This window comes from Triticum urartu, chromosome 2A (assembly GCF_056163025.1).
Source record: "Triticum urartu cultivar PI428250 chromosome 2A, HENAU_Tu73, whole genome shotgun sequence".
Classification (NCBI taxonomy): domain Eukaryota; kingdom Viridiplantae; phylum Streptophyta; class Magnoliopsida; order Poales; family Poaceae; genus Triticum; species Triticum urartu.
Window position 1 is genome coordinate 662,400,803 of NC_141874.1, and position 70,905 is coordinate 662,471,707.

Consider the following 70,905-nt stretch of genomic DNA (forward strand, 5'->3'; position numbering starts at 1 on the left):
CCTACAGTCAGCGTGTGCTCTGATACCACCTTGTAGCGACCAGACCTCAAACGGTCCAATCTCTGTGCTCCGGTGTCATCCCTGGATCAGTAATGCTGACACCACACAGTACTTGAAGGATTTATAACAGAGTAGCAATCACACACTTATTACATCGAATGTCTCAAAAGAGAACTTATTACAATAAATATGGCTTAAGGCCATCTAATAACGATAACAGCGGAAGGCTTGGAAGATAAGTGAGTCCATCAACTCCAGCGGCATCACTGAGTATAGAACCACGACCTAAAAACTCCTTATTCGTCGTCTAAAAAGTCTGCAACATTAACGATGCAGCCCGAAACGGGTCAGCACATAGAATATGCTGGCAAAGTAACACATAGAGAGTAATGGAATGAAACGGCTATTCTATATGCATATTTGGCTGGTGGAAAGCTCTATGGTTACAGTTTTGCATAAAGCCACTTTTTCCCTACTGCAAAGGAATAAATTTTATTTAACTATCATGGTAGTTGTTAAACATTGAGAATGGTTGACAACATTCTCAATCCCAATTAAGCATCATCATTAAACAAAACCCAGCAAAATTAATTTTAGAGTAACATGTTGAGATGCACATGATAATCCAGGTACTAGATACTCAAGATGTCCATAACCGGGGACACGGCTAATCATGATTAGTTTATACACTCTGTAGAGGTTTGCGCACTTTTCCCCACAAGACTCGATCGCCTCCGTTTGGTTTCTCGCACTACATGGTGTTTGAGAAGACGGATGACCGAGACATAGTCTTTTAGAAGCGCTAGCACCTTACGATTGGGTAGACCGTTACACCTACTTTCCCCTACATCTGCTAGTCTACCACTGTAAGAGTTCGCACAACTTAATCAACTATGCTAGAGCCCATAATAGCTTGTGGCTGCACACGGAAGTTTCTAGCATGAATAATCTCATGATCCCTTTGAGCCCGGGTGGCGGTCCATAAAGAAAACAGGCAATCCTGGAATACCCAGGTACCTCAATCCACCCAGATGTGTGTTTAAGTTGCCACCTTAAGTAAACCATTAATTAACAATCTCACATATGTCATGGATACACTCACCCAATCCACGTCTACTAGCATAGCATGGCATAATAAGCAACGTAGAAGTAACTCCCAAAGGTTTGATAATAAACAGGTAATAGGTACTACCTCAACTACTTCCCAAACCCACAATTTAATTAGATCCTAATCATGCAATGTGTGAGGATTGATCTAATGCAATAAAACTGGGTAGTGGGAAAGCATGATCAAAGTGTTACTTGCCTTGGTGATGATCCGGGAAACCTAGCGATTCGAAGTAGCAAGCGGCGCACTCCGGGTACTCTATCGCAAACAAACAAGCATACAATAAGTACTATACTAATGCACAGGTAAAACTCAAATAAGAGATCTAACCAGAGGTTTCAACTTAAGAACTCTGGTTGGCAAAAAGAGTCAAATCGAACGAAGCAACGAAAGACAAACGGCAAAAGAAATAGGCTTCATTCACTATTCTGGATCTAAGGCAATTTTTACAGTGGCAAAAACTTGTTTAAGTTGGTTAATCGGAAAGAGGGTTTCGAGACGAAACTCCAGGCACTTGAATCGCCTGATTCCGATAAACGAGCGAAGAGTTAGACTAACGAAAATCGGATCAGAAATCGTGATCAGAAAAATCGCGGATTTAATCCGAGAAAAGAAAAAAACGACGAACATTCGCTAGAACGAACGGACGGACGAACGCTCGCTATTTAAATAAACCGGAAAACCAATTTATTTAAAAGAAAAACCGAAACTAAAAAAACGAGCAAAACCGTCAGAAAACCGAATGGTTTTTCGGGAAAAACCGATGACTAAAAAAACTACCTCCGGCAACTCCGGCGACTAATCCGGCGGCGGGCGGCGAGCGGCGGTGGCGGTCGGCGGCGATCGGCGGCGGCGCGGGGCGGTGGGGCGGCGGTGCAGCGTGGCGGCGGGGGCTGGGCGCTAGGGTTTGGGAGGTCCCGGGCTGGGCTCCCCGGCTTATAAAGCCTGGACGGGCCTAGTGTCCGGGTCGGACACGGCCCATAGGTCGATTGCGTTTTTTTAATTAGTTACGCTCAGAAAAAAAATGAATACTAAACGAACTCCAAAAAATCCCGAAATAAATTTTCCCCGGCTTCTAAAATCAAGCTGCACAAGATGAACATTTATTTGGGGCCTAAATGCAATTTTGAAAAATGCGCATTTTTCCTAAATTCAAATAAAATAGCAAATAAAACCAAAATAAAATCTTATCTGATTTTTTTATTAAATCATCAATATTTCTTTATTTTGGGAAAGTCATTTTATTCCCTCTCTCATATTTTTGTAATAGAAATAATTGAAGATAAAATAAATAAAATCAAATGATCCTATTTTCAAAATTTGAGACAACTCAAATATGAAAATAACGAAATCCCCAACTCTCTCCGAGGGTCCTTGAGTTGCGTGAAATTTCTAAGATCAACCAAAATGCAATAAATATGATATGCAATGATGATCTAGTGTATAACATTCCAAATTGAAAATTTGGGATGTTACAGATGGCCCGAGGTGCCGCATTAGTTATCGACCTTTATTTTTTTAATGGCGTGCCGATCAGTTTTGAAGCACGACTAACTGGTATTGTACGCAGAGAAAATATAAACTACTCTACCACTACCCCACCTCCAATACTAGTAGTATAAAAAGATATATATATGCTGGGGTTTCAACGCTTTCTTTCTAAGGGCTGCCCACTTGCTTCTCACACTACCACCCTCTCTCCAGATCTAAAAAAGACGGCCCCTCTCTCCCTCCTCACCGGTGGTCACAAATCCGCCGGGGAAGAAAAGGACGTGCAGCGTTGACGCATTCGTCGTCGGCGAGTGAGGTCACGCACTGACGACAAGTCCGTCCTCTCAGACCTAGCGCCCGCGCGGGATGGCCTCCGTCCCCAAGCTCGCTGCCGTAGTGTGTGCGGAGGACGACGACCACGAGCGAAGCCACTTCCCGCCGACCCTCAAGTATGCTACCTATTTTCGAGCCATAACCTTATTCTATTGCCCCATCTGCTACGTCGTTGCATGTGGATCTTTTTCCACTCCATCATCTTCCCAATTTACTATCCTCTACTCTGCTGGCCACGCAGATGAAAACCATAATTTGCACTATTAAAGGAAACCCTACTTCATGCAGACTAATCAATGTCTGGGTTGAATAAGGAAAGGAAGGGAGACTGTACTGTCCAAGAGAGTAGGCATCGAATCCGCATCTAGGTTGAAAAGGGGAAAATCAGTAGCTAAGGAACGAGTCTCGTGTCTCTTGGTTGAAGAAGGGTAGAAAGGCATGACAACGCAATAGAGAATGACCAGGTCGATCGGTTTGTTGTCCTCGCATAGGAAAAAGGTGGCTAAAGAGAACAAAAATGGGACCGTAATCCACATATGCTGCATGGATATTTGTTGCTCTAGGCAACCATACCTCCCTCACCACTCTGCGTCCGTGGAGGTACATCGTACTGGTGCCTCCCATGCTCTTATTGCCACTTTTTTGCTGTTAGTATAACGCCAGCAGTCAAGTCAAGCAATGCTACTGCTAAAGTGATGCCACATTTAACTAATGTCGCTCTCAGTCTAATGCCACCCATAAATTTAAGCAATGCCATTTAAAGTCACTGGATTATTTCAGGGTTAGCTGTTGATTGTGGATGTATTAAAGATTTTTCAGCTATAAGGCATTCTAATGTTGTTGCACAGCCAGTATACCAACGATGAAACTTTTTACTCCCGTCAGATTTTTGCACTATTAATGCTTATAGATTACATACCTCACTTTCATGAGATAAGTTAACTTTTTTGTACAGTGTCACCAAAATGCCAAGGCGCTGATGTCATTTTATTTTGGTTAAACTGCACAGACAATTATGAAGACAAGAGGAAAGGTCAAGAGTGGGCACCTCCTCCTCCGGCTGTTCTCTTGAGGAGGTCTGTATGTTTGTCTCTAATGCCTGTCGACTACATACCTGACATCATGATGTAATGTTAAGTCATTTCCTTTTGTACAGTGTCACTGAATTGTCAATGCGGTGATGGCATTTTATTTTAGTAGAACTGCACAAAATTTGCTTAAAAGAAGATGAAAGGTCAGGAATGGCTCACTTTTCCAGAAAAAACTATGTATGCCTTCCTCACATCAGCCGTTGTTGCTTTATTTATTCCTTCAAACAGGTGGTTAGAAACAGTCTTGCTACCTTTTTCCCATTAAGAAATTGGAATGCTTATATTTGTGAGTCTATGCTTCAACTAGTGCCACTTTTAGAGTAATCACACTTTCAATATCTATGCAAACAGGGATGCTCGATTTTAATGGAACTACACAAAAAGTCCAACTGGTTCAACATTAGGAGCATGTTTTTTTCCCAACCTTTATATCCAATTGGTGGCACTATGAGCTGTTCATTACGAAGGTACATGGTTTGCTACTATCTTGCTACTCTTTTTGTACTGTCATTAGATAGTAATACTAGTGGTTTGCATGTGAATACTGGCAGGGTGGACCTACATTCGAGGTGTAGGACAGGATTCAATGATTGGATGCTCAATTTCGGTTGTATCGATTTCACCTCTTCTATCACTGCGAACATGGATATCCTTGGTCTGATGAAGAATAGGCGCTATATTTCTGCTCTGAACTAGCAAATCAATTCGGTATGAAATTGTCCAGGGCAAAACATAACTGTATCAGATTGTCCAGTGCAGAACATGACAGATGCTAAGCGGAAGAGACATGTTTAAACCGAAAATACAAGGTGTGGTATATGTTTACTAGATGCTTGATATTTGTGCAGACAGATATGTCTGCCCGTTGCTATTTGGCAAACCAACAAAGTGCCCGCAATTTTGGTTGAACTGCACAAGAGAATAGTATAGTCACTGCATGCAGTGCCATTTGAAAATAGACACAGAAAGATTGGATAGTCACTTCATGGACTGCAGAAAAGTAGTACTGTACTATTTATTGGCCAACACTAGGTGCTTCATTGCTTTGGTCTGATTATACAATGGACATCATTTTGCCTAAGTTAAAGTTTGTATTCCGAAAATAGCCTCGCAGTGTGATCGAGGGAAGACCAAATCATATTGCAGTGCATGTTCCTCCATCATGTCTGGTTCATTCTCATGGTTCCAGCTGTTGGTGAAACCACTTATGTTTGCAAGAGGAATTGTAGACTTCACAAACAAATTTGTCTTTCAGTCTGTACTGAATGTTGGCCAATAGAAGCATCCATGTTAGTAGGAAGAACAGATGTTTTTTCTAGATCTTTGCTTTTGGAGCTACATATTTGTATATGATCTGTGAGTCATTGAGATGCATTAACATGTTGATCTTATGTATGGGAATCGTACTAGTTAGTTTTAGTTGCGACGCAAGATCCGAAGTGGTTGATCTTTGCTTTTGGAGCTACATATTTGTATATGATCTATGAATCATTGAGATGCATTAACAGTTACTTATTTATGTTCGCTCAATGTTTACAAGTTGCTGATCGAACACTAGCTAGCCTACAAATGCGCTCCTGGCAGTTTTATTTGCGATGCAAGATGCGAAGTGGCAGTTTTTTGAATAAAAATGCCTACCTCCGAAGAAACTGACAAGCTCGTACGCAAGCAAGTGCCTCCTTATTTCAAGCCAATAGAAAAAATGGCTCCTCCTAGTGGATTTCTGACATATGGGTCCCATGCCATTGTCAACGTAGTCAATAAACGAGAGAATTGCACAACAAGCGGCTGACACCAGGGACCCAGCAGCTCACCCAGTTATTTTTGTTTTGGGTTAATTTGATAAATGCCACTCCAAATCTGGTGTATCCGAGAAATGCCACTACAATTTCCAAACTTTGAAAAATGCCATTTCATGTCATTTCTAGTGGCATTTTTCAAAGTCTGGAGTGGCGTTTTTCAAAGTTTGCAAACTGCAGTGGCGTTTCTCAAAGATTGCAAAAATTGGAGTGGCATTTTTCAAAATTTGGAAATTGCAGTGGCATTTTTATGAATCGCCATAATTGGAGCGGCATTTATCTAATTTGTTTTTGAGATGGAAGCAGGGTGTCAACTGGGCTGTGCGGGACACTCTGGCCTGTCTAGACAACCTTTTTTTATGTTTACCACAGACCAGCCCAATAGTTTTTTTTCTTTCTGAAAATGGCTAGCCCAGCTTTTTTGTGATTTGTCAAGTAAGTCGCTTTATCAGGCCTGTTGGGTTGCAAATCTTTCAAGACGAGGAGAGTTTCATTTGGCTAGCCGAGAAAATGGCCTATCAGTAATGACAAATGGGCTGTATATTTTTGAAACACATCAAACCAGCAATTATTTTCAAATATCTTTTTTTTCATTTCGAGATTTTAAATTGCATTGATTTCTATGCGTGGACAATTTATTGGATTTTATATTGATATACATTTAATTTTAAAATCAGTCTGAATGTGACTCGAAATTTCGGGATTAAAAACAGTTCAGACCGCACCGACATATACAAAATTTCGTATAATTTTTTAACCGTGGTCATAATATGGGCTGTAATGCTAACATAAAGAATATAGGCTCCAAAAAAGCCCGTAAGAATTAGCAAATGGACTGTAAATTATTTAAAATAATGGCAGATGGGCTATATGCTGTTTTCCAGATATTTGAGACTTTCCACAGATGGCTTGTATACTGTTGGATGTCCATCCAACGGCCGTCGTGCTTCTTCAATCTCTGCTCTTCCTGCTCCAGCCGCTCAAACAAGCACCGGCGGGACTGCCTGCTCCCTCCTCCCCACGGCCGGCTGTGCTGCCGCGCAGGCCTCACCGCCCCACCGTACTCCTATTGTTGGCCTAGCCATCCCTCTACTCACCCACACCTGCTGTTATTCTCCGGCGACGGCAGACGAACCAGTAAACCCTTGTACAGTCGTACTCCCCTCCGTGTGGGAAACAAAAACAACGACCGAGTCTTCCCTGCCTCCGTGTCGTTCCCTTCCTAGGCCTCGCCGTCGTCCACCGCCCTGGTGCTCTCGGCGTGGCGTGGTCAGCGTGGTCAACGACCGACATGCATCTGAAGTGGACTGTACGTGGAGAGGCTGACAGCTGGGTCCACGGCCGCACGCAAGGAAATGCCTCCTTATTACGCGCAAAATAATGATTTCCTCCACCTGACATCTGGGACCCACCGAAACGGCCTTTGTATTTCGTGAAAAAATGTTATCGCCGCTGACAGCTCGGACCCACCAGCTATATCTTCGCACGCAAGGAAGTGCCTCCTTATTACGCACAAAAAAATGAATACTCCCCCTGCTAGCTGGGACCCAGTATAGTGGGCCTACTAAGTTGACGGGGACGAAGGGCTTTGTCAACTTAGTCAATATGCACGATTCTAGCTCGACTGACCGTACGATGTCCATCCAACGGTCGTAGTGCTTCTTCAACCTCTGGTCTTCTTGCTCCAGCCGCCCAAACCAGCGCCGGTCGTGCCGCCTGCTCCTGCCTCCCGTGGTCAGTTGTGCTGCCGCGGAGGCCTCACTGCCTCCACTCCACTCACCCACACCCCCTGTTATTCTGCGGCGACGGCAGTGCAGCCGAACCAGTGAACCCTCGTACTCCTTTCCGCATGGGCATCCACTGCCACATCTTCCCCGGCTCCGCGTCGTCCCCTTCCTAGGCCTCGCCGTCGTCCACCACCGTGGTGTTGTCGGCGCGCCGTGGTCAATGACCGAATTCCATCAGAAGAATAGTGTACATGGAGAGGCTGACAGCTGGGTCCACGGCAGCCGCAAGGAAGCGCCTCCTTATTACGCGGAAAATAATTATTCCTCCACCTGACAGCAGGGACCCACCAGACGGGCCACCAGTATTTTGCGAAAAAAATCGTTTCCCCCTGAATGCTGGGACCCACCGGACGGGCCACCGTATTTTGCGAAAAAAACGTCCCCCCCGCTGTCAGCTCGGACCCACCGGAAGTGCCTCCTTATTACGCACAAAAAAATGAATACTCCCCCGGCTAGCTGGGATCCACCTTGCTGGGAGGCTGACTTGTGGGCCTACTAAGTTGACGGGGATGGAGGGCTTTGTCAACTTAGTCAATATGCATGATTCTAGCTCCAGTGACCGTACAATGTCCATCCAACGGCCGTAGTGCTTCTTCAACCTTTGGTCTTCTTGCTCCAGCCGCCCAAACCAGCGTCGGTCGTGCCTCGTGCTCCTGCCTCCCGTGGCCGGCTGCGATGCGGCGGAGGCCTCACCGCCCCCTACTACTCCCACCGCTGGCCAGGCCATCCCTCTACTCACCCACACCCCCCATTATTTTGCGGCGACGGTAGCCTCACACCGCAGCGAACCAGTGAACCCTCGTACTCCTCTATGCGTGGGCATCCACTGCCGCGTCTTCCCCGGCTTCGTGTCGTCCCCTTCCTAGGCCTCGCCGTCGTCCACCGCCCTGGTGCTCTCGGGGCGGCGTGGTCAACGTGGTCAAGGAATGACTTCCATCGGACGTGGACTGTACATGGAGAGGCTGACAGCTGGGTCCACGGCCGCAGCAAGGAAGTGCCTCCTTATTACGTGCAAAATAATTATTCCTCCACCTGATAGCGGGGACCCACCACCGGACGGGCCACCGTATTTCGCCCCCTGACTGCTGGGACCCATCAGCTACATCTTCGCAGGCAAGGAAGTGCCTGACAGTCGGGACCCACCTGGTCGAAGCGTACGTAGCATTGTCATTCTGGTCGCGAACGTGTACGTACATATATACTGGTGGATGTAGAGGCGCGCACGTGTCGTAGTAGAGGCGGCCAGGGTGCAAGAAAGAAAATACGGCCACGTATGTGTACATATGGGCGGGGTCTCGAATGCCTACTCGCGCAAACATACGGCGAGGGCTCATGTACATGGCTGGGTCGGAATGGAGAAACATCGTCGTCGTCGTGTTCATGGGTCGGAACGGAATGCGTGGTCGTGTTCATCAGGAGGGCTTGGACAGAAGAGGCGATGGAAACGAGGCATGTCGTACCGCACAACGGAGGAAACGGACCTCCTACGGTCGAAACGGGGGTCCTGTTGATCGGGAGGGGTGTGGCGTACCCCAAAACGGAGGAAACGGACCTCCTACGGTCGAAACGGGGGTCCTGTTGATCGGGAGGGGTGCGGCGTACCGCAAAACGGAGGAAACGGACCTCCTACCGTCGAAACGGGGGTCCTGTTGATCGGGAGGGGTGTGGCGTACCGCAAAACGGAGGAAACGGACTTGTGTTGGAGCGCTACGGTCGAAACGGAGGTCCTGTTCATCGGGAGGGGTGTGGCGTAGCACAAAACGGGACTCCACGGGATACTGTTCATCTCCACCGTCAACCCCCTCCAGCCTCCACGAGCTACTGTTCATCCACCGTCGACCTCCTCCAGCCTCCACGGGCTCCTGTTCATCCAGCCTCCACCGCGTGCTACTCCACCGGCTACTGTTCAACCACCCCTCCACCGTCTACTGTTCATCCAGCCCTCCACACCACGGGGTCCTGTTCAACCACCCCTCCACGGGCACCCCTCCACCGTCTACTGTTCATCCTGCCGTCCACACCATGAGGTCATGTTCATCCACCCCTCCACGGGCACCCCTCCACCGTCTACTGTTCATCCAGCCCTCCACCACACCACGGGGTCCTGTTCATCCAGAGGCAACGCCACCGCTCACTGTTCATCCAAACCCCCCCCACAACGCTCATTGTTCATCCCATCGATCGGCTTCAGTTAGTAGCAGTAGCCAAGGAATCGCTCGATCGGGTTCAGTTAACAGCCATCGATCGATCGCTCGGGTTCAGTAACGCGTAGCCTGTAGTGCAATCGCTCGGGTTCAGTTAGAGCCCAATGCCTCGCTCGGGTTCAGTTAGAGCCAACGCCTCGCACACACGCGCGTACGTGTATGAGAGAAACGCGCATCGCTCGGCCCCCGACCTCCCACCGTAACCGGGAACTCCCCGAAATTTTCCTCCCCCTTGCTTCTACCACGGTTTTTTTCGTCATGGACGGCCCAAAGAATGTCATGCAGCTGCGTCTCCGGCCCACCCAGGACGAAAAGCCCATTTTCTGTCATGATTTTTTATGATAGAAGTAGGAGCCCACCACATCTATGATGATACCGGGTTTTGTCACAATTATCGTCATAGAAGTGTCATATGTATGACAGAAAAAAATTTCGTTCGGCCCAAAATGTCACGGATGTGTCTTTTTTTGTAGTGAATCCCCATCACTTGGCCTTTTGCGGTCTGGGGACTGGATATGGTTGGACCCCTTAAAGGGGGAAGACATAAGAAAAAAATATCTGCTAGTCATGGTAGATAAATTCACTAAGTGGATAGAGGCCAAACCAGTTAAAACGGCCGAGTCCGGGCCGGTGATAGAATTCATATCCGGCGTCGTACACCGTTATGGTGTTCCACACAACATCATCACTGATGACGGCTCCAACTTCACAGCTGACGAAGTAAAAACCTGGTGCGCTAATCTAGGCATCAAGTTCGATTACGCCTATGTCTATCATCCGCAGGCAAACGGTCAAGTCGAACGAGCTAATGGTCTTATTATGAGCGGCATCAAGCCTAGACTAGTGCGGTCTTTAAAAGAATCAGACAAGCACTGGGTCGAGGAGCTCGACTCCGTACTCTGGGGGCTGCGGACCATGCCCAATCATACTACCAGATATACACCTTTCTTCATGGTGTACGGCGCAAAGGCAGTGTTACCCTACGACATTATTCATGACTCACCTCGAGTGCGCATGTACAAAGAGAGAGAGGCCGAGATCAATCGGCAGGACAACTTAGATGCCCTGGAGGAGGAGCGCGACGTCGCAAAAGCACGTTCTGCATTTTATCAACAGCAGGCTCGCAGATATCAAAGCAGAGAAGTGCAGGCCAAGACTTATAATGTTGGCGAACTCATTCTACGCTTGCCGGAGAAGAAAAATGACAAGCTCAAGCCAAAATGGGAGGGTCCCTTCATCATTGACGAAGTTCTCACCGGAGGAGCATACCGCCTGCGTGATGCGTCAGACAATCGCCTCAAGCCGAACCCCTGAAACGCGGCCAGACTCCGAAGATTCTATGCCTAAGAGCCGAACTCTTTGTTCGTCTCCTTCTCCCTATTGTTTCCATCATACCTTTTTTTGTCGTCTTTCTCTCTCTTTTCATTTTTTCTCTTTAGCCTTAAAGCTTTCGTGCGGTTAGACCGCGCACCCCTGACGCACACATATGTCTTCAAATACGTACATCCATTATACCCGGGGGCTTCTTGTACAGAAGTTTGCTATTATTCTCCGGGCATCAACCTCATCACATATGTGTTTTTTCCATATGTACCTTTTCTTCGCCATTATATGCATCGATATGACTTAAGTTTTGGCCAAGCTGTGTTGCCTGGCTCCTGTGCTTATGCCCTACGTTCCCATTAGTTCGGCTAGGGCATAAAGGGAGCACCTCTGCGATTGTTACTGTCGGGTCATCCGGATGTGTACCTCAGGCTGGGTGAAGCCGAAAGCTAGCGTTCTTAAGGGAATATTCGGTCGGTGGATTAAAGATGTTTTTTTGCATTCGCTCCATTTGCGAACCCCCAGAAGATATATATACTGCGATTTTTTCAATCACAGTTCGGACATGCGCTCTAACGCATGCACACCCAGGGAAAGGAACCCTTAATGGAACTATTCTCTCTGGAAGATGTTTCTTACATGATGTAATATAACATAACTAGTCGGATACAACTTATCTGTTCAAGCAACTATGACCCCTACGCCTGGTTTCCACGCATACCCCAGTCTATTCGGCCGCATGGGTATTCAGAAACACTCTGCGCCTTCAGGTCCAGAGGGAAAAGAGAAAAGGTTTGCCATGACAATCATTTTACAATTCAGCTAGACGGAAAAATACACAGTCATTTTGACTCAAAAATTTCCTCCTCTATACCATCCAGTAGGCTATCTAACTTACAATCCTGCTGGGAATATTTGGCAACTACTGCTACTTGGTCATATACCAAACTAACGGGAACTTCCTTCCCGTCTGATCCTAGAGGTCCGACCCAAGCCATATGATTTGGGTCAAGCTTGGTGTACCGTGTCTTCACCATGGCCCAGGCCTCTCGCGCACATTCCCGGCAGGCCGATATTTTCCACAATCGAAAGCGTCGTCGCACTCCCTTGAATAGCTCTAGGAGCTCCTCCATTTTTTCCGAAGGGGAGGTAGATGGCCACAAGGCTTTGGCAACACTTCGCATCGCCTGACGAGCTTGCTCATGAATACGCCACAGCTCTTGTAGAAGATCGCCTGAGAATCCGGACACCTCATCTTCGGGACCGCTGGTCAGCATACCTACAGATATAACTCTGTCAGTTCATGATATCTCTGAACTATTATAAGGTAAATTCGGCCACATACTGAATATGCCGCCGCGCAGCCTTTTATTCTCCTTCACAGAGTCGGCCAGTTGGGCCCGTACATCTTTCAGATCCTCGCCCAATTGGGTATTCGAATCCTGGAGCTTGTTCTTCTCCAGCACGACTTTTGAGAGCACACGCTCGCCCGCGGCTAGCAGTTTCTTGGCTTCTCGTTCTCCGCCTTGGGCAGCTTTCAGTTGTTCCTGTAGTTGATCTAGTGATCCTAATAAGAGGTGAGCAACGGTGTTAGCATTATTGGTATATCATTATGTTTTCTCAATGGAGGGAAACATTACTAGGAGACGCCTTCTTGGATTTCTCTAGTTCGGCACGAGTAGCAGTTAGCTGCGTCTGACACTTTTCTAGCTCTTGGGCTAGCAGGTCGTTCCTCTCCATAAGAACATGGCTATACAACGATACTTAAATCAGTTGTGCCAATTGCTTCAAGTCTCGGGGGCTATTGGCATATGGTTATCATATTCGGATAAAGTAAACTTACCCGCACATCTTTTAGATGCTGCTTTGTGGCTCTGTTAAGCCCATCTCGAGCAGCTCGGGTGTATGCATCAGCCGAGCTGAAGGCGTTAAATGCCTCTTCTGAAAAGCCGGGGTCTTGTAAAACGGCCCGGCGGCGCCGATGATTCATGGCGCTATCCACTTCCGAGTTAGTGATGGATACATCCTACGAATCCTCGGCTGGAGGACAGTCCAGCATTACCCCCGCATCAGCCCCCGTCTTTACGACATAATCTGGATCCTGGTTGTTGGAGGTATGACCAGCCAGACCCCCGAATATAGTCCGGCACACCTTTTTCCTAATACAGGATAAACGGAAAAGTCACAGTTGGATGTGACTGCCAAGGCGCATATTTGTAAATCCATACCTCTTTGATGAAGGCTCGGCCGTATCCTTGTTTGCCTTCCTCTTCGAAGGCTTGCCTAGCGTGGGGGCCACTCTCTTCGGAGATACCCCTGGGGCAGGATGGCGCGCCGAGCGCCTCCCCTTTTGAGCACAGGATAGTGCGGTAGGTGAGGCAATATGAGAAAACTTTTTCGGATGAAATATCTCCGGATTACTTACGTGTGAAGCGGGGAGAAGACCGGGATAATCAGCGATGATGGCCACTTCTGTGTCGTCATAGCTCGTTTGGTAAAACACCCCATTCTCGAGCACCATGAAAATATCCGGATCCTCTTCGAATCCGGGGTCAAGGTCCCGATTGTGGCCCTCGGGCTGCGGGGCAGGACTGTACAGCCCCTCGGAAGTCTTTCGCTAGTGATGTTATAAACGGTTGGGTTAATGTTCGTTGAACATAGCTCAGGGAGTAGAATGAGTAGAGCCAATGGGTCGGGGGCTTACCTAGCTAGGAGGACTATACATATAGTATCCTTCCCTGTGCTTGATGCACAAGAACTCCTCTTCCTCCCCTTTGAACAGTTCGGCCAATATTTTGGCCAGGGCGGTATGGGTATCTGGACCTTTCCTGCCGCAGCGGGAGGCGTCATCTTCCCCATTGTAGTGCCACATGGGAAGTCCTCTGTATTGGAGTGCTGGACCCCCCGCATTATGGAGGTTGCCATTACTTCGACCATCGTGTATCTGAACTGGGCAAGCATCCTTATCTTGCTCAAGAGTTGGCGGACCTCCGCACTATATTCCTCCTCGAGGCTCCGGGGGCGCCAGCTGTGACGTTTCTTCAAAGGAACACTTGCGAACTCAGGAAGACCCCTCCGGGCTGGGGCTGGGAGTACGACGTCCTCGATGTGAACCACTTGGAAGTCCACTCTTCAGACGCTTTCTTCGGCGTGCCGGATAGGTATCCGGTCTCGGCAATGCGCCATATTTCGGCTTCGCCCACTTCAAATATCGATCCCTCATGGTTATGCGGGACAAGGAAGAATAACTTTCTCCACAGTTTAAAATGGGCCTCACAACCCAGAAATAGTTCGCATAAAGCGACATAACCCGCAATGTGCACGATGGAGACTGGAGTAAAGTTATGCAGCTGGAGGACATAATATTCCAAAATCCCTTGGAGGAATGGATGAATTGGAAATCCCACGCCCCTTAGCTGATAGGGGACGAAACACACTCGTTCCCCCCGGACGGATTGGGGAAATCCTCTACCTGGGTTTTGCCGTCAAAGGAGGCCAACCTTGCTCGAACAGGGACCAGATTCGCAGGGGGGAGAAAACCCTGCGTTTGCAGCTTCACCAGCTGACCGTGCGATACGGAGCACCTCTCCCACTCGCCTCTCTCTGGGCCGCAGGGACGGGGGGAGGAGCTGGGAACGCTAGACATGTTCTTTCCTAGCAACCTTTGGGGATTTTCTCCGCGAGATGATTGAATGGATCTAGGATCCAATCTCGTTAAATAGACGCTGTCCCTCGCGTGGCTGGGGTGTTATGTGCAAAAATACCCCGACCTCTCGCATCCGCTCGACACGTGGAAGCTGAAGTTGTTGATACACAGAAGCCGAGGGGTACAATATTAAATGAAAGGCCGAATACACTACTTGGAGGTCATTAGTGGAGGAACCCGCCTTGCAATGTCGAAGAGAATCTATGCGCCGAACACCTCGGCATTGAAGTCTGGTTCGGGGGCTACTGAGGGAGTCCTGGACTATGGGGTCCTCGGGCGTCCGGCCTGTTAACCATGGGCCGACTGATGGGCTGTGAAGGTACGAAGACCGAAGACTGCACCCGTGTCCGGATGGGACTCTCCTTGGCATGGAAGGCAAGCTTGGCGACCAAATATGTAGATTCCTTTCTTTGTAACCGACCTTATGTAACCCTAGATCCTCCCGGTGTCTATATAAACCGGAGGACTTAGTCCGAAGGAGGGGGAGATTCATTACCATAGCCATACAAGCTAGGCATCTAGGGTTTAGCCATTACGATCTCGTGGTAGATCAACTCTTGTAATACTCATATTCATCAAGATCAATCAAGCAGGACGTAGGGTATTACCTCCATAGAGAGGGCCCGAACCTGGATAAACATCGTGTCCCACGTCTCTTGTTGCCATCGACCTTAGACGCACAGTTCGGGACCCCCTACCCGAGATCCGCCGGTTTTGACACCGACAGCCACCGGTGCAGTTTGTAGCAAATGGTCATACATACAACTATGACTATTATCTTGCGGATGGCATCTACCCAAAGTGGCAAACATTTGTGAAGTCGTTGAAAAAACCGGAAGGTAAGAAAAATCTTGATTTCCACAATGCTCAAGCGGCAACTAGAAAAGATGTGGAGAGAGCTTTTGGAATTTTGCAAGCCCAATTTGCTATTGTGAGAGGACCGGCTAGATTTTGGGATAAAAAATGTTTTGGTACATCATGCACGCTTGTGTGATCATGCACAACATGATCATCGAGAATGAGCGTGACCAAGATGTAGACTACTCTCAGTATGAGCTCTTGGAACATCCCGTGCGAGTGCGACGGAGGGCTGAAAGGGTGGCCCGTTTTGTTGCCTCCTATCATGCCATTCGATGTCCCGCAACGCATGATGATCTTTAGAAAGATCTCATTGAGGAGTGGTGGGCATGGAATGGGCGACAAAGAGCATCATGATTTGTGCGTTTGATGTTGTATTGTTGAGCTATTTGTTGTGTTATATTGAACTATTTATTGTATTGAACGATGAACTATTTGTTTGATTTGTAATAACGAAATTGAACTATTTATTGTTGATTTATTTTGTTTGTGTTTGATCATTTTGCTTGTGTCTGGAATGCATATGTTGTCTGTGCGAAAATCGCGCGCGTTGTTGGAGCCGCGCGTGCTATGCATTTTAGCGCGGCTGCTGGAGTCAGCGCTGCCCGCCGCGTCAAACCAGACGATGGACGCGCGGCAAATTAGTTTTTTAGCGCGCGACGCGTTCGGCTGCCGTCGGAGATGCTCCAAGAGAAGGTCGAATTGGATGTTTTGAAGGAATCGACTCACATGGAATTTGGGTCGACGGTTCAGAAGAGTTGGACTCACGCAAAAACAAAATTGAGTCGACCGACCAGTTGCTACTTGCATAACACAGTAATATAGACACCACATTGCATATTCAGCAAGGTATCTAGAAAGGAGATACGTACAACCCCGGCCCCTTCAATTGGCCACCCCCTAGACCAGTGTCCGTATTTTCAGCTAGTGCCACACGTACAACACATACCCTTCGGCCATGTGCCACAGACCCAGTCCGGGGATCGCAGGGGGCAGACGAGGCGCGCACTGCAGCGCCGTGCGACCGCGCGCTGTGCTGCACGAACGCCGGTCGGGCCCGGCGGTGCCCGTGCACGCAGGTCCGCAGGGCGTGAACCGTATGCGAGCATCACGTGTAGGGCGGGCTGTGGTTGGGGCTCGCCAAGAGCAGAGCAGAGCCGACCGTTGGTAATCTACCAGCAGTCCAGCACGCACCACACGCGCATAACATAATCCTCGTTCGTCCATGGGTTTGGACGCACCCATCGTCCGGCCCGTTGGCACCACACACGCGCGCCTCGGACAGAGCGATGGAGTGTGCGTGTGCGTGTGCCGGTCGACCGCCTCCGCCTCGTGCGCACCTACCGGCATGTCGTGGGCTGTGCGATTACCTGCGCCGTGTCGTGTCCGGCCGGCCCGGCCGGAGACGGGGAGGGAGGAGACTTCCAGTGCAATCCACTCAAACGCACGCACAGAGCAGAGCAGAGCAGAGGCGATTAGTTGGCGCGGGCGATCATGTACCACACCGCCATCACCGCGATCATGATGGTTGCTTGCAAGCGATTATCAAGCTAACCGGGGCGTTAATTACGACCGCTAGTACCACTCCAGTGGCGCACCTCGATGTTCATTCATTCATGGCCGTTGCTCTCAGGCTCACAGAGCCACTCGAGCGATTTCCTCCGCCTACGCATCCGATCCAAATTGGCTATTTCCGAAAGGGGCGCGCTGGCTGGCTAGCTGTAGTGCACATTCCATACGAGGAAGCACTGCTGGACAGAGATCGAACGGGACGGAACAGTAAATTATTATTATCTTTGCATACCCAAAGAAAAGAGAGGAGAAGGTTTGCGTCCCGCACCGACGCGACAATTAATCGCGCGCGGTTAACGGAAAGGAGGAGGAAAACGCAGCGCACCGTCGCAATCATCCCCCCGGCTGGTAGCGCAGCGCCACCCAATCAATTGGCATTGCCCCCAAGTAATTAATCAGAAATTACTCCCAGTACTTAGTACCACCGCCAGCCAGTAACTCTGCATGCAAAAAAAGTTTTAGGAAAAAAAACAATCCAGGGGTGTTATGGTCATTTAGCCCAGCAGCTACAGTGGCAGCGGGCAGCTGCGTCACGGGGGAGGGGGGAGAGAGAGTGGTTCGTCGTGGGAGTAACAGACAGACAGCACACCGCAGAGGGGGAGAGAGAGGAGCTGAAAGGCGTCGTACGCGCTCCCACCATCCCCCACCCCCCCTCGCTGCATTATTTTCTCCCTCCCCTCTCCGCCTCCCCGCTTATTCTCTCTCCCCCTCCCTACTCTCTGTCCCCCGTCTGCTCCATTTGCTCTGCGCGCTCCCCTCCCCTCCCCACCCCACCCACTCCCCCATTCCGTCGGCGCAGCAGGCAGGCGAGCGGAGCTCACTCCCCCCTCCCACCCTCGCCGGTTTCCTCCCAAGAAGAGAAGATGTCCGCCGTCCCCTCCAGGTATGAAGAGATTTCCTTGGCCCCTTCGCGCGCCATTGCCGCCTCTCCCCCGCGCTTCTTGTTCCGGGCGAGTTCCGAGGTTTCCCTTGCTTAGACGAATCTGCTCCGTCGTTCCGGGAGGAGGAGGGGGGAGGGGGTGGTTGCGGGAAACGAACGTCCTTTTTGCCACGAAAGGTGGTGGTTGCGGTGCTCCTTGCCGCGGTTCTTGGGGACTGCCAGCGTCGCTAATGCGGTGCCGCGCTGTTCCTTGTGTCGGTGGAGCCAGATTCCGGTGGGATTTCCGCAGATTCGTCTTTCCCGGGGCTTCGACCTGTGAGATGCGGGCAGGGATTGGGCTTTTTAGTCGGTACTATATGTATTTACGGACTTCTTTTATTCTGAGTTTTTGGGGAATTACTGGGAATATATTTGTCTTGTGGTCGAGGAATCATTTCTCACCTACCACTTCTTGGCTGCTATTTCTAGTCGTAATTTCTTAAACTAAAAAAGGGGTAGTATTTGGCTTCTTGGTTTTTCAGAAAGATGCCTAGATCTGGCACTAGTTCATCCGTCTTTTTCTCTTTGTGCGGGCGGCTAGTTCATCGATCTGAAACGGGCATTGCCCCCCGTGAGCTTTGCTGCCAGGCTCCGATTTATTTTCCAGCGTTACTTTGTTCGTATGCTTAAGGCCTGGCTGGTTAGGATCTAGATGTCATGCAAATCGATTACTCACTGCAAGAGTAGAATGGTGTCAAAAGTTATTTTATTTACCGTTCTGGTTGCTGCATATAACTATGTTGCTAAGTATCACTGGGAGTCCTTTGCTCAAGCTTCAAGCTATATCTGAGATCTGATGTTGTCTTTGCCAACTTCACTGCACACTGGTAGTCATATTTCAACTGTGTTAGGGGGTGGGACACACGTTTCTGCATACATTTGGGCGTGCTTAGTTATTTCAGGGGAGATGTCTCCATGAATCCTGCATGTTTCCAGAGTTTGTCTATACCTTCATTTGGGGGGAACGCTATATTATCTTATTCCAACTTGACTTGTCATATCAGGTTTTATGTCTGAAACTTGTAAGTAATAGGGTTATATCCGAATCATGAAATAGATCTACTACGGCTGAGTCCTTCGCTTCATGTTTGTTTTGGTTAGCTACCTCTGCTATAGTGAACGTTTTTTTTTCAGTAACTTGTGTCCTAGAATGGTGTTGCCAATAATTATGATAGAAAAATATTTGAGTCATCGTTATAACAGACACTCATACTAGCCTATTATTAGGGGCACCTAATAGGAAAGCATGAAATCTGCCATCATACACTTATATACTGCACTTATAAATATCTGAAAACCTCAAGGCATTTCGTATGTGCCAGCGTACACATATAATGTGCCCGCACAGTAATGAAACAAACGCATTTTTGGCAAGTGCCAGGTAAAATCTGTAGCATCACTGGCATCTATCATTGCAAGACATACATAAATGCCAGCTAAATTATATGCATGTGTGTGATAGCTGAAAAGCAAGCTGGCCAATAATTGGCGTGCGTCTGAAAAGTGACATTTCCGCTCTCCTAAAATTAACCCAACCCATTCTTTCTCCCCCAATCAATTCCGCAGTATTCTTCACCTTGCTTTGGACCCTTAGTGCCTGCCCCTCACTGCTCCATTGCGCGCCACTCATCCCTCACCTAACCCTCATAGCCTGCCGCACCATGCCATTGCTCCTGTCACTGGTGCCCTCTCCCTTTGAGCTGTACATGAAGGAACTGCTTGATTGCATTGTCTTTTCATGACTTGCAAGTTTTTACTCCAGTGTCAGACAAAAAAAAGTCTGACAAATTAGTAAATATGCTTAGCATAAGGTGTTTGCTTGTTAAGTCGTCTGAATAAACTTCAAAGTGGAAACACAAATGTATGACGCGTTAAATTTTCTCTGAAGAGTTGGTTCTTATTCTAGTATGTTTTTGTTGTTTTGTCCCATGCATCAATTTTCTAATTAGCTCATGCTTTACTATAGTCAACCCACTCTGGTGTAAAAGCCATTCATTTAAAATCCCTTGGATGATCAGTATTATTGTGGTTCTTACTAACATCAATTTTTTTCTTTATCTGCATGCTATTTGTTCTAAAGTGATTATCTCTTGGTCACGTATTGGCAAAATGTACTACACATGCATCGGCTATTTATATATTATTATGTCCTTTTTCAGGAGCTGATTCAAGGTGTAGGTTGTACTATGTGAGAAGGACAGCTGTGCACATCAAGACTCAAATTAGCTTCGCTTGATTACACTTCAGCTGGCTGAATAATAATATATACTTGATTTTGGTGGTTCAAAAACATGGGTTCTAGATTTCCATCACATCAGCTGAGCAGTGGCCTTTATGTTTCTGGCCGACCTGAGCAACCTAAGGAGAAGGCCCCGACCTTTGGATCCAATGTGATGCCATATACTGGTGGTGACACCAAGAAATCTGGAGAGCTTGGGAAGATGTTTGAGCTCCATGCTGAAAGATCCAGAAAATCTGGTCCTCTAGGCAGTGCGCCTTCGAGAAATCCTTCATTTGGTGGTGCTGCCTCCAACTCTGGACCTGTGTCTAATGCTGGCGGTCGGTCAAACTACTCTGGTTCTCTTTCATCTTCAGTTCCTGGCGCCGGAGGATCAGCAAGAGCAAAATCTAACTCCGGACCACTCAATAAGCATGGAGAACCAGTAAAGCGGTCATCTGGTCCCCAGTCTGGAGGTGTGACCCCAATGGCTCGCCAGAATTCTGGCCCTCTCCCTCCAATGCTTCCTACGACTGGGCTTATCACATCTGGCCCTGTAACTTCTGGACCACTGAATTCGTCTGGTGCCCCAAGAAGGAAAGTATCTGGATCTCTTGATCCTGCTGCATCGATGAAGGCGCGGGCCACATCGCTTGCTCACAACCAGGCTGTTACTACACTCACCAGTGAAGGTGGTTTCTCAGTTATGGGAAGCATTTCAAAGTGGGTATTCTGGCTAGTGATCACACTCTTGCTGTTCGGGTTTGCAGTAGGTCTCTTCATTCTTATTGCTGTTCACAATGCGATTGTGCTGATAGTTGTTGTTGCAATGATTGGTTCTGTTGCTGCACTTGTGTCTTGGAATGTTTGGCGGGGCAGGAGAGGCGTGCTCAGGTTTGTCAATAGCTGTCCTGATACTGATCTCAGAACTGCAAAGGATGGAGAGTACGTGAAGGTTACAGGGGTATGTGAAATGCTTCTGATTCTGTTGGATTTATTGCCCTTATCTTCACTCTGATAAATTGCTGTTTAGCGTCAGTATTCATCCTGTTCTACTGAGCATATGCTCATCTGTTGCAATGCACCCTAATGACACTAACCTTAACATAGTTGAGTACTATCAGAATCCAAGTCTGCACATAATATACCAATATATCACCAAATTTCTGTATTTCTTTTACTATTCATGGTATAATTTGCATGGTTGTTATAATTGAATACTTTTAGTCACTTAGTTCCACATGTAGCATAAACTCCTTGTCAGTTTTTGGAGATTGCGTACATTAATCTACAAGTTGACAACAAATTCTTTTTTGTTCCAAGAAAACTTGTTCCGTTATCAGTTACCAGTAATGATCATTATGCCAAACATCACAGGTTGTTACGTGTGGAAATTTCCCCCTGGAGTCCTCATTTCAAAGGATTCCGAGATGTGTGTACACTTCAACTAGGTTGTATGAGTATAGGGGCTGGGATTCAAAAACTGCAAACCCCAAGCATCGCCGGTTTACCTGGGGATTACGGACAGCAGAGGTGAGTTTTGTTTATTCATTAGTGTGTAGAAAAATGATGCTTAAAATAAATTGATACAATGAATTATTCTCCAGTATAAAGATGTGTTGAAAAACTTTACTAATGCAGCTATATTACTTTCTTCCGAACTGACCCTGACATTTCGCCTGTAACTATTGCAGCGACATGCGGTTGATTTCTACATCTCAGATTTCCAGTCTGGGCTTCGAGCATTGGTGAGAACAGGAAGTGGGGCACGGGTGACACCATATGTCGATGAATCGGTAGTAATTGACGTCAATCCTGAGAACAAGGACATGTCTCCTGAATTTCTTAGATGGCTACGAGAAAGGAACCTCTCAAGTGATGGTCGGAAAATGCGCCTAAAAGAAGGGTATTATTTTCTTCATGTTGCTTTCCACCTAGAAGGCTAGCATTGCTGCATAACTAGAGATGTTTACCTCTATCTCGGAAGATGTGTGCCAAAAAGATGTAAGTGAATAATTATGTTCAACTCCATCTTGTACCTGCAGATACATCAAGGAAGGCAGCACTGTGAGCGTGATGGGGGTCGTTCAAAAGAATGAGAGCGTGTTGATGATAGTACCTCCATCAGAGCCCATCTCATCTGGTTGCCAGTGGGGGAGTTGTTTCTTCCCAGCGAACCTTGAAGGACTGGTCGTGAGATGCGAAGATACTTCAGACATGGATGTCATACCAGTATAGCAAGCTGATGATTGCCGTGGTGTGGAATAGCTGCTGTTGAAGAGGGAATGTTGGCCTGTTGAATCTTTTGACCTCGGGTTGGGTTTGATTGGTAGAGTATTAGAACTGAGAAAAAATGTACAAATGTTAGGTGTGATTAAGGCTAGTAAAGATGGGAGTATGGCTGCTGGTTAATCTGTGTTTGGCTGTATAGTCCTTTTTCAATGTGTTTTGTCCTCCTTTGCTCCTGTTTTTTCGGTTATGAGCTCTCAATACTTGTGTAATATGATTGCTTTTGGGCTGTTTGAAGACATGTTGAATCGGGTTTATGTGTTATTTAGGATGATCTTCTTGCACTGCTGTTAAAGCCTAAATATATTGTTGCTGTTACATTTATGTATCCATGTTGTTGGTCCATTTCATCCATTATGTCTTTTGGCCTGTTTGAAGACTCGGTCGAATTGGGTTTATATGTTATGTAGGTTGAATATTTCTTGCACTGCTGTTACCTGTAACATTTCTGTGTCCACATTGTTTTTGTATGTAATTAAAAATGTCAAATACATTACACTGGCTGTGATAATCTGTGACTTGCTTAATTAGGATATGGTTTTTTTGTTCTTCATTGTATTGCATACATCTAATTCAGTAAAAATAATAGGTATCACCTTCTCTGTGTAAACATTGTTTATGCCATTGGGAGAGGAATTTACAGGATGAATAGATTTCTTTACTTCTGTTGAGATTGAGATTTAGTTAGGGTCCTAATTACCCAAAACATAAGGTGGTGAAGACACACTATGCTAGGAAATGTAGAGGACAGCCGATCTGCACGTGTCTTGAAAAAAATAGGGCCAAACTGTAAGTGATTATCCATTTTAGAGTTGGTTGTAGAGATGAAAAGGGGCTCCCTGGTAAAGTAAAACTAGAGGATCTATTTGTCATGAAACAGAGGATTTCTTGGGCTCAGCTGCAATATTGTATAGTGGATATGGTGTAGCTGAAACAACTACAGGGGAACAGAAGGGCCTTGCTGTAAGAGAAGACGAGGCCACCGACAGAAGGCTCCAGGGGCATACCTGCAAGAGAAAAAGTAGGAGGCAGGGACCGGCGCGGAAAATCTCAAAAAAATTTGGACCATTTCTCGATTTGTGCGTGTCATCCTTGCGCAGGGGCCATGCTAATCTTCTCTGTATCGTTCCAATTTTATCGGATGTCCCCGAAGGGACGTGTCTGATGCAGCGACCGAGCTTATAAATCGGTCGAAACGGCCTCGCGTAGGCGAGGTGGGACTAAACAATCCTAGACTGCTGTGTTCTGCTCCCCCGGCCGCTCCCGCGAGCGCGTAAGCCATCCTGGGCCCTAAAAGCCCAGCAGCAAGCAGCCTCGCAGTAGACCTCACGTGGGCTGCATCTCATTACATGGCCCAAATCGGTAGAGAGACAGAGCATAGTGCTGTTTTTTCTTCCTCCCCGTCCTACTCGTGTACTTTGCCACACGCCGAACATGAACATCATCGTGTTGAGTTTGTTCCCAGAGTTAGCTTGTGTTGTGTTCAGTTGTCCCAGAGTATTCTCTAGCTGCTGGCAGCAATCTAGCCCCAACATTTTGACCTCTAATGAATAAGTCTCAGATGAACCTACTGCTTGCTTTAAGGTTCAGGTCAGCGTGTGCAGCCGGCAATGTCAAGTTGATCCTTGGGGTTTTCAGCTGGCAATTATCACCAGTGTGTGCAGTAATGTTATACCAGAGGCACAGGTTAGGGTAGAAATTTGTTTTTGATGAAACAACTTGGTGAGAATCTACCTACGGGGAGGAGCTGAACAAGCAGAGCAGGCGCAGCCCGTCATTCGCCTTCAGAATATCAGCTGAGAAGCAGATCACAACACAACATAAAAATACGCGCGTGTCGTTGGCGGAAGCAATGCATCTCATTTTCATCGCATGTGGTTCAGGTTTATCAAGCCACCCGTCCTCCGACTCCGATCTTGGCCAACTTCATTGATTGGTCATCCAGCCAGGGACCGGGGACCTGGTCCCCGGGCCTCGGTCGGCAAGTTGCCCTGGATATCAGCAACAACATTTTACACGGTGCGGCGGATCATGTCAACATTTTACACGAGGAATGACTCTGAATCGACCCACGTACATACCATGCATCATGCAAGGCCGGTTATCCTTTGATTTCATTCTAGAGTCAGTTGTTACCTGACGGAGAGGGCTAAGTAAACACGTTGCTCCTTTACCTTCGCACCTGTCTTCTTCAGGGAAACTGTCAGTCAGTCTGCCGCGCCAGGGGCTAGACGGGCAATCTCTCTTTCAGGTGCTATTTTCAGCTGGAAATTTTACCAGCGTGTGCATCGGTGCCCCAAGTTAGGAGAACCGTCTTCAACCCAGAAAGAATCTGGGAAGGAGCTAGCAAGCAGAGCAGGTGCAGGGAGCCCATGTGGAAATCGACGCCCACCAGAAGATCAAAACAAGGGAATAAATGCACCAGCTCATGCTCGTGCCCAGACCCAAATCAAAGGAAGGGTCTCGGATCACAACAGGAGCTCCTCTCCTCTCCCCCATGATTTTCTCTACCTTCCCAAGAACCCGTGATCACCCCCCAACCAATCATTCCTCGAACGGTCCCGAACGGCACCTGGTCCCGTCCCGTGTTCTCCCCGCTAACCTCCCGAATTTCACTGTATGGACCCCTTTGATTTTCTTTTTTTGACCTCGGGTTGGGTTTGTTTGGTAGGAGTAGAATACTAGTAGAACTGAGAAAATTGTACACATGTTAGGCGTGATTATGGCTACTAAAGATCGATCGAGTATAGCCGGGCAATCTGTGTTTGGCTGTATAGTCTTTTTCCAATGTAGTATTACGTCCTCTTTTGCTCTTTTTTCGGTTACGAGCTCTGAATACTTGTGTAATATGATGGCATTTGGGCTGTCTGAAGACTTGTTGAATTGGGTTTATATGTCACTTTGGGGCAACGAAGATGATATGAAGGCAGTCCGAGAGCTTCCTGGTAATGGTGCAGGTTTTAATAGGCACTGACTTGACCTGCAATCCTAATGCTATACTTCCTCTCTTCAAGACTGTTACATTCAGACTTATTCTTTGCTACATTCAGCGTCTGTTGATGCGGATTTTATCCTTTGTGCCGTGGAGGCCCAGGGCTTTATGCCCAGGACAAATGGATAAATGGAATTCACGATAGTAATGGCGGTGTTTTTTCTGAATGTACTTTAAATTGTGATACATTTGCAGATTTATTTTACCAGCGTGTTTTCCTGAATGGCTGAATCTCATGTTTCACTTGCAAGTTTATTTTTACTTTTCCTTAGTAGTGTATGGAAGGAATGTTTTCTGTACCTGGCAATTGTATACTGAAGGAATGATAATTTTTTTGTCATGCCTCCGAGAGCCTGAAAGACGTTTCATGTTTAAAGCAGACACAATTTTATACGGACCAAAATATCTGCAGTGGGGGCATGCAGATGGCACACTGCTGCAACGTGCCTGTTCTTCTGCCAGACATGTGTTCATGCTGATAGGCATATGTTGTGCTGCTCCTTTTCCATATCTATATATGTGTTATGCTGGCTCCTTTTCTGTTCTTTTTTTTTTTTGGCTTAGGAAGGTTTACATTTGCAGGTTCCAACAACAATGCCATGATCACATCAAAAAGGAAAGAGAAAAAACATGATCACTTTGTTGGGATTTTCTGAACATGAAGTTTGTTACTCCTATCTGATTCCGGATATCACACTGACTGGCAGTTTAGTTTAGGATAGATTTCCTGCACTGCAGCTAAAGATCTTATCCGTTATACTCCATTTCTGCGTCCACATTGTGTTTGCATGTGATAGAAAATGTCAATACGTTACACTATAGTTTGCGGCAAAAAAATTACTATAATTCCTTTTGTCTTTGGGAGAGAGATTTATAGGATGCAGGGATTTGCTGTACCTCAGTCGAGATTGATAGTTTGGGATATAACTACTGAAAACCTTCCGAAGAGGGCAGCCAGCAAGTGGCACAGAGAAAAGAAAGGACCAACATTGTAAGCGTGGCTCCATGTAGGACTTCAATGGTGTAAGATGAGAAGGCCGCAACTGAAAGTACAAGGGTGTATCTGTTAGGAAGAGAGGATTCCAGGGGCCATGCTGGGATATTGAGAGAAGGCTCCAGGGGCACGGCTGTAATAGAGAAAGTAGCAGGCAGGGACCGGCGCGGAAAATCTCAAAAAAATTTGGACCATTTCTCGATTTGTGCGTGTCATCCTTGCGCAGGGGCCATGCTAATCTTCTCTGTATCGTTCCAATTTTATCGGATGTCCCCGAAGGGACAAGTTTGATGCAGCAAGCGAGCTTATAAACCGGTCAGAACTCTGCTGGACAGGCGAGGTGGGACTAAACTAAGAGGAACTGCTGCGTTGCTCTCCCCAATCGTGAACACGTCGACCACCCGACAAAGCCCGATCATGCGGGCCTAAAAGCCCAGCGCTAGACCGTTGCTGAACTCACGTGGGCTGCATCTCACTATGCGCCCAGATCAGTGAGAGCTAGAGGGCAGTTATCTTCAGCTCTCTCGTAGTTCCTCTGATCAATATTCCTAGTTCGATTCCCTCCTAGCAGTGAGTAACAATGTGCTCCTTGATAAATATAAATGTGTTGAGCACCAGAACTGTCAGAATAACGGGCTTGGTTCCTTAAGATTCACAAATGTTAAGTGTGATTATGGCTACTAAAGATCGATCGAGTAGTATTTTCCAATGTATTACGTCCTCTTTTGCTCTTTGTTCAGTTATGAGCTCTGAATACTTGTGTGATATGATTTTTTCGGTAAAGACTTGTGTGATATGATGGTATTTGGGATGTTTGAAGACCTTTTGAATTGGGTTTACATGTTACTTTGGGGCAACGAAGATAATATGAAGACAGTCCGAGAGCTTTCTTGTAAGGAGTGAGGTTTTAGTAGGCACTGACTTGACCTGCAATCCACATTGTGCAGTCCGAGATGCCTATACTTCCTCTCTTCAAGACTGTTACATTCAGACTTATTCTTTGCTACGTTCAGCGTGTGTTGATGGCGCTTCGATCCTTTCTGCTGCAGAGGCCCAGGGCTTTGTGCCCAGGACAAATGGATAAATGGAATTCACGATAGAAATGGCGGTGCTTTCCTGAATGTACTTTGAATTGTGATACATTGTGTTTACCTGAATGGCTGGATCTCATGTTTTAACTCGCAGGTTTTATTTTACTTTTCCGTAGTAGTGTATCTGTGTATGAGAGGAATTTTTTCTTTATCTGGCAATTATATACTGAAGGAATGATGTCTGTGACTGTGAGAGCCTGAAAGGCGTTTCATGTTTAAAGCAGATGCAATTTTATACGGACCAAAATATCTGCAGTGGGGCATGCAGCTGGCACACTGCTGCAACGTGCTTGTTCTTCTGCCAGCATGTGTTCCTGTTGGCAGGCATATAATTATATGCTGTGCTGCTCCTTTTCTCCAATATATAGTGTCAAAAAAACGTACTCCGTTTTACATTTTGAGACAGAGGAAGTACGCTGGCTCTTTTTTCTCTTCTTGTTTGGCTTAGGAAGGGTTTACGTTTCGGGTTCCAACAACAAAGCCATGATTACATAGAAAAAACATGATCACTTTGCTGTGAACATGACGTTTTATTATGTGTCTCCAGGTATCACATTGACAGTTTAATTTAGGATAGATTTCTTGCACTGCTACAAAAGATCTTGGCTGTTGTATTTCAGCGTCCACATTGTTTGTATGTGGTAGCAAATGTGAATACATTACACTAGCTGTGACACTTGCTTAATTATAATATGGGTTGGATCAGAACGATAATTCTCTTGTGGGTGTGGTGTGTTGTCTTTGGGAGAGAGATTCCTTTACCTCAGTCCAGATTCAGTGTTTGGGATCTAATTACCGAAAACATTGTGAAGAGGGCACAGAGAAAAGAAAGGACCAGACTGTAAGCGACGCTCCATTTAGGACTTTCAATGTAAAGATGAGAAGACCGCAACTGAAAGTACGAGGGTGTATCTGTTAGAAACATAGGATTCCAGGGGCCATGCTGCGATATTGTGAGAAGGCTCAGGGGCACGACTGTAATAGATAAAGGAGCAGCCAGGGACGGGCGCAGAAAATGTCAAAAAAATTTGGACCATTTCTCGATTTGTGCGTGTCATCCTTGCGCAGGGGCCATGCTAATCTTCTCTGTATCGTTCCAATTTTATCGGATGTCCCCGAAGGGACAGGACTGGCTGCAGCGAGCGAGGTTATAAACCAGTGAGAACTCTGCTGGACAGGCGAGGTGGGACTAAACGAAATAGAACTGCTGCGTTGCTCTCCCCAGCCGTTGGGCTTGCACGTCGACCACCCGACAAAGCCCGATCATGCGGGCCTAAAAGCCGAGCTCGAGACCGTTGCTGAACTCACGTGGGCTGCATCTCACTACGTAGCCCATATCAGTGAGAGCCAGAGGGCAGTTATCTTCAGCTCTCTCGTAGTTCCTCTGATCAATATTCATAGTTCCGATTCCCTCCTAGCAGTGAGTGACAATGTGCTCCTTAATAAATACTAGATGACCTGTCCCGCCATTTGGCGCGCAAGACAAATTTGAAGCAAGAACTAGAGATTACTTTGTTTTTTTGGTAGTAGATGATGTTGATGTATGCTCTTTTGCGAAGCGTCGTGGATCTATATAAAAATATTTTTTTTCTCATTTACAATGTATGAAACTGATAAAATTGACGTAAAAGCCCAACTGAAACAAAGAACAAAATGCAAATGTTTGAGTTTGCAATTAGAAGATTCAAGTAGCTATATACGCAGGTGGCACAATAAAATGCACTAAAGACATGATAATATAGAGCATTGTGTCCAGGAGCACTTCTTAGTGATAGTGGTCAATTACATCATATACTCCCTCCGTCCGAAAAAGTTTGTCCCAAGTTTGTTCCTCAAATGAATGTATCTAGCACTAACTTGATGCTACATACTGAAGAGTATACACACTGAAGTTGCTAAACACAATCGGTCACTGAATAATAACACGGATGCATCAAAGGCATATTTCCGTGTAATCAAAAGATGGCTGAAACTTTTTCATGTTGTTCACAAGTCCTTTTGCTTCACTCGTCCAGTGGTCATTGGTGTGGGTGTTGTGTGAAACAATGCCCCTTGCATCTGTTTGTCCACGCACCTTGTAACATGAGAACTACTCCCTCCGTTTCAAAATAGACGACCCAACTTTGTATTAACTTTGTACTAAACTGAGTCATCTATTTTGAAACGGAGGGAGTATTTGCTAAAGAAACAAAAAGATTAATGCCATCTCCTAACTACCAACTATATTATGACATGTGTTAAACCATCGAAGTAAAACAATTCAATATTCGCATGGGTACTAACATAAATGAAATAAAACTCCGCATTCAGCATGCCTTAGTAGCATCGCTGCATACTATTGTATAATTATCAGAAGGCTGGCATGCATTGTTAGATCGTGCAAAGTAAAAAGCGCATTGTGAAGCACTGACATTTAACCTAGACAGACAGGGCAAAGATATCAGCAACGGAAACATTGTGAAGCACTTGTGCGTCCATAATAAGAGGTGGGAATCTACTGCAGTTTTTATTCACTAAACACAAACAATAAAAGATATTAATAAATACATATAGGCATTCATGATGAAGATTGACATCTGCCATGCCGGATCAAGCGGAATGAAGCCGTATTGATGCCACAATAACATCCACATTTTTTCTGATTTAATTTTTGAATGAAATGAATGAGGAGCAGGATGACATGAATGGCTCAGATTTGTTTGGCATGCCTGTATTACTTTTGCACTCATGACCTCAATTACCAAATCTAACAAATTGCTGAAGCTGGAAAGTAAAACCTCCATCTTGAATGATAATAAGTCGGAGAGTGACAGCGGATCAAGTCCTGCAAGGGAATACAAGGGAGTGAGGCTACTTTGGACATGGCTGGGTGAACTGAACCCTTTGTTTTATCGCTGGGTCAAGTGGGTGAAAGAGCTGATGTGCCATGAACGAATAAACTGGGGAGCGGGGTCATGTGTGGCTGCCCTGCAGGGATTCTCCTTTTGAAATGAGAAAAGCTTGATGAATAGAACAGAGATGGAAGAAAGCACGATATCATAGAACCTGCAAAACAAACGGGAACGAACTCATCAGACCAAAAAAACTCATAGGTCCAGCAGACGTCGATTGTCGTTGAGGTGCAAGCATGTAATTATATAATCATGCATGTTCATGGCTGAACTCACTCTTCTTTCAACAAAAAATTTAAATTGTATAGTGAAGTGAAATGCGAAAATCAACTTCCTCTATCCATAACCATTTTTAGTTTTGTAGTGAAAATTTGACGAACCATAATAAATCCCTGAAAAGTAGCATTTCAGTGTGATTTGTGTCTTTTCTCAAGGATTTCTGCACACCTATCCCAGGTTACACTTCCTTGTTGATGGTTTGTTCTTGGCTAAAGTTGGTTGTTGAATCCATTTTATATAAAAAAGGCACTCCTACTCAATCTCCTTCAATTTTAAATTAATACTGGTTGAGAGCAAAGGTACTGTAAGGAAGGTACCCAGTAAGTGAAAGCAAAGATATATGTTTATCTTGCATTGGAGATAGTAATAATAATGCAGGTTGAAAGCAAAGATACTTAGGTTGTAAGGGTAAAGTAAATTAATACAGGTTGAGAGCAAAGGTTCCGTAAGGAAGGTACTTGGTAAGTGAAAGCAAAGAAGATAGTGTATAAAAATAATAAAAATGGATAATCTAATATCTTACGTGTACCAAAATTCAAGCATGTCATGGGCTGCAAAGCTGCAAAATTTGTATCAAACTGAAGATCAAACCCGAGACTCTTTTTTAACCCAAAAATATAGACTCTAATGATCAGTGCAATCTTTATACATCACAGATTGTTGACACATTTCTAACTAAACGGTCAACAATTACAAAAAATCATTTTCTAACCACTGTAGTTGCAAAATCAATTCACCATCTGTCTTTAGAACTAACTAAACGGCCAAAGAGTACGAAGACTTCTATAGCTAACAAATATAAACATACAGTTAGTTGCATGAAGATAAGTATAATGGTCCCTAAACCTCTCCACTCCTTGGCCAGAACACACAAAACACAAGGCTTATCAAACATGAGTCTGTCCAAAACCAAGATCAACCATACTGGGAAAAACATTCAGAAATCTCAAGGTTTCTCACCTCTTAAATCAATTGAAACAAAAGCACAAAGAAACCAATCACAAGAATAGATTTATTCACCTTCTCAATCCATCAGGACCTGACCAACCTTTGGACTATAGATCCTCATCCAAACTGTGAGATTTTCCTCCTGTGGGTGAGATTGCCCAACACAATTGTTCTTATGTTTCTTTGTGGCTAAATTGAGTGCATGTTCAACAGGGTCTTGAAGTTTCATTCATTCCTAGATTGCAGAACAAAGTGTCATTACTATCTTATCAAAGATCTTGATCTTCTCGTGACAAAACCAAAAGATATCAAGTGAGGTCGACATTGACAACTCTGAACATGACACATTGCAGGAAAAAGTGAGATGAAAAGTAGCAGTTGTACAAGGCACTGAAGGTGGGAATGTAAGCAAACATCTTACGTGTAAAATCTTGCTGTGCGTAGCTGCAGAAACAAGAATTCTGCTTGTCAGAGGCACGCATCCAAAAATAAGAAGCATGGACCAATGTCTTGGGGACACAAGAGGGGTCTCACACCACTCGATTAGCTGCAGCCATCCAGCAAAACCATCAGAACCCCACCTTTGGTCTTACATTAGGTACTTCTCATCTCTAACAGTTAATGGTTGGCCATCTGAAACTGAAAGGAGGTTGAAGAACAAAAATATATAGCTTAATTATCTTATTTATACCACATGATTATATATAGCATTGAGCATCTGTATTTTTGTCTACAAAGCATAGAACATAAAATAGATAACTCGAACTAATTTACTTTCAAGCATCATATCAAGATCGTTGCTACTAACATTAGATAAATTCAAACAAGTTTTTGAGAAACTATACACCACATAATTTTGGACCAGATTTTTCAGTTTGATGCGTAACAGTTCCAAGAGGATGCCACCTAAAGAAAGAAACTACAAAACATGAACAATACTCTAAAGGATTAATTTCAAGCTTAATATAGTATCCTCGGGATAGACAGAATAAATTTCCAACGGCAGCCACATCACATCATAGGCTAACGAGACTCCCAACAAATTATACGCAAGGATTTTCAGTTTGCCATCAAAGATCAAAAGGAAAATATATGGTTCATGCTCTCTTTTTTCTCTCATGCAACTCTTATTAAAAATTGATTGGTTCATGGAAAAGAAAGGCATGCATTTTAGTGAACATATGTTTCAGTTGTCTTTTCTTATCCGTGTTTGGAAAAGATCAAATAGAACATAAGCGAACCCAAAAATATCCTGGTGATGAAACAAAATATATACAATTTCATGTCTCCTACAGTCCTATCGAGCAGGGAAGGAAATCAAGGTACCAAATGCTAGTTTATGGGTCGAGAACCCCACAAGATAGAAGCAAATATCTACCACACGGATTCTTGCTATGATTGACTGGAACTAATGTTTTGATCGGATAGTTTTTTTGTTCTTTACACTTTTATTTACCTCATGGATTCTTATTAATCACAAAATCATCTTGTTATAATTGACTGGAACTGGTTTTTTTAAGAATGATATCACATACATAGATCACTCCTCTCCTCTAGACTTCTAGGACATTCATCAAACACTGTTAGGCGGTTTTTGGAAGAATGAAATCACATGGTTACATAGAGCACTCCTTCCCTCCAGCCTACTAAGACTTTCATCGAACACCTTGTAGGCGTACAGAAACAAAATCTGCACAAACAAATACATTGGAAGGAGGAGGGAAATTAGGAAGATGACAAGAGTGTGTGCACCTGCTTGAGAGGAGCAGCTCCACCGGCACCACAGGGACGCGGCTGACCTCCTCCTTCTTCCCAGCAGCAGCACCGCACCACGACAACCTGCTGCTTCCCGTCCTTGTAGCCTGCCTCCCCTGCTTCTTCGCCCCACCAGCAGCCTCGCCTAACCTGTTGAGCACCGAGGAGGAGGAAGAAGTCAACAAGAGCACCAACGCGAGCTTGGTGATAAAGAAAGCGACGCGGGAGGAGAAGGGCTGGGTCACCATGGCTCTCTCCGCGGCCGGATCTCGCGGAGGGGCGGCTCCACCGGCACCCCAGGGACGCGGCTGACCTCTTCCTTCTTCCCAGCAGCACCATCGCACCACGAGAACATGCTGCTTCCCGGGGAGGTGCTGGGGGGGGGGCACCGGCCGCCCTGCTCTGGGCGAGAGGGAGAAGGCGGAGGCCGTCGAGGAGGGGGCGGCTGGGTGGAGAGGGAGAGGAGACGGCTGAGATTCTGCGGGAGAAGGCGGCTAGGGTTCTGCGGGTGACAGAGGAGGAAGTGAGCGAGGGGAAAGGGAGAGGAGAGGACGCGCGAATAAAAGGAGACGTGGCTAGTGCCGCTAGTTGGCCGCACTTGCTCATCTTTTATATGTTCAATAAACGTGCTGGGCATCAGAACTGTCAGAATGATGGACTTGGTTCCTTAAGATTTTCTGAAATTCCTAGTGTAAATCTCAAAAGCTTGTATAATACCATATGTCTTTACCATGTTGTAACACAAAGTGAAATGGACTCAACTGTTTAGCGAGCGTTAGTTTCCCACTGGTGCCCAAGTAGATGCATTATTCTTTGATTTTTTTAACATACATTGTTCTTTGTTATCAGTCACACTGTCACACAAGCTAACTAATTGGAGATTTGCATAACTCAGCCAGCTCAAACAGTTTCATATAAAGGTAGCACAATGTAGTTAATTTAGGTTTAAGCAACTATTGTGGGGTCAATGCACCAGACCCTGTACGCTTATATTGCTTGATTTGTACTAGTATAAGTGGTTACTATGTGTGCAAGTTGCATGCTTCTACTAAGTTTTCATGTCTTTTTGCCGCAAATAATAGTGACATGCACCTGACACCATGTATGGACCAGTTCTCCATTGTAAGCAAGTAGGCATGTAGGCGTCCGCGAACGTCCGCAAGATAAAAATTAAGCCTAGCGTGATTATGAAACTAACATTGGAGCTTGAATAAATTTGACTCTACATATGGTAAAGTTACAACCTCATTCATAACTAAATACTCTGTTGTATACTAAACAGGCTCTGCAGGCAGCCAAGCATAAGTCAGTAGAGCACAAATTCAACTACTGGAAATTTCTCCCTTTAACCACTGAGTGGATTTTCATTTCCAAGGACACAGTAGAAAAAAAACATTGGATGACTATGTGAGTTATTTTTCATTCTCCCTTTAACCACATGAGAACTTATGAGCATGTCGATGAAGATAGCCTGGCATGGTTTGTGATTAACAGGGAAATGAGTCTTACAATTTGTAACATCAGCAGTAAGATGGATGGTGGTATTTAATAGCATTGCTTAGTCACTTTTTTGGAAAATCAAATTCATATCAATGAAGTCAGCTGGTTGTATCCACGCCACTTGAGAATTTCAGAAATTGATTGACTTATGAGCAAGTCATCCTTCTTGCATCTTTTCCAGCACTTTGTGGACATAAAGTCGATGAAGATAATATGCTCTGTTTTGGTCAACAAAGTTTGATCGAATTCAGGTGGAACAGTCAGTCAAATGCAAGTGAACGTATTTCTGAATTTGCACTTTTGTTTTGATTCATAATATACATTTATCATGCATGAATTGCAGTTTTTAGTCCCTTAATATGATCTACACTATTGAATTTTTTTTCTAGCTTGCATTCTACATAGGACATGTACTTATTTCCTATGCATTACTCCCCTAACTGCTAGGCATTGCTATGTATATTGTTACTTTCCTTCCTATTGATCGTCGGTGTTCCTCTGATAATTGTCCAAAAATTAAAAACACCAAAATTATCGATTTCTATCGGTTTCACTATTTATTTTTAGCATTGTTATAGTAGCTTCAAAATCGAGTGTGTCCTGACTGTTATGGTGTCTTTACGGATCATACATGTTCTTATTTGCAGCAAGAGTCGTGAAACAGGAGATATGATCGCTAAGGCCACAGTGGAAATGCTCTGCATGTATGTGGCCACTGAAAAGGTCAGCATGGATATGACAATAGTAGGGCACATGTTCCTACCTCTTTTATGGATGAAGAAGGCGACACGACGCATGAAGATTACTCTAAACAAGTTTTCGCCCCGCTTATATTTATATATAAAGCCACAACCAAACAAGATACATGGCCGAGCAATACAAGGTGGAGAGGTGGCCCTCTTACGAAGCCGATCTCAAGATAACCGGCATACGCAGAACTCTATGCAACCGAAAGAGAAAAAAAGAAGACCTGAACACAACACCAAACTACGCCCTAGCACACCTAAGCTCCACAACAACACTCTCATGAGGGAGAACGGCGCAAAGCTTCGCCGCTGTTGAGTCATCAACGAACAAAGGTCTTCACCCGGAGCCCAGACACAAAGAGAAGAACCACGAAGACATCTTCGAGAAGATAGCGGCACCCGCAAGTGTCACCGTCGTCGGCGCCAAGGCGCAGAGCTTTCGCTCAGCAGCTCACCCATGCCACTACGAGATTCCCATGACGAGCTTGGTGAGGACAGATCCCCATATGCGGTTTGGAGCACTGCCAGTGACAAGACAGAGAGAATGCCCGAGCCACCCGCCGCTACCCGTCCCATCGCTCACACGACCAAGAGGAGAGTCACCACCGCCGGCGATGGTTCCCGCCAGAGAGCCAACCATGCGGACCTCCACCCGGGACCACCGCCCCAGCATTCATGTCCAAGCCACTATCATCTGACCACATCACAGTGTACCCACCACGGTAGGAGGAGTAGAAGGCGTCTCTTTTCACTCCTAGCCCGGCATCAGCCACGTAGTCTGGATCTACACCTCCACCACATGAGGCGTCGACACATGTGCCTCCAACTAGTCCCGGTGGACCGGATGAGACGCAACTCCGTGACACCAACAACTCTCTCTCTCTCCTCATGGTGATGTGTGAGTAGTTCATCCTTGGTGCCAAGGGTATGTATTAGTAGCTATGTGTTCAATCTCTCTCTCTCCCCCATGTTCTTAAAAGTTTTCGATCTTGATTGTATAATGGGCTTGTTAATAAAGTTGGATCTTATGATGTTTCTCCCTCTATTCTTTTTGTGGTGGATGCCTTGATCTTTGAAAATCCTTTATGTTGGATTGAATATTTTGGGTTTGGAATTACATGATGCATGTCTAGTATAACTTGGGGATACCTGTGGTGACATTGGGGTATTCTATGCATAAAAGGTTGAATGATAATATAATATGGTTTTGTCATAGTACAATTTTTGGGACTATCCGTGAGCCATTGAGATGGTTCAATAGATTAAGATTTGGAAGACGATGGATTGCTATTAAGTGCACCTAGGTGATTTCATCCTACTTTTTCCGATAAAAATAGAAACTTTGAAGTGATTTTTTACCGCACTTTTTGAGCGCATATCATGTTGTTTAACTATGTTAATGATGTTGAGAACTGAGACTAGTGAAAGTATGAACCTAGGACTTGTTTCCAAGCATTGAAACACCATTTTATTTACTCTTGGTACTTGTTATCTTGTTCGTATTTACCCAGATTACAAAAGGCTACTTCTACCATCCATATTACGCATATATTATCATATCTTCGTCGAACTAGTGCACCTATACATTTGACAATTGTATTAGGTTAACTGGAGACATTAGAGACCACTTGTATTTGATTTCAGGTTTATTTAAGAGAGACCATTTTAATCCTATATCTCCACGGATTGATATATCTTAGGCCATTTATTTGAGGAAAATTTGTTTTTCTTACAAAACTCTGCTCTTAAAGGCACAACAAAGTGTACAAAAATAAAATTGTGTAGTAGAAAACAAGGGTAGAGCAATAGGTGAAGGTGTGTTGCATGTTGTGGAACTGGTGGAATCGGAGAAACAAAATAAATAAAGGGAAAGCTAGCCTGTTGATAGAGTGTCGGCATGTAGGCAACCAGGTGGGCGACGAAAACTCTACAATTGAGTACAAAAACTAGTACTCCCTCCATCCCAAATTTTTTGTCTTACACTTGTCTAGATACAGATATATCAAGTTATGTTTTAGTATTAGATACATCCGTATCTAGATAAATGTCACGTTTTAGTATTAGATACATCAATATCTAGACATCTAAGACAAGAATACATCCGTATCTAGACAAATTTACAACAAGAATTTTAGGACGGAGGAAGTATGAGGAAAGAGAAAGACATTTATGTGCATTGGAAATGACCTGAAGGTGACTTACTCAATATCAACATTGATAGGGCATATCATCCTGAGGAGCAGCAATGAGCCTGGGGATTTATGGTCCGTGATAGCGATGGATTTGTCAAGGGATCAAGTGTAGGTTGTCACAGGCGGAAGCGGTGCATTTTTGTTTTTCTTATTCTAGATGTATGATCCGTGATAGCGATGGATACATTTGGATCGGAGGGAGAAGTAGAGATGAAATTATGTGTCATGATGTGTTTAATGATATGTATTTCTTATTCTAGATGTAAATAATTTTTCTAAAAACTTGATCAAATTTTGTAAAGGTTGACTTTTCAAAAAGAATATAGACACTGCATTATGGAGCAGAGGGATTATTCCGAATATGCCAATATAGAAATTTTAAAAACAACATTCATAGGAAAAAAAATCCAATTTCTGCACTTTCTTTTTAAAACATTTCTGCACTTTTGTTTTTTTGGAGGAAAAACGTTCCCAGCTGAACTGGGCCGAATTCTGCGGCCCAGCATCTGTCCCTATCTACGGGTTGCAGCCCATCCTCCTTTCTTTCTCTTCTCTTCCACCTAGGCCTTGGCCCATCTTCTCTCTCGGCCACCCCCAACCTCCTCCTCCTCCTTCTGCAGCCGCAGCCACTGCAGTGGACGTAACGCCCGGCTGCGCCGCCGCCGCCGATCCTGCCGTTTCCTCCAAATTGATCGCGTCCGGCCTCCGTCCCCGTAATTCCCCGTGCCTCGACTCCTTCAGCCTCCATCTCCAATTCCCCATGGACATGGCGACCTGCTGCCGTCTGCCGACCTGATTTGAGCGACCAACCACCACGCACTCGTCGGTTCCTCTGACCTCCTCCTCAATTCCCCTTTTCTAGGTTGGAGCCGCACGCCACCGACGCCGGGCGGCGGCAGCCCGTGCACCCGCGGCTGACGAACTGGACCTGCTCCTCTCCGTCTCTTCGATCAGAACCGCACACCCACGCCGTACTGCACGCCGCCGACGCCTGCGCCCTGGTTACAGGTTATTGCTTAGACTGCCGGCCTTTCTAATCGATGAGTTATAAGTATCTGAAAATAATTCATCACTCAAAATTGACGAGTTACAGTGCAGACTTTGATGCGTTAGTTGATACCTAGACTTGGCCACATTACAGACTTACAAACTTGATCAGTATTATTGTGGTTGATAATAAGAGAGATGTGGGTTGGAGCTTCAGCTGGATCGTTTTGTTGTGGATGATAAAAGAGATGGTTTTTTTCGATGCATATTGTGTGTTTTAATATCTAATAACTGACCCCCCCTCCGCTTTGATTATCCTCCGCCACTGGGTTAGTGCCATCTAATCAACTGTCATTACCAGCGACGATTTTCTAAAGAAAAAACAATTACATGACGAAAGAGAACTACTACTACTTTTTTCAAAGTTATTTTTTTTTGCAAAACAACTCTATTTGGTCTCCATGATAAACTTCAAAGTGGAAAAACAATTGTATGATAGATAAACTACATTTTCTTTGAAGAGTTGGTTTCTTGCTCTAGTATGTTTTTTATTGTGTTCCCATGCATCAATTTTGTAATTAGCTCATGTTCTACTATAGTTAAACCACTGTGGTGTACTATTGTGCCACTCATTTTAAATCCTGTCGATATTCTTGATCAGTATTATTGTGGTTCACGCCATCATTGAGTTTTCTTTATTTGCATTGTATTTGTTCTAACGTGATTATCACTTGGTCACATAATGCGAAAATGTACCTCACACCCATCGTTTTTATAATATATATTTATCATCTCCTTTTTCAGGAGCTGATGCAAGGTGTAGGTTGTACTATGAGAAGGATGGTTGTGCACATCAAGCCTCAAATTGACCTCAATTGATTACACTAGAGCTGGTTGAAAATAATACATAATTGATTCTGGTGGTTCAAACATGGGTTCTAGATTTCCATCACATCAGCTGAGCAATGGCCTGTATGTATCTGGCCGACCTGAGCAACCTAAGGAGAAAGCCCCAACCATTAGCTCCAATTTGATGCCGTACACTCATGGTGACTTGAAGAAATCTGGAGAGTTTGGGAAGATGTTTGACCTCCATGCTGACAAGTCCAGAAAATCTGGTCCTCTGGGCAATGCGCCTTCGAGTAATACTTTATTTGGGGGTGCTGCTTCCAACTCTGGACCTGTCTCTAATGCTGGTGACCGGTCAAACTACTCTGGTTCTCTTTCATCTTCACTTCCTGGTGCTGGAGGATCAGCAAGAGCAAAATCTAACTCTGGACCATTCAATAAGCATCGAGAACAAGCAAAGTGGTCAACCGGTCCCCAGTCTGGAGGTGTGACCCCAATGGCTCGCCAGAATTCTGGCCCTCTACCTCCAGTGCTTCCTACAACTGGGCTTATCACATCTGGCCCTCATTCTTCCGGGCCACTGAATTCGTCTGGTGCTCCAAGAAGAAAAGTATCTGGATCTCTTGATTCTGCTGCATCAATGAAGGTGCAGGCTACATCGCTTGCTCACAACCAGGCTGTTACTACTCTCACCACCGAAAGTAGTTTCTCAGTTAAGGGAAGCATTTCGAAGTTGGTACTCTGGTAAGTGATCACACTCTTGCTGATGGGGTTTGCAATAGGTCTCTTCATTCTTGTTGTTGTTTACAATGCGGTTGTGCTGATAGTTGTTGTTGTGGCAATGATTGGTTCTGTTTCCGCACTTGTGTGTTGGAATGTTTTCAGTGGCAGGAGAGGCGTGCTCGGGTTTGTCAATAGCTATCCTGATACTGATCTCAGAACTGCAAAAGGTGGAGAGTATGTGAAGGTTACAGGGGTATGTGAAATGCTGCTGTTCTTGTTGGATTTATTGTTGTTATCTTCACTCTGATAAATTTCTGTTTAGTGTCAGTATTCATCCTGTTCCATTGAGCCTATGATCGTTCTGTTGCAATGTGCGCTAATGAGACTAAGCTGAACATAGTTGAGTATTACTGTTACACGATTCTTGTTTTGGTTTATGAATACATGTACCATCAGATTCAAGTTACTTACCTTTCATGTTCCTTTCTGCCGCATGTGCTTTGGACCTGTATACAAGCACATAATACATCAATATATCACCAAATTTCTGTATGTCGGTTTATTATTCATGGTAGAATTTGCATGGTAGTTATAATTGGATTCTTATAATCACTTCGTTCCACATGTAGCATAAAATCCTTTTCAGTTTTTTGGAGATTGCATATGTTAATCTACAGGTTGACAACATATTATTTTCTGTTCTGAGAAAACTTGTTACATTATTAATTAGTTACTTACCATTTACAGTAATGATCAGTATGCCAAACATCGCAGGTTGTTACGTGTGGAAATTTCCCACTGCAGTCCTCATTTCAAAGGATTCCGAGATGTGTGTACACTTCAACTAGGCTGTATGAGTATAGGGGTTGGGATTCAAAAATTGCAAACCCCAAGCATCGCCGGTTTACCTGGGGATTACAGACAGCAGAGGTGAGTTTTATTTTTTCTGTAAGTACCTAGAAAAATGGTGTTTAAAATAAATTGATACAATGAATTACTTCCCAGTATAAAGATGTCTTTTAAAAATGTTAATATTCCAATTATATTACTTTCTTCCTAACTGGCTTTGACATTTCACCTGTGTAACTATTGCAGCGCTTTGCGGTAGATTTCTACATTTCCGATTTTCAATCTGGACTTCGAGCATTGGTGAGAACAGGAAGTGGTGCACGGGTGACACCATATGTCGATGAACCGGTAGTAATTGACATCAATCCTGAGAACAAGGACATGTCTCCTGAATTTCTAAGATGGCTACGAGAAAGGAACCTCTCAAGTGATGGTCGGAAAATGCGCCTAAAAGAAGGGTATTATTTTCTTTATGTTGCTTTCCACCTGTATCACATAGAAATATTTAACTCTTTTCTGAAGATGTGTGCCAAAAGATATTAGTGAATCACTGTTATTTACTCAATCCCATACCGGCAGATACATCAAGGAAGGAAGCACTGTGAGTGTGATGGGGGTTGTTCAAAAGAGCGGGAGCATGTTGATGATAGTACCTCCATCGGAGCCTGTCTCATCTGGTTGCCTGTGGGGGAAGTGCCTATTCCCATCGAACCTTGACGGACTAGTCTTGAGATGTGAAGATACTTCAGACATGGATGTCATACCAGTATAGCAAGCTGAGTGTCTAGATACATCCGTATCTAGCAAATCTCAGACACGTAATGTGGATTGGAGGGAGTACTAAAGATTGAGTATGGCTGGGTAATCTGTGTTTTCACTGTATACCCCTTTCTCAATGTATTACGTCCTCTTTTGCTCATTTTTGGTTATGAGCTCTTAATACGTGTGTAATATGGTGGCATTTGGGTTGTTTGAAGACTTGTTCCCTTGGGTCTAATATATACGTATTATTTAGGATGGTTTTCTTGCACTGCTGCTAAACATCTTTCGTTTTCCATCTCTGTCCAAAACATCACACTAGCTGTGGTAATCTGTAGTAACTTGCTTAATTAGGACATGGGCTGATTTAGTGATTTGCAGTAGAAAACAACATGTTTTTTTGGCTTTCTACTCGAGGAGTTGAGGTGATTATCGTTTTTGATGCACCTAATTCAATCAAAAGAACATGTACGAATAAATCTTGACATTGTGTGTCACTGGAAGAGAAATTTATATGACACACAGATTCAATTACTTTAGTTGAGATTGAGATTTGGAGGTCTAACTACCAAAACCAGAAGGCGGTGAGGACATAAAGGTCTACTGTACGAAGCAATGAAGAGTGCAGCCAAGCAAGACGCGCCATTTGAGAAAATAAAAGGACAAAATTTCAAGTGGTGCTCTATTAGGACTTAGTCATAAAGATGAGATGGGGCAAATAAAAGTACAAGGATCTATATGGCATAAAACTGTGTCATTTCAGGGTCGCAGCAGAAGGGCCTTGTTGTATGAGAAGATGAGGCCAGCGAAAGAAGGCATGGACCGGCATGCGATTTTTTTTAATGGACCATTACTTAATTTGTGCGTGTCATCCTTGAGAAGGGGCGATGCTAATCTTCCCTGTATCATTCCAGTTTTATCGCATGTACCCGAAGGGACAATTCTAGCTCCTAGTGCAACTTATCTGATGGCCCTGTGAGCAAATAAATAATGAATGAGTGCTAACTATACTTGGAACCGTAGTGCATCGATCAACTTCGCTCCTTCAATGTTCAGGTCATTGCCTAGCTAGATTCCGGCCATACCCGGCACCCTGGCCCGATTTTGGCCAAGTTCATTGTCATTCAGCATCTCAGCAACCGGTCTGCATGAGGTGGGCAGTGCCCACGAATTGTACAGCAGCCGGGCGACTTGTCCAGTGTGACATCAAGGATGAAGGACCTGGTCCTGGATTTCGAGAAGTCGCCGCAAAATCTGGAACAACAATTTACATTGCTCATGCTCTTACGTGTTCACATGTTTGTGATGCATGATTGGGATGGATGGCCCAATCTGCTTTTGCAGGCTCCTGGGGTGCATAGAGTAATAGTGTTGATCGTGCTGTCTAGCGCAATCAAGACATTTGAAAACATAAAATTACCTTATCTCCCTTTGTAGGAAATCAAAGAAAATCTTGACAGCAGTGTCATACTAGAGGACAGTCCTGGAATGTCCCACCAAACCCTATATGTCGTTGTAGCTCCTCCTCCAAAACAAGAGCAAAAAATATTCATAAATCTTGGCCCCACATCACGAGTACCAAGCTCCATATTGGAGTACTAACAATAATTGGTTCTTAATCGTCAACCCGGATGTTTCATGAGCAAAATTAGTATTATAGTCCTGTATTTACAAACTGTTTGGAAAATGTAAAGAAAAATATCCCCGAAGGTGTAACTATTGACATATATACTACTAGTTACAAACCTATGCTATTCACGGGGAAACACTATTTCTGATCCATCGACGGTCGACTAGTTTTCACTCTAGTAGTAGACATTTTGGAGCCTAAGCTTTTGAAAGTAGACTTCCCTTTCTTATCACTATTACTCCTCCGTTCATAAACATAAGATGTTTTAAACTTTTACTAAATCGGATGTACATAGACACGCTTTAATTGGTTTGATCATTCATTTCAATCTATCTATAATCCATATTAAAATATCTAAAATATCTTATATTTGTGAATGGAGGTAGTAGTTAATATTGCTTTTGTGTTACTCGTGGTCACTCAACTTGCATGATGCGCTAACATATCGAACTCTAAAATTGCTTGTTAAATCCACTCGACTTGGCTCATACTCACATGAGGACGGGAGTGCAGGTTCAGGTATGGTGTTACGTGGCCATGATGGGGCCATTCTCTTCTCTGCATGTAGGTCCTTGTGGTCGTGTCCGAACACCTTGCGCGCGGAGCTCGCCGGTTGCATGGAAGGCCTAGCCCTTGCTCACCAATGGATGGAGCTGCCGATCATCGTCGAGAGTGACAGTCTGCAAGCAGTACAGATGATCAATGCCCGAGGCCAAGATCGGTCTCAGTACGCCATGGTAATTTCTGAGGTGAAGCGTCTCATGGGTCTAAGGGAGTGTCGTGTTACTCATATCTCTAGAGAGCAGAATAATGTAAGTCACACGTTAGCAAACTTCGAAAGGACGGAGGATCGAACTGTGGTATGGATCCGTTGCGGTCCTGATAACATCCCTAGTCTGTGTAGGGATGAACTTGTCTGCTCTTGAGTAATATACTCCTTTTACCCCCGCAAAAAATCCACTTGACTTGGTGATGAACACCAATATGGTTCAGAACAAGCCACACATGCCCTTTTTGTTGATGTGGTCATGGAGGAGAAACTAGGAGGATCCATGCTCACTAATAGGACATCGATATGTGGGATAAACATGACAACGTTCCGATTTCTCACTAGGATGGCGTGTTCTGAACCATACGGTTCATGTTTACAAAGTTTAGTTGGTTAGGTGGGCATTTTCATGGTTGGGTGACTAAAGTTCACGCATCGTGCAAGTTGAGTGGGGAGTTTTACCCATATTAATCTCACAAATCAAGACATATATGCAATTAACAAGGCCTTAATCGCACATGAGCACAATTGCCAAAGTTAATCCATCATCACAAGCATCAATTACATGTTGATCAACCTCGATTTTCCGTTGGAACATTATACGGCGTCGCTACTAGGTGAAGTTGGTTCCTTCTCCTTGTTGTAGAGCCGACGATCATGTCCATATCAAGCTCATCCGGCTTAATTCCGTCTGGGAAGCTCCAGTCAAAGTAGTACAGAAGCCGTGCAAGGAGAATCTCCAACACAACTAGCCCAAAGGCACCGCCAGGGCACATCCTCCTCCCGCTCCCGAAAGGTATGTATATGAACTGTGTGCCGTTGTAGTCCACTGTGTTGTCCTCGAACCTCTCTGGCCTGAACTCGTTCGCGTCATTCCAATTCTCAGGGCTCCTTGCTATCGCCCATGCGTTAACCATTATCCTCGAGCCCTTCGAGACCTCGAATCCACCAATGTTGCAGGTCTCTCGGCAGACACGGGGGAGCAGAAGCGGTACCACCGGGTGCAGCCGCATGCCCTCCTTGATCACCATCTTTGTGTATTCCAGCTTGTCCATGTGGCCCTCATGATCTTCTGGAACCTTGTTGTCCAATGTTTGTCGCACCTCTGCTTGTGTCTTGGCCATCACCATTGGGTTTCTCATGAGCTCCGACATGATCCACTCGACCGTTGACGATGTTGTTTCCGTCCCTGCCGTGAACAAGTCCTATTGGGAAACCATGATAGTTAATTCAACTAATGGTATCAACATTAGCAAAATAGGTACATGTAAGTTGACTCAGTTTGCAATTTGTATAATTTGATCTTGTGAGAGGACGAACGGTTGGGAAAAGAAGAAAGGTGAAGGAAGAAGAAAGAAGAATTTTAATGGCCTGGAAAATTAACTTACCCAAAATATTTTTTCACTCAGATTCACCTAATTTTGGATATTGCACGCACACATTTCTCGGTGATAGTTCTAACTCTTTGAGAAACAATTGGCACAGCAGGCCAGCCTTTCAACAAGAGCATATCTTGGCAGACCCCTTCTATCCCACCGAACTATAAAATAGTCGCCAGTTTTTAGTTTTGGACGGAAAAAGTAGCCCAAACAGATCTCTTATACACCTTCGACCTTTAAATTTTTCTAAGGGATGCGGTAAAAAACTCCTTCCGATCTGTAAAAACACAGTTTTCGCATCCGGTTCAACGGTGCCTTGTATCGGAAGAAAGCACCATGGAAACTTCCGCGTCCGCCGTCCACGTCGCCCCGGATGCCGCCCCGCCCTTCCCTGAACGCCGGCAGCCCATCCGTGTCCATCGTTCGCGCCGCCCCGGTCCTCCGGCCGCATCTCTCACTACGGCGAGGGAGGAGCTAGCTAGCTCCTGGATCGATTTGAGCTGAGCTAGCTAGCTCTGGCTAGCCCGACGGAGGAGCTAGCTAGCTCTTGGATTGGCCGCTTCGTGCGTTTTGTATTTCGTCGCCGGTGGCTCCGTATTTGGCCGCATCGTGTGCTGTCCGTTAATTTTGTGGGAGCAAGCTAGCTGACCATGAACATAGGCGAGAGGAAGAAGAAGACGTGGGAAAAGAATATAAGTGAATATTTAGTTTTACAGTTTAATTTTGAGGGGTCTGTTTGGCCGCTGCTAAAACCAACCCTTAAAACACGGTTTCTGCGAACTGAAAATTGCGTTTTCAATTTCGCAGTTTAAAGGGTCTTCTAGAGATGCTCTTACCACTATGATTGCCTTGATGTTTGTAGTGCCAATGGGGAACTCAAGCTGCCCCTCCTCTTTGATCCTAAGCATGACGCTCAGAAGATCATCGTCTCCGGTCGTTGCTGCGGTCTTCTTTTCCTGTCGCCGCGCCTCGCACCCAGCGATGATCCTGTCAAAGACGTCGTCGAGCTGCCCGCGCGCCCGCCGGAGCCGGCGTTGCAGCCCAGTGACGACGTCCACGAACCGCAGGGACGGGAAGAGGTCCCCGATGCAGAACCCGCCGCTGGTGTCGAGCACGACCCGGATCGCAGACAAGAACCGCTCTTGGAGCTCGGCGTCGCACCCGTCGCCGAACGTCGCCTTTGCGGTGATCGTGTTCGCGCAGGACACGAGCAGCTTCCCGATATTGAACGGTTCGCCGCTTCCGCCGGCGGCGGCGGCGCGGATCTTACTGACGAGGGACAGGGCCTCGCTGTCCCTGATGTGCGCGAACTGCCTCACCTTCCGTGCGCTCAGGAGCTCCGCCACGCAGAGCCTTCGCAGCGTCCTCCAGTAGGCGCCGTATGGCGCGAAGGCGATGTCAGTGTTTCCGTAGCACACGATCTCCGTGGACAGAAGGCTCGGCCGCGACGCGAAGTTGAGGTTGTCGTCCCGGAGCACCTCCTCAGCCGCCGCCGGCGAGGAGATCACGACGGTGTCGACCTGGCCCAGCCGCAGGTACATCACCGGGCCGTGCTTCCTGGCCAGGTCCCGGAGAGCGACCTGCGGCGTCTCCGTCAGGAGGTGGAGGAGGCTTCCGATGAAGGGGAGACGCCGTGGGCCGGGAGGCTGCCTCTTCCTTGAACTTGGTGTTGGTTTGCGGCCAAGCAAGGAAAAGAGAACGATCAGTGAGACGAGGGAGAGGGAGAGGAGGGTGGCCGCGCTTAGCTCCATGGAATTTGATTGCGCTGAGCAGCAAGCAAGAACGGTTGCTTGTTGCTTGGATGTGGTCAACACAAGAGATGTTCAATTGATCATGGTTCATTTTTATAGGGAACGATCTTGCTGTCCCACGAGCCACGCCCCATCCCGTCCACCCCAACCACGCACAGCACCATGCCACCTCTCCTCCCAAATGAGAGGATGTGACCATGGGCATAAATAATGGATCCCAACTTTCATGATAGTTCCTTCTTTCAAGGTTTTTTGGGGTTTTTTGTGAGATATATGGTCATCTCGACTAATATTATAAATAATGTAAAAATTCACGTGTATAAAAAGATAATGCAAAGATATCCTAATAATATTGGAATTCACAATATTCAAAAAGGCTGTAATTTAGCATTACATATAGAGAGCAAAGACAAAACTAAATACTTATTCCTTGATGTTTTTTAAAATTCCCATACAAATTCAGAAATCTTGGGTGCATCTTCATTATTGTTGTACTTGGGGTAAAAAATCGCTCCTTGTCTCCGAACCATCACGGGATTATAAGTATTATCATTGAGTAAGCAATGGTAAGTACGAAAAAGTAAGCATTGCATTGTTTGGTCTAGATTTGCATCCATCATCCATTAGGCAGACACCTTTCCATACTATTCTATTAGCGTGTCATGGTAATATTTTGCACAAGATGGTGTTTCTTTACTGTGAAAATTGTGTTTTTAGTGGTATCTTTCAACACGGGTTTTTTACTCATATAGAGGTGCAAGCGGCATCCCGCTTCACCCCGCGAAACTATCAATTAGCTCATCAATGCTACAAATTAACGCTAAATTTGTTGTGCCATTATCCACCAACCCGCGCCACTTGCATCCCTAAGTGACATGGTACACCACACATGAAATTTTTCCATGCAGATTTTGTAGCTTGCATGAACTTAGATGCCATCATCCCAACATAAAAACCTAGGCCCTTGTCTTCCCTTTCTTTCTCAGTGGAGCACTGCTATGCACACGACGGATTCATGCATGATGAACAGACGGCGGGTGACATATCCACTGGATTGCCTCATTCTATCAACTTGTATGGCTTCAAATCATGTGGTCTGCAGTTCGTGCGTGCACATATCGTGTCATATCACTTTCGTTCTCAGTGTGGTATTCAGGAGCTGAGTTTGTCTGGACAACATAAAATACTGTTAGGGTATTCCCAAAGGAGAGGTTTGCTTGTAAAAGAAGGTTGCTTAAATAATTGAACGTAGCTCTAACAAAGAAAGGAAAAAGGATAACAAAAACATTTGATAAAGGAATATCACTCATCAGACAGGGTAATAACATTTTAAAATTAAACGCAATAAAGATCGTTCAAACATCATAGAAATATTGTGTCTTTAGACGTGTTGGAAATATGCCCTAGAACCAATAATGATTGTATTACTTATTTCCATGTTTATAATTAGATTTTTATATTCTATGTTATAACTGTTATGATTCTTGAATATGTCATTCAGAGAAAAACTCATAAGCACGTGTAGAGTAATAAACGATAAAACCTGATTCCTAGTCTTGCCTCTAGGACTAGATCAAGTGTTCCATGATGGTTATGTTTTCCTGATCACTGCTACGAGTTAAGCGTAACAAGGATGCCGGCAACTTTGAGAGTATGGAGATAGAAGGACAATCATATTGAATTGACCCAACTTGTTTGTTATACTTTGAGATGTTATCATCGCAAGTCTATAGTCTATAACACGGAGAGTTGAAGTATGCTCAGTTCCTTAGACCATGAAAGTATCAAGTCACTTTATACCAGATGATGCACTTTGGTGTTGTTCCAACATTATCCGTTACAGGGTAATCATAACAGCAACTTAAGGTTCATCGGAAAGTATGACAAGGGGCAAGATAGCTCAGGAGTGGCATTTGATCCTCCAATGATGGATAGATATTCTTAGGGCCCTCTTGGTGTGATGGAATCCATCTTCGTCTATCTAGACACAAGTGAAGTATTGCTCACAGGTATGCCGGAACACAACAACGAGAAAGAAGAAAAAAAATCAGTAATGAGGAGACCAGTATAGTGAGCATGTGAATGACTCACGGGGATACCGATATATATCACCTCAGGTTTTGTAATGTATCGTGAAGCAAAAGGAATAGTATGTGATAACCAAAGGTTCACTCGAATATCATTTGTGTGAGTATAGGGGTCAACATGGATGTTCACAGTTCTGTTGTTGATCATTGAATGAAAGGATGTTTTGTTGATATATATATTTCACCGAACCTACAGGGTCACATGCTTAAGGGATTATGATCTGTTGAGTGATATAGGATTTAGGAACATGAGAAAATATTACCGTAATAGTTTTGGTAATGGAAGAAATAGTTTTGAGAGAAATCGAAAGTGTTTTGGGGTTACCAAAAGGATCTAGGAAAATATTGGGCAATGTTATATAGGCAAAAATAATTTTTGAGGACTTAATATAAATATGAGAGGATTCTTGTAATTACCGGGAGCTCCCTAGGATTTATTTAGGGGCTATGGGCTAATAGAATTAGCTAAAGGCCACATAGGGGACAATTAATGGGCCATATGGGCCCAATAAGAGTGGGGCGCCCTCTAGCTTGTAGGACAAGCTTTGGGGACAGATTTGGAGTTGGAGGGGGATTCCTCTCCTTGGTCGGTGCACCAAAGGGAGTTCCCCTCCCCAAGTCGGTGCTCCCCTATCCCTCCACCGATAGGTATGGTACTATTCACAATAGTTTACTATTTAATACACTATTTGGAATAGTATTTCACTATTCACAACAATATTTAATTTTGCATGTTCTAACCTGGTTATTTCTTTAATGCAGGATCTATTAAGGGCTGGCGAGGCCAACAATACGACCGACGGTGTGCGTAGTGGTGTAAAATCCTACTCAATGCTCACCATATTTTTCATTATGTTGTTTCAGATGTAGCTAGATTCGTTTACTTGATATTTTTAATTTCAATTTTATGGGGTAAATTCCTTCAGTCTTCCTAGGCAGTTCCACTCAAAGGGAATACTTCTCTACGGCCATAAGGTTCTCATTCAAACGCCACACAAGGCTAAACAGAGAACTACCGGCAAATGTTTCTTCTATAGGATCCCTACCATAAGAACTCGTCCCACAAATTCATAAATAAAAATACCAAGTGAAACATGAAACTATATCATATTCACAACATAATTTACATATTGCTTTCCCTTTCGGGAGGTCCCCGAAGGGATAACACAAGCTAAAGGAAATCACCTTCTAACTACCTTCGTGAGCTTACAATGCACTGAATATTGTGGCTCTTATTACAGGATGAGGAACTACTACTACTGAGCAACGAGCTTGCTAGCTGAGTCATAGCTCTCTGCTCTATCAGTGGCAGGTTCTTCTCCGTCTGGTGTCTCTCCTCCTTGGCAGACGTCTTCTTTTATAGCCGCAGGAGAGGCCTTCGGGAGACTTTGATTCTTTATTTTATATGTAGTAGGATGCATGTGTGTTCTTCTAGGGTATGGATAAGAGTGAGAGATAGTGCCCGACAAGTTTCAATATTCATGAATAATATTATTGCTTTTTTCACGTGGGCATTGTCTCTCGGTGGATAATTGGCTGGCCTCTGCGTATCATCTTCGCTCTTCAGCTATGCAATTCTTCATGCGATTAGCCTTCAGATAGATAGCTTCTTCTGCCTTTAAGAATCCTTGTGCCGGTGCATGCGTACATATATGTCGAAGCTCCTTACTATTCGTCATTATTTATTTATTTTATATTTTAATATTTTGTTACAGGGTCTTCCGTGCCCATATATTTGATATTTCCATATCAATATTAGGTAATATTCTATATTCTATCAATATTCGGGTCGGGTATAGGTCCTCCGCGCCCGAATAATTGATAGCAATATCAATATATGGAATTGGGCTTTGTTCAGGCGGCTGCCCATGCCTTGCTATGTCCATATGATCGTCATCTAACAAATGAAAATCATATTTTTGATCGCATTCATTCTTTATTTCGTAAAAATAAATCCATCTATTTCTTGTCTTAATTCTTTTAATATTTCTTCCTTTAATTCTTTCTTTATTATTTTTGAAAATTCCTCAAATCTTTTATCCATCTCTCGATCTATGTATTCACTGTCTAAAGGCTCAAGCCCCTCTAGAAGGCATTTTTGATATGTTTGATATTTTGGAGACTCTTCCTTCTTTATATCCTTCGAGCTTGATGCCTCCCCCTTTGTAGGATTTGGTGAAGCAGGTATGTCTCTTCTATTTTGGATATAGTCTTTAGCTTTTGGGTCAATATAATAATTTTCTCCTAATACCTTTCTTGCCCAAAATAAGGCTTCATTTATACTATCATATTTTTTAAATGTTAGATCTTCTCCTCTTCTTTTTATGTCTATCTTCTCAATCATAATGTCTTCCCATGTCAAATATATGCCTAGTTTATTTCCTTCAAACAAAATATATAATGTTTCTCCTTTTGGTATTTCAATCCTTTCTGGCTTTGGCAAATTTCTATTCATTTGGTTAAAATATTCTGCCAGACTATTGACAATTGATAACATATATCATTTTTCCTCTGTCTTGACGGTATATTGGTACCAGAAATTATCCAATATGCACCGTTGAATTTCGTCAAGCTTGATATGGGCCTTTGGCTTGAAATTGAATGTATTTGGCTGAAATATTTTCGGCCTATTTTCTTCTCCAAAGAAGTAGCATTCATCCCTGGTGGGGAATAATCCTTTCTTCATTTCTGCAAATTTGATGCTTGAGAAAATATGTCCGGTAAGGTATTATCATTTCCCTTAATATGCTCAACTTTATAACCATTCCCAGCTATGGTGTCTTCAAATAAGACCCATCTTCTGCTTGAGCTTTTGTTACTATTAATTTTATTGTGATATCGACATGTGGCTTCACAATCTATTCACACTGTATCCTAGATATAACCTGCATGCATTTATTGCATTCACAATCTGACATATAGTAGTAGACACCATAGATGGGAATGGTTATAAAGTTATTTTTGAGCATATTAAGGGAAAGGATAATACCTTACCTGGCATATTTTCTCGTGCATCAAATTTGCATTAATGAAGAACGGAATATTCCCCACCAGAGATGAATGCTACTTCTTTGGAGAAGAAAATAGGATGAAAATATTTAAGCCAAATACATTCAATTTCAAGCCAAAGGCCCATATCAAGGTTGACGAAATTCAACGGTGCATATTGGATAATTTCTTGTACCAATATACCGTTAAGAGAGAGGAAAAAGGATATATGTTATCAATTCTCAATATCCTAGCAGAATGTTTTAACCAAATGAACAGAAATTTGCTAAAGTCAGAAAGGATTAAAATACCAAAAGGAGAAATATTATATATTTTGTTTGATGGAAATAAACTAGGCATATATTTGACATGGGAAGACATTATGATTGAGAAGATATACACAAAAAGAAGAGGAGAAGATCTAACATTCAAAAAATATGGTAGTATAAATCAAGCCTTGTTTTCGGCAAGAAAGGTATTAGGAGAAAATTATTATGTTGACCCAAAAGCTAAAGACTATATCCAAAAGAGAAGAGACGTACCTGCTTCACTAACTCCTATAAAGGGGGAGGCATCAAGTTCGAAGAATATAAAGAAGGAAGAGTCTCCAAAATATCAAACATATCAAGAATGCCTTCTAAAGGGACTTGACCCTTTAGACAGCAACTACATCAATCAAGAAATGGATAAAAGATTTGAAGAATTTTCAAAAATAATAAAGAAAGAATTAAAGGAAGAAATATTAAGAGAATTAAGACAAGAAATAGATGATTTTTTTAAGAAATAAAGAATGAATGCGATCGAAAATATGATTTCCTTCTGTTAGATGACGATCATATGGACATAGCAGGCATGGGCAGACACGTGAATAAACCCCAATTCCATATATTGATATTGCTATCAATTATTCAGGCGTGGAGGACCTGTACCCGACCCGAATATTGATAGAATCTAGAATATTATAAAATGGAATATTACCAAATATTGATATGGAAATATCAAATATATGGGCAGGGAAGACCCTTGTAAAAAAATTATAATGTAAAATAAATAAATAAATTATGATGAATAGTAAAGCAACTTTGACATATATGCACGCAGGCACTGGCACAAGGATTCTTAAAGGCAGAAGAAGCTATCTATCTGAAGGCTAATCACATGAATAATTGCATGGCTGAAGAGCGAAGATGATACGCAGAGGTGAGCCAATTATTCACCGAGAGACAATGCCCACGTAAAAAAACAATGAGCCTAAAGATTAAAGCTTGTTGGGGAACTATCTCTCGCTCTTATCCATACCCTAGAAGGACACGCATACATCCTACTACATATAAATAAAGAAACGAAGGCTCCCGAAGGCCTCTCTTGCGGCTATAAAAGGAGACATCTGCCAAGGAGGAGAGACACCAGACGGAGAAGAACCAGGCAGAGAGCTGTGACTCAGCTAGCAAGCTCATTGCTCAGTAGTAGTAGTTCCTCATCCTGTAATCAGATCCACAATATTCAGTGTATTGTAAGCTTTCGAAGATAGTTAGAAGGTAATTTCCTTTAGCTTGTGTAATCCCCTTCGGGGCCTCCCGAAACAGAAAGACATATGTAAATTATGTTGTGGAAATGATGTAGTTTTGTGCTTCACTTGGTATTTTAATTATGAATTTATGGAACGAGGTCATATGCTAGGGATCCTATAGGAGAAACCTCTGCTGGTAGTTCTCTGTTTAGCCTTGTGTGGCGTTTGAATGAGAACCTTGTGGTTGTAGAGAAGTGTTCCCTTCGGATGAAACTGCCTGGAAGACAATATGAATTTACCCCATAAATTTGTAATTAAAAATATCAAGTAAATGAACCTAGCTACAAAGCAACATAATGAAAAATATGATAAGTATTGAGTAGGATTTTACACCATTGTGTACACCGTTGGTCGTATTGTTGGGCTCGTCAGCCCTTAATAGATCCTGTTGGGTTTCGTAGTAATTTCAAAAAAATTCCTACGCACACGCAAGATCATGGTGATGCTTAGCAACAAGAGGGGAGAGTGTGATCTACGTACCCTTGTAGATCGACAACGGAAGCGTTTGGTTGATGTAGTCGTACGTCTCCACGGCCCGACCGATCAAGCACCAAAACTACGGCACCTCCGAGTTCTAGCACACGTTTAGCTCGATGACGATCCCCAGACTCCGATCCAGCAAAGTGTCGGGGAAGAGTTCCGTCAGCACGACGGCGTGGTGACGATCTTGATGCACTACCGTCGCAGGGCTTCGCCTAAGCACCGCTACAATATTATCGAGGACTATGGTGGAAGGGGGCACCGCACACGGCTAAGAATATGATCACATGGATCAACTTGTGTGTCTAGGGGTGCCCCCTGCCCCCGTATATAAAGGAGCAAGGGGAGGAGGCCGGCCGGCCCTATAGGCGCGCCAAGGAGGAGTCCTCCTAGTAGGAGTAGGACTCCTACTAGGAGGGGGAAGAAGTGGGGAGGGAGAGGGAAAGAGGGGGCGCCCCCCCTCTCGTAGTCCAATTCGGACCAGGGGGAGGAGGCGCGCGGCCCACCTTTGGCTGCCCCCCTCTCTCTCCACTAAGGCCCATATGGCCCATTACTTCTCCCGGGAGGGTTCCGGTAACCCTCCGGCTCTCCGGTTTTCTCCGACATCACCCGGAACACTTCCGGTGTCCGAATATAGCCGTCCAATATATCAATCTTTATGTCTTGACCATTTCGAGACTCCTCGTCATGTCCGTGATCACATCCGGGACTCCGAACTAACTTCGGCACATCAAAACTCATAAACTCATAATATAACTGTCATCGAAACCTTAAGCGTGCGGACCCTACGGGTTCGAGAACAATGTAGACATGACCGAGACATGTCTCCGGTCAATAACCAATAGCACAACCTGGATGCTCATATTGGCTCCTACATATTCTACGAAGATCTTTATCGGTCAGACCGCATAACAACATACGTTGTTCCCTTTGTCATCGGTATGTTACTTGCCCGAGATTCGATCGTCGGTATCTCAATACCTAGTTCAATCTCGTTACCGGCAAGTCTCTTTACTCGTTCCGTAATACATCATCTCGCAACTAACTCATTAGTTACAATGCTTGCAAGGCTTATGTGATGTGCATTACCGAGAGGGCCCAGAGATACCTCTCCGACAATCGGAGTGACAAATCCTAATCTCGAAATATGCCAACCCAACATGTACCTTTGGAGACACCTGTAGAGTACCTTTATAATCACCCATTTACGTTGTGACGTTTGGTAGCACACAAAGTGTTCCTCCGGCAAACGGGAGTTGCATAATCTCATAGTCATAGAAACATGTATAAGTCATGAAGACAGCAATAGCAACATACTAAACGATCGGGTGCTAAGCTAATGGAATGGGTCATGTCAATCAGATCATTCACCTAATGATGTGATCCCGTTAATCAAATAACAACTCTTTGTTCATGGTTAGGAAACATACCCATCTTTGATTAACGAGCTAGTCAAGTAGAGGCATACTAGTGACACTCTGTTTGTCTATGTATTCACACATGTATTATGTTTCTGGTTAATACAATTCTAGCATGAATAATAAACATTTATCATGATATAAGGAAATAAATAATAACTTTATTATTGCCTCTAGGGCATATTTCCTTCAGTCTCCCACTTGCACTAGAGTCAATAATCTAGATTACACAGTAATGATTCTAACACCCATGGAGCCTTGATGCTGATCATGTTTTGCTCGTTGAAGAGGCTTAGTCAACGGGTCTGCAACATTCAGATCCGTATGTATCTTGCAAATCTCTATGTCTCCCACCTGGACTAGATCCCGGATGGAATTGAAGCGTCTCTTGATGTGCTTGGTTCTCTTGTGAAATCTGGATTCCTTTGCCAAGGCAATTGCACCAGTATTGTCACAAAAGATTTTCATTGGACCCGATGCACTAGGTATGACACCTAGACCGGATATGAACTCCTTCATCCAGACTCCTTCATTTGCTGCTTCCGAAGCAGCTATGTACTCCGCTTCACATGTAGATCCCGCTACAACGCTTTGTTTAGAACTGCACCAACTGATAGCTCCACCGTTTAATGTAAACACGTATCCGGTTTGCGATTTAGAATCGTCCGGATCAGTGTCAAAGCTTGCATCAACGTAACCTTTTACGATGAGCTCTTTGTCACCTCCATAAATGAGAAACATATCCTTAGTCCTTTTTAGGTATTTCAGGATGTTCTTGACCGCTGTCCAGTGATCCACTCCTGGATCACTTTGGTACCTCCCTGCTAGACTTATAGCAAGGCACACATCAGGTCTGGTACACAGCATTGCATACATGATAGAGCCTATGGCTGAAGCATAGGGAACATCTTTCATTTTCTCCCTATCTTCTGCAGTGGTCGGGCATTGAGTCTTACTCAACTTCACACCTTGTAACACAGGCAAGAACCCTTTCTTTGCTTGATCCATTTTGAACTTCTTCAAAACTTTGTCAAGGTATGTGCTTTGTGAAAGTCCAATTAAGCGTCTTGATCTATCTCTATAGATCTTAATGCCTAATATGTAAGCAGCTTCACCGAGGTCTTTCATCGAAAAACTCTTATTCAAGTATCCCTTTATGCTATCCAGAAATTCTATATCATTTCCAATTAGTAATATGTCATCCACATATAATATCAGAAATGCTACAGAGCTCCCACTCACTTTCTTGTAAATACAGGCTTCTCCAAAAGTCTGTATAAAACCAAATGCTTTGATCACACTATCAAAGCGTTTATTCCAACTCCAAGAGGCTTGCACCAGTCCATAAATGGATCGCTGGAGCTTGCACACTTTGTTAGCTCCCTTTGGATCGACAAAACCTTCTGGTTGCATCATATACAACTCTTCTTCCAGAAATCCATTCAGGAATGCAGTTTTGACATCCATCTGCCAAATTTCATAATCATAAAATGCGGCAATTGCTAACATGATTCGGACATACTTAAGCATCGCTACGGGTGAGAAGGTCTCATCGTAGTCAATCCCTTGAACTTGCTGAAAACCTTTTGCGACAAGTCGAGCTTTGTAGACAGTAATATTACCGTCAGCGTCAGTCTTCTTCTTGAAGATCCATTTATTCTCAATTGCTTGCCGATCATCGGGCAAGTCAACCAAAGTCCATACTTTGTTCTCATACATGGATCCCATCTCAGATTTCATGGCTTCAAGCCATTTTGCGGAATCTGGGCTCACCATCGCTTCTTCATAGTTCGTAGGTTCATCATGATCTAGTAGCATGACTTCCAGAACAGGATTACCGTACCACTCTGGCGCGGATCTCACTCTGGTTGATCTACGAGGTTCAGTAGTATCTTGTTATGAAGTTTCATGATCATCATCATTAGCTTCCTCACTAACTGGTGTAGGTGTCACAGAAACAGTTTTCTATGATGCACTACTTTCCAATAAGGGAGCAGGTACAGTTACCTCGTCAAGTTCTACTTTCCTCCCACTCACTTCTTTCGAGAGAAACTCCTTCTCCAGAAAGTTTCCGAACTTAGCAACAAAAGTCTTGCCTTCGGATCTGTGATAGAAGGTGTATCCAATAGTCTCCTTTGGATATCCTATGAAGACACATTTCTCCGATTTGGGTTCGAGCTTATCAGGTTGAAGCTTTTTCACATAAGCATCGCGGCCCCAAACTTTCAGAAACGACAACTTTGGTTTCTTGCTAAACCATAGTTCATAAGGCGTCGTCTCAACGGATTTTGATGGTGCCCTATTTAACGTGAATGCGGCCGTCTCCAAAGCATAACCCCAAAACGATAGCGGTAAATCAGTAAGAGACATCATAGATCGCACCATATCTAGTAAAGTATGATTACGACGTTCGGACACACCATTACGCTGTGGTGTTCCGGGTGGCGTGAGTTGCGAAACTATTCCGCATTGTTTCAAATGTACACCAAACTCGTAACTCAGATATTCTCCTCCACGATCAGATCGTAGAAACTTTATTTTCTTGTTACGATGATTTTCAACTTCACTCTGAAATTCTTTGAACTTTTCAAATGTTTCAGACTTATGTTTCATTAAGTAGATATACCCATATCTGCTTAAGTCATCTGTGAAGGTGAGAAAATAACGATGTCCGCCACGAGCCTCAATATTCATCGGACCACATACATCTATATGTATGATTTCCAACAAATCTGTTGCTCTCTCCATAATACCGGAGAACGGTGTTTTAGTCATCTTGCCCATGAGGCACGGTTCACAAGTACCAAGTGATTCATAATCAAGTGGTTCCAAAAGTCCATCAGTATGGAGTTTCTTCATGCGCTTTACACCGATATGACCTAAACGACAGTGCCACAAATAAGTTGCACTATCATTATCAACTCTGCATCTTTTGGCTTCAACACTATGAATATGTGTGTCTCTACTATCGAGATTCAATAAAAATAGACCACTCTTTAAGGGTGCATGACCATAAAAGATATTACTCATATAAATAGAACAATCATTATTCTCATATTTAAATGAATAACCGTCTCGCATCAAACAAGATCCAGATATAATGTTCATGCTTAACACTGGCACCAAATAACAATTATTTAGGTCTAATATTAATCCCGAAGGTAGATGTAGAGGTAGCGTGCCGACTGCGATCACATCGACTTTGGAACCGTTTCCCACGCGCATCGTCACCTCGTCCTTAGCCAATCTTCGCTTAATCCGTAGTCCCTGTTTCGAGTTGTAAATATTAGCAACAGAACCAGTATCAAATACCCAGGTGCTACTGCGAGCATTAGTAAGGTACACATCAATAACATGTATATCACATATACCTTTGTTCACCTTGCCATCCTTCTTATCCGCCAAATACTTGGGGCAGTTCCGCTTCCAGTGACCAGTCTGCTTGCAGTAGAAGCACTCAGTTTCAGGCTTAGGTCCAGGTTTGGGTTTCTTCTCTTGAGTAGCAATTTGCTTGCCGTTCATTTTGAAGTTCCCCTTCTTCTTTCCTTTGCCCTTTTTCTTGAAACTAGTGGTCTTGTTGACCATCAACACTTGATGCTCTTTCTTGATTTCTACCTCCGCAGCTTTCAGCATTGCGAAGAGCTCGGGAATAGTCTTATTCATCCCTTGCATATTATAGTTCATCACGAAGCTCTTGTAGCTTGGTGGCAGTGATTGGAGAATTCTGTCAATGACGCAATCATCTGGAAGATTAACTCCCAATTGAATCAAGTGATTATTATACCCAGACATTTTGAGTATATGCTCACTGACAGAACTGTTCTCCTCCATCTTGCAGCTATAGAACTTATTGGAGACTTCATATCTCTTAATCCGGGCATTTGCTTGAAATATTAACTTCAACTCCTGGAACATCTCATATGCTCCATGACGTTCAAAACGTCGTTGAAGTCCCGATTCTAAGCCGTAAAGCATGGCACACTGAACTATCGAGTAGTCATCAGCTTTGCTCTGCCAGACGTTCATAACATCTGGTGTTGCTTCAGCAGCAGGCCTGGCACCCAGCGGTGCTTCCAGGACGTAATTCTTCTGTGCAGCAATAAGGATAATCCTCAAGTTACGGACCCAGTCCGTGTAATTGCTACCATCATCTTTCAACTTTGCATTCTCAAGGAACGCATTAAAATTCAACGGAACAACAACACGAGCCATCTATCTACAATTAAGCATAAACAAGCAAGATACTATCAGGTACTAAGTTTCATGATAAATTTAGGTTCAATTAATTTACTTAAAGAACTCCCACTTAGATAGACATCCCTCTAATCCTCTAAGTGATTACGTGATCCAAATCAACTAAACCATGTTCGATCATCACGTGAGATGGAGTAGTTTCATTGGTGAACATCATTATGTTGATCATATCTACTATATGATTCACGCTCGACCTTTCGGTCTCCGTGTTCCGAGGCCATATCTGTATATGCTTGGCTCGTCAAGTATAACCTAAGTATTCCGCGTGTGCAACTGTTTTGCACCCGTTGTATTTGAACGTAGAGCCTATCACACCCGATCATCACGTGGTGTCTCAGCACGAAGAACTTTCGCAACGGTGCATCTCAGGGAGAACACTTCTTGATAATTAGTGAGAGATCATCTTATAATGCTACCGTCAATCAAAGCAAGATAAGATGCATAAAAGATAAACATCACATGCAATCAATATAAGTGATATGATATGGCCATCATCATCTTGTGCTTGTGATCTCCATCTTCGAAGCACCGTCGTGATCACCATCGTCACCGGCGCGACACCTTGATCTCCATCGTAGCATCGTTGTCGTCTCGCCAATCTTATGCTTCCACGACTATCGCTACCGCTTAGTGATAAAGTAAAGCATTACAGCACGATTGCATTGCATACAATAAAACGACAACCATATGGCTCCTGCCGGTTGCCGATAACTCGGTTACAAAACATGATCATCTCATACAATAAAATTTAGCATCATGTCTTGACCATATCACATCACAACATGCCCTGCAAAAACAAGTTAGACGTCCTCTACTTTGTTGTTGCAAGTTTTACGTGGCTGCTACGGGCTTAAGCAAGAACCAATCTTACCCACACATCAAAACCACAACGATAGTTTGTCAAGTTGGTGCTATTTTAACCTTCGCAAGGACCGGGCGTAGCCACACTCGGTTCAACTAAAGTTGGAGAAACTGTCACCCGCAAGCCACCTATGTGCAAAGCACGTCGGGAGAACCGGTCTCGCGTAAGCGTACGCGTAATGTCGGTCCGGGCCGCTTCGTCCAACAATACCGCCGAACCAAAGTATGACATGCTGGTAAGCAGTATGACTTATATCGCCCACAACTCACTTGTGTTCTACTCGTGCATATAACATCAACAAATAAAACCTAGGCTCGGATGCCACTGTTGGGTTTCGTAGTAATTTCAAAAAATTTCCTACGCACACGCAAGATCATGGTGATGCATAGCAACGAGAGGGGAGAGTGTGATCTACGTACCCTTGTAGATCGACAACGGAAGCGTTTGGTTGATGTAGTCGTACGTCTCCACGGCCCGACCGATCAAGTACCGAAACTACGGCACCTCCGAGTTCTAGCACACGTTCAGCTCGATGACGATCCCCGGACTCCGATCCAGCAAAGTATCGGGGAAGAGTTCCGTCAGCACGACGGCGTGGTGACGATCTTGATGCACTACCGTCGCAGGGCTTCGCCTAAGCACCGCTACAATATTATCGAGGACTATGGTGGAAGGGGGCACCGCACACGGCTAAGAATATGATCACGTGGATCAACTTGTGTGTCTAGGGGTGCCCGCTGCCCCCGTATATAAAGGAGCAAGGGGAGGAGGCCGGCCTGCCCTATAGGCGCGCCAAGGAGGAGTCCTCCTCCTAGTAGGAGTAGGTAGGACTCCTACTAGGAGGGGGAAAGAAGTGGGAGGGAGAGGGAAAGAGGGGGCGCCGCCCCCCTCTCCTAGTCCAATTCGGACCAGGGGGGAGGAGGCGCGCGGCCCACCTTTTGCTGCCCCTCTCTCTCTCCACTAAGGCCCATATGGCCCATTACTTCTCCCGGGGGGTTCCGGTAACCCTCCGGCTCTCCGGTTTTCTCCGAAATCACCCGGAACACTTCCGGTGTCCGAATATAGCCGTCCAATATATCAATATTTATGTCTCGACCATTTCGAGACTCCTCGTCATGTCCGTGATCACATCCGGGACTCCGAACTAACTTCGGTACATCAAAACTCATAAACTCATAATATAACTGTCATCGAAACCTTAAGCGTGCGGACCCTACGGGTTCGAGAACAATGTAGACATGACCGAGACACATCTCCAGTCAATAACCAATAGCGGAACCTGGATGCTCATATTGGCTCCTACATATTCTACGAAGATCTTTATCGGTCAGACCGCATAACAACATACGTTGTTCCCTTTGTCATCGGTATGTTACTTGCCCGAGATTCGATCGTCGGTATCTCAATACCTAGTTCAATCTCGTTACCGGCAAGTCTCTTTACTCATTCCGTAATACATCATCTCACAACTAACTCATTAGTTGCAATGCTTGCAAGGCTTATGTGATGTGCATTACCGAGAGGGCCCAGAGATACCTCTCCGACAATCGGAGTGACAAATCCTAATCTCGAAATACGCCAACCCAACATGTACCTTTGGAGACACCTGTAGAGTACCTTTATAATCACCCATTTATGTTGTGATATTTGGTAGCACACAAAGTGTTCCTCCGGCAAACGGGAGTTGCATAATCTCATAGTCATAGGAACATGTATAAGTCATGAAGAAAGCAATAGCAACATACTAAACGATCGGGTGCTAAGCTAATGGAATGGGTCATGTCAATCGGATCATTCACCTAATGATGTGATCCTGTTAATCAAATAACAACTCTTTGTTCATGGTTAGGAAACATAACCATCTTTGATTAACGAGCTAGTCAAGTAGAGGCATACTAGTGACACTCTGTTTGTCTATGTATTCACACATGTATTATGTTTCCGGTTAATACAATTCTAGCATGAATAATAAACATTTATCATGATATAAGGAAATAAATAATAACTTTATTATTGCCTCTAGGGCATATTTCCTTCAGATCCTGCATTAGAGAAGATAGATATACGCTTTTTATCTGAATAGTATTTACTATTCACTAGATAGGTTACTATTCACAATAGTATTTACTATTCATATTCAGTACACTATTTGGAATAGTACTTCACTATTCACATCAATATTTAATTTTGCGCGTTCTAACCTGGTTATTTCTTTAATGCAGGATCTATTAAGGGCTGACGAGGCCAACAATACGACCGACGGTACGCACAGTGATGTAAAATCCTACTCGGTAATCGCCATATTTTTCATTATGATGTTTCAGATGTAGCTAGGATCTTTTACTTGATATTTTAATTACAAATTTATGGAATAAATTTCTATCGTCTTCCCAGACAGTTCCGTCCAAAGGAAACACTTCTCTACGGTCACAAGGTTCTCATTCAAATGCCACACAAGGCTAAACAGAGAACTATCGGCCAAAGTTTCTCCTATAGGATCCCTAGTATAAGAATTCGTTCCATAAATTCATAAATAAAAATACCAAATAAAGCACAAGACTACATCATTTTCAGAACATAATTTACATATAGCTTTTCCTTTCAGGAGGCCCCGAAGGGATTACACAAGCTAAAGGAAATTACCTTCTAACTACCTTCGTGATCTTACAATACACTGAATATTGTGGCTCTTATTACAGGATGAGGAACTACTACTACTACTGAGCAACGAGCTTGCTAGCTGAGTCGCAGCTCTTTGCTCTGTCGATGGCTGGTTCTTCTCCGTGTGGTGTTTTTCCTCCTTGGCAGACATCTCCTTTTATAGCCGCAAGAGAGGCCTTCGGGAGCCTTTGCTTCTTTATTTTATTCGTAAGGATGCATGCGTGTATGGATAAGAGTGAGAAATAATGCCCCGACAAGCTTCAATCTTCAGGAATCTTTCAACTCATTGTTTTTGTCACATGGGCATTGTCTCTCAGTATACCCAACCCAAAAATAATTGATAGCAGTGAGAAACGAAATTACCCACGACAAACCGGCGCCACCGGTGGAAGCATCGAGAAGATTTCTATCTGGCTACATCGACTCCATCCACTACATTAAGCAACACCCAAAGGCCGACATTCTGAAGGGCAAGATGGTGATATCCCGTGGCCAATGACGCATGGAGGAGCTTCGGCCAGGGCGGGAGGCATGCACCAGGCCACCGGAGACGTGGCAGAAACCAACGGATGGCTGGGCAAAATTGAATGTGGACGGAGCCTACCTTCAGGCGAGCGACACTGGTGGAGCTGGAATGATCCTTCGAGACTCCAATGGGTCAGTCATCTTCGCCTCGTGCAGGTATTTGAGGACGTGCAGGAGCCCACTAGAAGCGGAGCTGGCGGCGATCAAGGAAGGCATTGAGTTAACACTGGAATGGAGCACCCTTTCGTTTATTATCGAGTCTGACTGTGCAAACGCAGTGGCTGCGATCAAGAATCCAAACTTATAGGTCTCCAACAGCGACCCTGGTGAGAGACATAAGATCGTTGCTAGAGGGAGGCCGTCGCTATACAATACTGCATGTACGGCGTGAGCAAAATAAGGTGAGTCATGCTCTCGGACAGATGGATCATTTAGAACCTAAAACTGCTGTGTGGCTCAGAACTACACCAGATGAGATTGGTGGTCTGTGTATGAGCGATTGTAGTGACTCAATTTGATCAATGAGAGATATCTTTATCCCACAAAAAAAGAAAACAAGCATGCATGGTTGCACACCAGACAAGACAAACAAAAATAATTAGAGTTACCTGGGTATATTGTGGTGAATGGGTGTAGTACACTGCTTCAGTGAGAGGCATGATTTACTCAGCAGTGGGCCTCATGATTTATAAGCGACCTTTTGAATAGAAAAAAAAAATCAAATTACGAGTGAACTCGTGTTTTTTTCCTATGAGAGCTAGGTTTTTTATGAAAGCGCAACTGTAGTTGATATCGTTGTTTTAGGTTTCGCCAAGGGTTGAGATTTCTTCACTATGTCTCTACTTAATGTTGTTTTCGTCTCGAATCGCCTCGCTGATATATCGTCAATATAATAAGTTAACAGAATAAAAATCACACACATTTTCAGAATTTTCATAAAATTTTATTTAGATGCTTACTCTAAACAAAATTTCTTTCATGATTCTTTATCATCAACTTATACTATGTTTTCTAAATTGTCTCATGTTTTTCAAAATCAAATTATTTGTTAACAGTTCCCACAGCAACACACGGGGTATCATCTATTTTTTTGAAACGTGTGAACATTTCTAAATGCCATTAACATTTTTTGAATGGTATGAAATATTTTTTTACACTATAAATATTGAAACGAGCGAATGATTTAAATGTCATGAACATTTTTGTTCAGTGGTATGAACATTTCTTAAAAATTGTGCGAACAAAATATTTACACTAAGTTAACATTTTTCACATTAAGTAAATTAAGTTTTAAAATGTACTCTCTCTCTCTCTCTCTATTCACAAATATAAGACGTTCACGTTCTAATTTTTTACGTATTGGATGTATATATACATTTTAATGTGTTTGTTTACTTATTTCGATCCTTATGTACCCATATTGAAATATCCAAAACATTGTATTTGTGAAGGGAGAGAGAGAGGGGGGGAGGGAGGGAGAGAGAGAGAGAGGGAGGGAGGGAGGGAGAGAGAGAGAGAGAGAGAGAGAGAGAGAGAGAGAGAGAGAGAGTATTTAGAATATTTGTGAAATATAAGAAAAAAGAGAAGGATGAACGAACAAAAAAGTGAAGGATGAAGCTACTAGGTCGGACCCATAACAACACCCTAAGGCGAGACCTCCTCTGCCTCGTTGCCGTGCTGGCGAGACAAAACGCTGCCAGCGAACTGTGATTCGAGCTTAGGGCAAATCTTATATGTCGCCTTAAGCGCCGATTGCAGTTCATTCTGCAAACCGGCGCACACCCCCTCCTCCGCTCTGGGCCAGCCCATTTCACTCTTTTTGTTTCTTTATAAACATCAAAAATCAACATACGACTTCACGTTTCAATAACTAGCACAGCTCATGTTCCATGCTTACTTACCTTTTCTTCTTCTTTTTGTCGTGTGTTAAATTTTAGTGCTAAAACGAGGACTAGGTTTTTAATTTTTGTTTTTGTTTTTTCCTTTTTTCACATTCATTTACTTTTCTCATGTTTTTGAACTTCGTGAACATTTTTCAAATTTCATGGACATTTTTAGTGAATTTTTTTTCAAATTTTCATGAGCTTTTTTTGAATAGGTAAATATTTTTCAGTTTTGCTAAAATAATAGTGATTATTTTTCAAATATATGAACTTTTATCAAATTTGTGAACTTTTTTAAACTTCGTGGAATTTTTAAAAATTTCATGAACTTTTTTTAGTTTTTGCTCACTTTTTTAGTGAACTTTTTCTTTTTTTTTGTACTATTTCCAAATCCATTAACTTTTTCAGTTTTGGTAACCTTCTTTAGTTAACTTTTTTCAAATTCATGAATTTCTTAGTTTTTTTTCAAAATTTCGAACTTTTTCCTAAAAGTCAACGATCAATGGGCATTGGCCAATAGTCAAGAGTTAATCGTGGACCAGTTGACCCAGCGACCAAATGAAGTATAGATTTTTTTGGCCGAGCGGACACAATGACTGGGTCAGTTTTCTGGCGCTATAGCTCGCTTGCTGCAAGGTGAAAGTGAACGAGTCAATGACGCATATAATGGGTCGGCCCGGTAGCGAGTCGATCATTTCTTTCAATTGTGATTCGTCCTTATTTTTTAGTTTTTTTCATTTGTTTAAAAAGATATTAACCCAGTGTAAAAAAGTCCAAAATATTAATCCAGTGTAAAAAAATAATTAATTTTAAAAATGTGAACCAAGTGTAAAACATTGTTAGCATCAATTTTAAAAATAATGATAACATTCGAAAACAACCTTTGTGTCATTGAAAAATGTTCAACACTTATTCAAAAACTTCTAATATATATTCAAAAAAGATCAAACACATGTATTTAAAAAGTTTTAATCAAATATTTGAAAAATGTTAACATGTATATAAACATTTTAATAAGTAGACATCAAAACCATATATTTGAAAAATATAAAACATGCATAAAATGTAGTTACGAGGAATATGGAAAAATATTGTCCTAAAAGATGACTTTAAAACCAAAATTTCAAAAACTCTTGATCAGGCATCTGAAAGCGTTCATCATGTATATAAAAAGTGTTCCTAATGTAAAAGAAAAATGTACAACCAATATGATATTTTTACATCAAAATATATGTTTAAAATAATAATCATGTATTTTAAAATGCTAATGGGACACAAATGTTTTATATTTATTAAAAAATATGTAATGTGTATGAAAAATCAACGCATCAAAACATATAGTTCAAAAATGGTTGCTCAGGTATTTAGAAAATGTTCAACATGTACACAAACAATGTTTCCGATGTATATGAAAGATATTCATGTATTTAAATTTTTTAATCATGTATAAGAAAATTTCCTATTCTATGCAAAAAGAGAAAGAAAAACCTGATGAAAGTGTGAAAATAGACAAAAAAAATAGAAACGAGAAATGAACGGAAAACAAAAGAAAACTAAAGGCAAAACAAAGATAACTAATGCAAAAGGATGGAAATAATGAAAACCGAGAAAAACACGAAAAAAATTGAACAAACATAGAAGAAGAAACATAAAACACCCAAGAAAAATGAAGTCAAACAGGGAAAAAAATTCTAGTGAAAAACAAGAAAAATGAAAGAAAAGAAAAAATGGTGAAAACCAAGAAAGTAGCAAAGAGAACTAATGAAGAAACAAAGAAAAGACAAAAACCAAGAATATCCGGGGAAGAAACAAAGAAAACCAAATGAAACAAAAAAAGAAAAGAAAAACCCAGAGAAAACAGTAGCAGCAAACAGACCAAATAGCGAACGAGTGAATGAACTGTAGAAATGGGCCGGCCTAGTATTGCATGCCACGTGAAAAGCTTCAGGAGAGAAAGAGTTACTCTCGCTATAGGCGAGATATAGTTCTCGTGAGCTTTTAGGTGCCCCCTCTGAAAGTCCTAGTGATCGACTAGAGGGGGGGTGAATAGGCGATTTTTATGAAAGTCTTCAAAATATGGAAGTTTTGAAGACAAATGATAGAAATAAACCTATTACCATACAGCGGAAGGTAGACTACACTAGGCAAACCATAGTCAAGTATTCAATGGAGTGAAAGCACAATGACTAATAGCAGCTAGGCAGTAAAGATCAGGTAGGAAGATATTGTGAAGCCAATCAGAACAAGCAGTCACTCAGTGAAGACAAAAGATAAAGCAATCATACAATGACTTCACAAGGACCAACAGTAAGTAAAGGGAAGGGAAGGATGAAACCAGTGACTCGTTGAAGACAATGATTTGTTGGACCAGTTCCAGTTGCTGTGACAACTGTACGTCTGGTTAGGGAGGCTGAGATTCAACTCAGAAGACCTCGTCTTCACCTTATTCCCCTTGAGCTAAGGACACCCAGTCCTCGCCCAATCACTCTGGTAAGTCTTCAAGGTAGACTTCCAAACCTTCACAGACTTCGTTCACCGGCGATCCACAATGACTCTTGTATGCTCAGAACGCGGCGCCTAACCGGCTGGAGGATTCACAGTCCTCAAGTGTAATAAGTCTTCAGATCACACAGACAGGAAGACTTAAGTGATGCCTAACACTCTTTGGCTCTGCGAGTTTAGGGCTTTATCCTCGCAAGGAATTCTCTCTCAAAGGCTTCGAGGTGGGTTGCTCTCAAACGACAAAAGCCGTGCACTAACTCTGAGCAGCCAACCGTTTATGGTTGTAGGGGGTGGGCTATTTATAGCCACTGTGTGTCCTAAGGTTTAAATACCTAGCCGCTCCAACCAGACATATAGTTGTCACAGCAACTGAAACTGGTTCAACAAATCATTGTCTTCAACGAGTCACTGGTTTCATCTTCACTTCACTTTACTTACTGTTACACCTTGTGAAGTCATTGTATGTTTGCTCTATCATTTGTCTTCACTGAGTGACTGCGTGTTCTGTTTGGCTTCACAATATCTTCCTACCTGATCCTTACTACCTAGCTGCTATTAGTCTTTGTGCTTTCACTTCATTGAATACTTGACTATGGTTTGCCTAGTGTAGTCTACCTTCCGCTGCATGGTAATAGGTTTAATTTTATCATTTGTCTTCAAAACTTCTATGTTCTGAAGACTTTCATAAAAATCGCCTATTCACCCCCCCTCTAGTCGATATAACGTACTTTCAATTGGTATCAGAGCAAGGTGCTCCCTTGTTCTGTGTGATTCAGTTTAACCACCTGGAGTTTTAGCTATGTCGACTGCAGGGATAATTAAAGTCTCCGCTGCGTGCCCCGTCTTCGATGGAACTGAATATCCCTACTGGAAGAATAAGATGCGCATGCATCTTGAAGCCATTGACGTCGACCTATGGTATGTCGTCGAGAAAGGCGTTCCCAAGGCTGGAGAAGGTGTCACTGCTGCTGATGTCAAGAAATTCGTTCAACTGGACTCTACTGCCAAGAATATCATCTGTGGTCATCTGACCAAAGGACAGTATGGCCGTGTGAGTGCTTTAAAGACATCCAAGCTGGTCTGGGACTGGCTCTCCAAGGTCAATGAAGGCATCTCAACCCAGAGAGATCAGAGAATCAGTGTCCTTCGCAACCGCTTCAAACAAAATGACAATGAGAATGTCCAGCACACATTTGACCGACTCACTGACATCACAAATGAGCTTCAAGCCCTCGGCGCCACTGAGATTACCAAACACGAAGTCGTCAAGACACTGCTGAGATCACTTGATAGTTCGTTTGACATCCTGGCCCTGATGATTCAAGAACGTCCTGATTTCAAGACACTCGATCCGTCTGGCATACTTGAGAGGCTCAACACACATGAGTTTCAGCTTTCGGAGAAAAGAGATATCTACGGTCCAAATTATGGGCGAACTCGTGCCTTGAAGGCAAAAATTGTCTCCTCATCTGAAGAAGAATCTGACAGCAGTTCTGATGATCCTGAAGACATTGGAAGGGAACTTGCTATACTTGTCAAGAAGTTCCAAAAATTCACCAAGAAGAAAGGCTTCAGAAAGTCTTCCCGATCAAGTTCAAGGAATGATGAAGCTCCTGCTCATGACTACAAGAAGAAAACATGTCACAAGTGCAAGAAACTTGGCCACTTCATCTCTGAGTGTCCACAGTGGGACAATGAGAACAAAAAGAAGAAGAAGAGCAAGGTATATGACTCTGACGACAAGAAGAAGAAGAAGAAGAAATACTCAAAGTCTTCTTCCAAGTCTTCCTCAAAGTCTTCATCACACAAGAAGAGCTCATCTGGCAAGGCACGTGCGTTTGTTGGAAAGGAAATGGATTCAGAGGAGGAGTCTGCTTCTGAGGAGGCGGAGGT

At 43.8% G+C, this 70,905-nt stretch overlaps 4 protein-coding genes, 4 non-coding genes and 1 pseudogene across 12 annotated transcripts; 3 read left to right on the forward strand and 6 right to left on the reverse strand.

Annotated features, from left to right (window-relative positions):
- The first annotated feature begins 17,972 nt into the window (after positions 1–17,972).
- Positions 17,973–23,022, forward strand: LOC125539542 (protein SHOU4). Of its 2 annotated transcripts, XM_048703028.2 has the most exons (6): positions 17,973–18,155; positions 20,351–21,132; positions 21,289–21,373; positions 21,787–21,942; positions 22,104–22,315; positions 22,455–23,022. In XM_048703028.2, exons 2-6 carry the CDS (start codon positions 20,483–20,485, stop codon positions 22,645–22,647), a joined length of 1,296 nt encoding a protein of 431 aa, XP_048558985.1. In that variant the 5' UTR covers positions 17,973–18,155; positions 20,351–20,482; the 3' UTR covers positions 22,648–23,022. The 2 variants fall into 2 exon arrangements, with proteins under 2 accessions (XP_048558985.1, XP_048558984.1); XM_048703027.2 differs by having other exon boundaries at positions 17,974–18,155; positions 20,351–21,373.
- A 730-nt stretch (positions 23,023–23,752) lies between these two features.
- LOC125542014 (U6 spliceosomal RNA) lies at positions 23,753–23,855 on the reverse strand. Its single transcript, XR_007297799.2, has one exon. It is a non-coding gene; the product is annotated as a U6 spliceosomal RNA (small nuclear RNA).
- A 3,009-nt stretch (positions 23,856–26,864) lies between these two features.
- LOC125542012 (U6 spliceosomal RNA) lies at positions 26,865–26,967 on the reverse strand. Its single transcript, XR_007297796.1, has one exon. It is a non-coding gene; the product is annotated as a U6 spliceosomal RNA (small nuclear RNA).
- A 1,830-nt stretch (positions 26,968–28,797) lies between these two features.
- On the reverse strand, positions 28,798–28,900 carry LOC125542013 (U6 spliceosomal RNA). The gene has a single exon (XR_007297797.1). It is a non-coding gene; the product is annotated as a U6 spliceosomal RNA (small nuclear RNA).
- A 525-nt stretch (positions 28,901–29,425) lies between these two features.
- Positions 29,426–34,003, reverse strand: LOC125539543 (uncharacterized). Of its 4 annotated transcripts, none has more exons than XR_007296896.2 (5): positions 33,894–33,963; positions 33,646–33,798; positions 32,315–32,532; positions 31,966–32,128; positions 29,426–30,820 (listed from the first exon to the last, which is right to left on the reverse strand). XR_007296896.2 is itself a non-coding variant. In XM_087544805.1 (2 exons), the coding sequence occupies exons 1-2, from the start codon at positions 34,001–34,003 to the stop codon at positions 33,549–33,551; spliced, it is 360 nt and encodes a 119-aa protein (XP_087400931.1). In that variant the 3' UTR covers positions 32,545–33,548. The 4 variants fall into 4 exon arrangements, 1 of the variants encoding a protein (XP_087400931.1); XR_007296898.2 differs by having other exon boundaries at positions 31,966–32,226; XR_007296897.2 differs by lacking the exon at positions 33,894–33,963 and having other exon boundaries at positions 32,315–32,440; positions 33,646–33,785.
- A 4,654-nt stretch (positions 34,004–38,657) lies between these two features.
- On the forward strand, positions 38,658–42,517 carry LOC125539544 (protein SHOU4). Its single transcript, XM_048703029.2, has 7 exons — positions 38,658–38,799; positions 38,949–39,094; positions 39,878–40,666; positions 40,808–40,898; positions 41,420–41,575; positions 41,741–41,952; positions 42,074–42,517. The coding sequence occupies exons 3-7, from the start codon at positions 40,005–40,007 to the stop codon at positions 42,264–42,266; spliced, it is 1,314 nt and encodes a 437-aa protein (XP_048558986.2). The 5' UTR covers positions 38,658–38,799; positions 38,949–39,094; positions 39,878–40,004; the 3' UTR covers positions 42,267–42,517.
- A 572-nt stretch (positions 42,518–43,089) lies between these two features.
- On the reverse strand, positions 43,090–43,192 carry LOC125542016 (U6 spliceosomal RNA). The gene has a single exon (XR_007297801.1). It is a non-coding gene; the product is annotated as a U6 spliceosomal RNA (small nuclear RNA).
- Positions 43,193–45,132: 1,940 nt separating this feature from the next.
- On the reverse strand, positions 45,133–47,871 carry LOC125533928 (cytochrome P450 99A2). Its single transcript, XM_048697253.2, has 2 exons — positions 46,868–47,871; positions 45,133–45,857 (listed from the first exon to the last, which is right to left on the reverse strand). The coding sequence occupies exons 1-2, from the start codon at positions 47,780–47,782 to the stop codon at positions 45,225–45,227; spliced, it is 1,548 nt and encodes a 515-aa protein (XP_048553210.1). The 5' UTR covers positions 47,783–47,871; the 3' UTR covers positions 45,133–45,224.
- Positions 47,872–64,327: 16,456 nt separating this feature from the next.
- On the forward strand, positions 64,328–65,145 carry LOC147986508 (uncharacterized; annotated as a pseudogene).
- Positions 65,146–70,905: the final 5,760 nt, after the last annotated feature.

Excerpts from the sequence above, each read along its gene's own strand:
- LOC125539542 (XM_048703027.2), top strand. The coding sequence starts at position 20,483 with ATGGGTTCTAGATTTCCATCACATCAGCTGAGCAGTGGCCTTTATGTT. Across the intron at positions 21,943-22,103 it reads GGGGATTACGGACAGCAGAG|CGACATGCGGTTGATTTCTA; the intron begins GTGAGTTTTGTT and ends TAACTATTGCAG. Across the intron at positions 22,316-22,454 it reads AAAATGCGCCTAAAAGAAGG|ATACATCAAGGAAGGCAGCA; the intron begins GTATTATTTTCT and ends TTGTACCTGCAG.
- LOC125539543 (XM_087544805.1), bottom strand. The coding sequence starts at position 34,003 with ATGTTCTCGTGGTGCGATGGTGCTGCTGGGAAGAAGGAAGAGGTCAGC. Across the intron at positions 33,799-33,893 it reads CGGCCGCGGAGAGAGCCATG|GTTAGGCGAGGCTGCTGGTG; the intron begins GTGACCCAGCCC and ends GGTGCTCAACAG.
- LOC125539544 (XM_048703029.2), top strand. The coding sequence starts at position 40,005 with ATGGGTTCTAGATTTCCATCACATCAGCTGAGCAATGGCCTGTATGTA. Across the intron at positions 40,899-41,419 it reads AGTATGTGAAGGTTACAGGG|GTTGTTACGTGTGGAAATTT; the intron begins GTATGTGAAATG and ends CAAACATCGCAG. Across the intron at positions 41,953-42,073 it reads AAAATGCGCCTAAAAGAAGG|ATACATCAAGGAAGGAAGCA; the intron begins GTATTATTTTCT and ends CCATACCGGCAG.
- LOC125533928 (XM_048697253.2), bottom strand. The coding sequence starts at position 47,782 with ATGGAGCTAAGCGCGGCCACCCTCCTCTCCCTCTCCCTCGTCTCACTG. Across the intron at positions 45,858-46,867 it reads ACATCAAGGCAATCATAGTG|GACTTGTTCACGGCAGGGAC; the intron begins GTAAGAGCATCT and ends GTTTCCCAATAG.